The sequence below is a fragment of the Petromyzon marinus genome, chromosome 13 (genome assembly GCF_048934315.1).
Source record: "Petromyzon marinus isolate PM22_M1 ecotype Great Lakes invasive population chromosome 13, UKy_Petmar_22M1.pri1.0, whole genome shotgun sequence".
NCBI lineage: Eukaryota > Metazoa > Chordata > Hyperoartia > Petromyzontiformes > Petromyzontidae > Petromyzon > Petromyzon marinus.
The window spans coordinates 7,285,102-7,357,190 of record NC_133679.1 but is presented as its reverse complement, the minus strand read 5'-3'; the positions used below and the strand labels follow the sequence as shown (position 1 = coordinate 7,357,190).

Genomic DNA, 72,089 nt, shown 5'->3' with positions numbered 1-72,089 from the left:
CGTGACTGCAAGGATTCATCTTTCTTTGGTTCTTTCGGTAAAGTCACGTAGAATGAGAATAAAATAATAAAATAACACAATAAAATTCTCACGACGTTTCGGCCACAACGCAAGCGGCCGTCTTCAGGTGAAAGGAACAAATCTGTCGGGACGACAGAGCTACAATGAACTACTTAATTGTGAACTACTTCAACTACTTAATTGTGAACTACTTCATTGTAGCTCTGTCGTCCCGACAGGTTTGTTCCTTTCACCTGAAGAAGGCCACTTGTGTTGTGGCCGAAACGTCGTGAGAATTTTATTGTTTTATTTTATTATTTTATTCTCATTCTACGTGACTTTACCGAAAGAACCAAAGAAGCTATATGTGAAGATATATACATAATTCATGGTTGGTGTATAATTGGAAAGTTTTTATTTTATTTAGCGGAGAACTTTTGTGAAATTCAAAGTAGAAATATTATTATCAGCGTTGAAATAAATCTTACCCCGTTTAATTTTCCTCGGCATATATCTGTGTTATATATTGACTTTCTTGCATTTATGTTATGCTGTTCACTTTACAATAATAAAATCTCCCACTGCTCCTTCGTATTGAGTCTGAGTCAATCCTTTTCGTTCCTCCCACCTCTGCCCTTTATGTTTATTTAAACGCCCTAATTCCCTGACACACTTGAACAATCTGCGAGTTTTGCGACACTCATTTAAGACACACAGCACGACAGTGACGAACAGCAAAATTCCACAACAATCAAATCACACATCTCCACCGCATCAAACCACACATCTCCACCGCGACACACCTGAATTCTGCAACGATGCAATATTACCTCAGATTTACCTCAATAGTGAATCACCGCTTCGCTTTTGGTCAATAACCCCCACCAACCGTTTCGATGTAAAGCTTTCGTGACTGCAGGGATTCATGTTCTTGTTTCTGTCGGTAAAGTCACGTAGAAGGGAAATAAGAAATAATATAAAAAAATGTAAAGATATAAAATTCTAGGTGACTTTACCGAAAGAACCAATAATATGAATCCCCACCACCGATTTAGCAGTCACAAAAATCGCCACCCTTTGGTTGCGTGCGATTGCGCAACCGCCTCTTGTTTCCCGCCAAAACTCTCCCTCCGTCACGTGCTTCGTTTCGCCCGTCTGCTCTCCGTCTCCCATCGCTCTCAGCCCTCGGCCCTTGTCTCGCACACCAAGGAAGGGGCCCGTCCATTGAGTAGGAACGCTAAAAAATCTGTCAAAACTTGACTCCCTCCTCCCGTCCCTGTAGACACGCGGACTTTTTACTTTTTACCCCCCCACAACCACCACCACCTGCGTGCGTTCGCCTGACGCGCGCCCCCCCACACACAAATCCTATAGAATGGCCGATATTTAATCCACGCAGAAACGATCAAGGATTAATAATAAACAATTTTCGATTTAAAGCTTTCGTGACTGCAAGGATTCATCTTCTTGGTTCTTTCGGTAAAGTCACGTAGAGCGAGAATAAAACAATAAAACAAAAAGACAATAAAATTATCGCGACGTTTCGGCCACAACGCACCTGAAGAAGGCTACTTGTGTTGTGGCCGAAACGTGAGAATTTTATTGTCTTATTTTGTTTTATTGTTTTATTCTCATTCCACGTGACTTTACCGAAAGAACCAATAATAATAATATTAACGTGTTTAAGCAAACAGTCCACCGCCGGACTATCTAACTAATTTAAAGGCCAATGTAGACAAATTATTATCGAGGCTTCACCCCCCCCCCCCCCCGTTTCCTATGCGTACATTGTCAGTAGACCCCCCCCCCCCGTTTCCTACATTGTCAGTAGACCCCCCCCCCCAATACGCAAGCGAACGCATTTGGGTGACCCCCCCCCCCCTCCGTGCGTACGGACTCAATGGTTGGACCCGAACTCCGCTATCACCATGCCAGGCTCACTTGCTCCCTTCTTTATAAACGAGCTTTGTTTTTGCCCTTCCAATGACGGGTGTATTATTGCAGTAAATCTGAAACATTCAATAGAAAAGTTGTTAAGCTCATGATTATTAATGAGGGGGAGAGAGGGGTTGCCCCATGTGGAGTGACGTCACCCGCTAATGGTTATTGGGGAGGGATGCGGCATATTTAGTGACGTCACCCGCTCATGGTTTTGGGGAGGGGTGCGGCATGTGGAGTGACGTCACCCGCTCATGGTTATTGGGGAGGGTTGCGGCATGTGGAGTGACGTCACCCGCTAATGGTTATTGTGGAGGGGTGCGGCATGTGGAGTGACGCCACCCGCTCATGGTTATTGTGGAGGGGTGCGGCATGTGGAGTGACGTCACCTGCTCATGGTTATTGTGGAGGGGTGCGGCATGTGGAGTGACGTCACCCGCTCATGGTTATTGTGGAGGGGTGCGGCATGTGGAGTGACGTCACCCGCTCATGATTATCATAGTTCATAGTTAGTTCATTTATTTGGTATAGCCCTGTGAGCCATTCGGCTCTTGAATCGAGTGCAACCGCAACAAACAAAAAACATGAACAAGAAAACATCTTAAAGTGATTGTGACTATGCAAACAGAAAATACAGGAAAAAAATATCAAAATATTCCTGAAATAGCACCGTACACCAACGCTGTGTGCAAAAATCCCAGTTGGATGCAAGTCAAATAACAACAACAACAACCACAAGACAACTAAGATTAAGGCCATCAGTCTAACTCCATACTACAATAAACAAAAACAAGGCCAAAACAAAAAAAACATTTTCGAAATCACCAAAATAAAAGCCATAAATGCAATGTAACAGTGATCATAGGGACTGTGACCGAATTTTTAACAATAAACTACATAAATAAATTATAACACCAAAATCTAGAGCCACATACTCCAGCCCCGATCCCCCGTTTCGGTTCACCCTGTCACCCAGATCCATCAAGAACAACGCTGACGTCCAGAACAAACGCCTCATTTGTGACCCAAACATCGCACCTGCTGGCTTTGACATTCCTTGAAGACACTGGTGTGTCCATCAACCGCATCAAAAACATCACCACGCTGATGCGCACATCTTCTTCATGTGTGGGGAATTAAAGCCACAGTAAAGCGATTGTGCTCATGCAACCCAAACTATGGGCCATATCATAAACCCACAGATACATATACTGTTTAGATCTCTATACATTTTTACTTAAAACTTGTGTGACTGCAGGAATTCATATTCTATGGTTCTTTCGGTAAAGTCACGTAACTTTACTGAAAGAACCATTGAATATAGATCTATATACATAGAGATACAAAAAGACAAGTTACATGAGTCCATTGTCGCCAGGCAACCTAAACTATAGGCCACATTGTAAACCATTGTAGCCTGCGTTCATTTAATGGAGGAACATCAAAACGACACGAGCTCTTCTTCTTCTTTGGTTCTTTCGGTAAAATCACGTAGAATGAGAATAAAATAATAAATTGATAAAATAAAATAACACAATAATATTCTCACGACGTTTCGGCCACAACACAAGCGGCCTTCATCGAGCTCTCTGCTATATCACTCTCGTGGTGTCTAGCTAGACATCGGCATTTCGCTCCTGAACATATTGCCATCATACGCACTACTAGAATAGAACTTGGTTGAACAGAATAGTTCCCTTGAGTGTGGACTGTGGTCGCAAGTTTACTTGCACTCCAGTCTCAGGGCGTCCCATTTCAAATAAATCCATGACCGGGGAACGAGACGTATCTCTGTTGATGGCCCTGGGCTATCGCCCGAAACTTGTCAGGAGGCAGTCTCGATGAGGGATATATGTGGGTAACACTATCATCATCATCTTTATGTCCATCTCATTGTCATCAACTAAACAGACTATGCCTCCTATCCAAATCTGTCCCTACAAAATTGTGTCTAAAGTGTGCGTAGTCTATGTATGGGACCACTTTTTGCCGGTATCAAAATGATGAAAAAATAATAGGCTTTTTAACACGTAGGCTTTCGCGATCAATATTATTCATAATAAAGGTTTTTGGGTTAGATCGCGTTATTTATAAATGTGTAGCAACCCTCCACCACCCGACACGGCCAACCAGTAAAACATGTGTCACGTTGTTACTGGCCAAGACAAATGAGAGAATCCATTGAAATTGAGAGAAATACAAATAACTTTAATCGCTCTGACAGCTACAGGCTGAAAGCAGTGCACTACGAAAGCCCTCTTATTATACCTTACACAATTTCTTTGAAAGCGTGATAGTGAATACTGCACAAGAGCATACATAACATTTAACAATTGCACAATCTCACAATTTTTTTGTTTTTCCAAAGAAAGAATAAACATTTAAGTATCCCTTGTCTCAACATGCCAGACAATTATTAATGAGGGGAGGGGTGCGGCATGTGGAGTGAGCGACCTTCTTGTGCGTTAGTGTAAATTTCCACGCGTGCATGAATATTAATGAAGGGGGGGGGGGCTTCTTTGGTTTTTTCGGTAAAGTCACGTAGAATGAGAATAAAATAATAAATTAATAAAATAAAATAACACAATAAAATTCTCACGACGTTTCGGCCACAACACAAGCGGCCTTCATCAGGTGAAGGGACGAGACTGTCTCGAGGACAGCGCTGGAGCGAACAGTGACGTCACGCACGGATGTAGCCACTGTGCTGCGTAGATTACATTTTTACCGTAACTTTCTGTAAAGAAACGTCATATTTGAAGCGACTTTGCGGAATAAATTATTTAATTCAGCTCGACCTTCCTAAGCGTTCGTGTAAAAATGCACCAACTCATGAATATTAATGAAGGGGGGTGGGCCTCGTGTGGAGTGACGTCACGCACGTGCCGGACAGACATTTCTGGGTAGATCATTTAACCTCATACTCTGTATCTATACTCGTCTCTTTGTCTATGCTGGTCTCTGTCTCCTTGTATCATCACTTTGTCTATACAGTAGATGTGTTTCTTTGTCCCATTGTCTCTATGTTATTGTCTGTGTCTCCTTGTTTGTCTCTCTCTGTATCGATACCTATATATGGATCCCCTTGTCCGTGTCTCCTATCTCTGGCTCCCTGTGTCTTTCTCTGTCTAGCAGTATGGAGTTCATGTGAGAATTCCACTTCAAAGGAACATAGCAATCAAAATTCATGACAAATGCATAACATTAGACTTGCACCCTGCAATAGCCATAGTGATTTTACAAATTATCACGGACAGCACTTTGCTGCCCACTTTAGTGTCCAAAATTATCCCAACCCAAACAATAAAATTAAAATGTATCAGTGTGCAGGAGACCCCCCCCCCGCCCCCACACACGTACACGTGGCTATGCCAAAAATGAATCAATTGTTAAAAATAACGCTTACTTTGGCCATTTATAATGGTGACATTAAATTCAATACATATTTTTTAAATGTAATTAATTACTTGTATTATTATGGTGTTATCATTCCAGTCATTGTAATAAATATATATTTTGGAGAGAGGTGGTATGATTGCACATTGCGTTCACACATTCTGCTATATGCACATACAGTGAGGGAAAAAAGTATTTGATCCCCTGCTGATTTTGTACGTTTGCCCACTGACAAAGAAATGATCAGTCTATAATTTTAATGGTAGGTTTATTTGAACAGTGAGAGACAGAATAACAACAACAAAAATCCAGAAAAACGCATGTCAAAAATGTTATAAATTGATTTGCATTTTAGTGAGGGAAATAAGCATTTGACCCCCTTTCAATCAGAAAGATTTCTGGCTCCCAGATGTCTTTTATACAGGTAACGAGCTGAGATTAGGAGCACACTCTTAAAGGGAGTGCTCCTAATCTCAGCTTGTTACCTGTATAAAAGGCACCTGTCCACAGAACCAATCAATCAATCAGATTCCAAACTCTCCACCATGGCCAAGACCAAAGAGCTCTCCAAGGATGTCAGGGACAAGATTGTAGACCTACACAAGGCTGGAATGGGCTACGAGACCATTGCCAAGCAGCTTGGTGAGAAGGTGACAACAGTTGGTGCGATTATTCGCAAATGGAAGAAACACAAAAGAACTGTCAATCTCCCTCGGTCTGGGGCTCCATGCAAGATCTCACCTCGTGGAGTTGCAATGATCATAAGAATGGTGAGGAATCAGCCCAGAACTACACGGGAGGATCTTGTCAATGATCTCAAGGCAGCTGGGACCATAGTCGCCGTGAAGGACTGAAATCCTGCAGCGCCCACAAGGTCTCCCTGCTCAAGAAAGCACATATACATGCCCGTCTGAAGTTTGCCAATTAAAATCTGAATGATTCAGAGGACAACTGGGTGAAAGTGTTGTGGTGAGATGAGACCAAAATAGAGCTCTTTGGCATCAACTCAACTCGCCGTGTTTGGAGGAGGAGGAATGCTGCCTATGACCCCAAGAACACCATCCCCACCGTCAAACATGGAGGTGGAAACATTATGCTTTGGGGGTGTTTTTCTGCTAAAGGGACAGGACAACTTCACCGCATCAAAGGGACGATGGATGGGGCCATGTACCGTCAAATCTTGGGTGAGAACCTCCTTCCCTCAGCCAGGGCATTGAAAATGGGTCGTGGATGGGTATTCTAGCATGACAATGACCGAAAACACACGGCCAAGGCAACAAAGGAGTGGCTCAAGAAGAAGCACATTAAGGTCCTGGAGTGGCCTAGCCAGTCTCCAGACCTTAATCCCATAGAAAATCTGTGGAGGGAGCTGAAGGTTCGAGTTGCCAAACGTCAGCCTCGAAACCTTAATGACTTGGAGAAGATCTAAAAAGAGGAGTGGGACAAAATCCCTCCTGAGATGTGTGCAAACCTGGTGGCCAACTACAAGAAACGTCTGACCTCTGTGATTGCCAACAAGGGTTTTGCCACCAAGTACTAAGTCATGTTTTTGCAGAGGGGTCAAATACTTATTTCCCTCATTAAAATGCAAATCAATTAATAAAATTTTTGACATGCGTTTTTCTGGATGTTTTTGTTGTTATTCTGTCTCTCACTGTTCAAATAAACCTACCATTAAAATTATAGACTGATCATTTCTTTGTCAGTGGGCAAACGTACAAAATCAGCAGGGGATCAAATACTTTTTTCCCCCACTGTACTGCTTTGATGTAATTGGAAAAACATCCTAAAAGAGGACCCTCTTAAAGTATCCTGAGACTCACAGAGTCTTTCCTTGAAAATGTGTTATGATCAACCACTACTATATTTAAATATATGGAAGTAGAGTGGTGGGATGGTGGAACAATGAAGGGGTAGTTAACCCCAGCAACTTGACTTTGATTCCTGGCCCCATGGCTAACATCAGTGGGGAGTGATATCTAAACGGGTCCTGGGCCCCAGTCTTCAACAAACTGCACTGATCAACGTGGGAACGTACGCTCACAACCCCATAACTAACGAGGCATGGGGAGGCTTTCATCCATCAGTGTATTAACAAAGAGTTGAGAAATATAATTATGCCAAGTTACGGAATGTGTAGCCGCCGAGCTATAAGGCTTAACTCCCTATACCAACATTTTCTACCGTCGTGTTAATGGCAATTACTTAAAGAGTGCTTACTACTGTCCTAAAGAAGAATTGCCACCTCCAAAGTTGAGCCATGCCAGCACCGATGAAATGATCCAGGCCGACTTGCTCATGACACCTGGTATGGTTGATGCGCGTTATACTTTTTTTCTCAAATTACAGGTACATCTATCTACAATAACAGCTATTCAGACCTAATTAAATCATTACATTAAGCAAGTTAGATCCCAGTGAAATCAATGTTCTGTTATCTAAAAGGATGCCACCGTGGAGTAATGCTTAACACCCTTGACTTTAAATTAATAAAAAAAAATGTCGCCACGATCTCCCTGCTTGGCAGTTGAAATAATGGCCACGTTTTCCTAATTTCCCCCTCCTCCGTATGGCACAGTCAATCGTACCTCGGATGAGCACGGTTGACTACGTGCAATGCGAAAGAAGTTCAACATATATACAATTGGCAGTTCACATGTGGTGGGGTAAAGTGTAGGTCCTCCTACCTCTTCAAAGATATCGAGCCAGCATAATAGAGTTAGGCCAAAACATCCCCCAGAGGGGGTCCCTAGGCCTCCCTCTATGGAGGCCCTTCTGCCACGTGGCATGAGCAAATAATTATTACAGGACTACACTTCTACCTTTACTTTGTATGTATGCATGTTGAACCTCTTTCGCGCCGTACATAGCCAACCATGCTAATCGGAGGTGCAGGGGAAGGACAACAAACTAAACACTTTCTGCAAAGGACGTGGGCAATTGTGGGTCTGCAAAGACAGTTGCTGTTAGCTTTCTGAATGAGAGTGTGAAACGTTTTATTTATTCATAATTTTGGGCTTTTGTCATTAATCTGGTACACATCGAGTAAGGTCTTTAAATTCGCAATATCAGTGTTAGAGAAAATGGCACACTTTCACGTCTCCCTGCAGGGAATTACCAAGTGAATGCTGGAGTCAAACCGATGACAATACAAACCCATGTCAAAGAGAAATGTGATAAAGAACAAGGATACCAAGCCCCGCAAATAGATGACTAACATTTGTGCAGCACTTTATATGTAAATCGTTTGTTGTTGCTTCAAGCCACTGTACACTAACACAAAACTAATGAAAATGTATTGTTAGTCATGACCATCGCAAAGGCTATTAATACACCGAGATGTCAACGTAAGGAGCCTCAGCCCAGTGGAGTCTGACATTAAATTTGGCTTTCATCCACATGTCTGTCCCAACAATTGGCAATGAGTCACTAACTGTAGACCTGGCTGGAACCTGGACTCCAACTATGGCTGTGATGTTGGGTAATCTGGACGTGCACGTCACTGCACGGTCTCCAACAGCCACAGCAGCCTCGTGTGGCTTTCCAGTTTTGTCGGCAGGGCAGGACAGCCGGTGTATTCTCTGGTGACAGCAGCAGCAGCAGCATACAACTAAAAACTGTTGTCACGTTATGTGCGTTCATCATCAGTTACTGTGATGCGATAATGCAAGAAAATCAGTGTAGATCAGGAGTGGCTGTAAAGCAAATGGATATCACTCCGGACGCCACGTGACATCCAGCAGTGAACCACCGAAACAATGCTTTTAGTAATGCACAGCGTTTATATATTTTTCACCAATGATGCAGGACATTTTACAGCAGTGTTCCATGTCTGCTGTCTGTGCTTGCTTCCAGTGTCAATGAGCGTACGTCATGAGTGCAGCCTGCAATTTTGAAGCAGGTTGCGATGTTTTTATGCTGAACCCACGTGACAAAACAAACAAAAACCTCCATCATTTTCGTTCAAATATTTTATTAACTAACAAAAACTAGTCTGACGAAGACGGCAAACAATTTTAAGTCACATGAACATTATAATCTATTTTACTTATTGTAAATGGTCGTTTCCCCAACGTTATCCCGATTGTGCTCGGGGTATCATGTCAAGAGACGAATTCGGAACTCTCGCAGAGCAGTGAATTGCACCCTGTACTTGAAAATGGTCGGCGGAAGCAGACATTACATAACTATTTCAAAAATTGCCAAGTAACCTCTTATTCACCTTAGGCGGCACAGCACTTAGCATCGCATTAATTAATTTACTTTTATTTTATAAGCGGCATTTTTTCCCAATTAAAAACAAAAGCACATTTTTACGACAGCTTTTGTGCAACCATGAACACATTACACTTAAAAATACATTTTGAATTGAATCATGGGCAGCTGCCTAGATTGAAACCTAGAATCTCAGTGGTGCCAGCTCAGCCTTCTGACCTCGAAGTCCCCTCGTGAATATCTCGAGGCAGATATTTCTATATTACCCAGTTCATGTTACAATTGACTAAAGAGTAGATATAAGATAACTGATTTACTCGCGAGCGTATACATTCAAATAGCTATGAAGAAAAACGTGGTGTTCTCTCGAGTGAATGTGTACATGCACGCAACTGCTGTTACCCCTCTTCAGGCATAATTTCACACAATCCCATGAGCAATCCTTATGCAGACAATTAAAAATCAAAGATGACAGGTTAGGTAATGACATGAACCAACTTTTTGCACAAACCCACATTAATGATTAGAGCCCCATGGTTTTCAGTACAATTTATAAAACAAGGTTCATACCCTTTCTGTCATCGTCTGTAAATCATGCAAAGAGCCAAGTATAAGAATTGACAGGCAACAATTAGACATTCACCATTTCTCTATAACCCCATGAATAATTCCCTTGGAAACCGTGCAGCTTCTTTGAATGGTAATACATTCATGGCCAGTGCGACAGAATGTAGTTAGGCAGTACATATTCTATGTTTGGAAACTGTGTTGCAAAAACATACTATACACCAATTTATTCTAATGCATCATTAGTAAAATATAAATCTGTTACAAAACAGCTTGCTAGAATATTCCAGCATATGGCAATGCAATGTACTTAGTGGGTTTCCATGTAATCACTGCATTGTGTTTTAAGGTTGTTGATGTCAGCAGGTCATCACAATATGCCACATGTAATGTGATTCTACACTTTCCTGGTATTTTTAATGACAATTATTGCCAAACAGTGGAGCAGAATCGACTCAGTCTAGAAACATTCACAAGACAGGGGTCAGCAAAGGGCATTGGAAGGATGTTTAGTAATTCTAGGAATAATGACCAAACATTTAAAGTAACATAACGCTTGTAGCTCTTCAATTTTTTTCTAAAACTTGGATGTTTATATTAGCCAAATGTGGTATGGCAGAAATGCCTGTACGAATGGCATTGACGGACATTCCAAAAGAATGCATTTTTGTAATATCATTTATTAATCCTTATTTAGTCTGCAATACACTAATGAGAGGTGGCATAAAATGGGAGGATAACATTTATTCTATTTGCAGACAATCACCAGAGGTTATCCTTGACAAAACTATGCAAAGACTTTTCATTGAAAACGTATTTTGGGATCGTTAAAGTCCACATAAGCGGATGAACCAGCAGGATAAACACCCTTTCAAAAGGTCACACGTAATTAGCCACGACGACTTTAACATATTCTTTGCCAATGTGGGTAGCATGGTCATAAGCAGATTTTTAATTAAAATTACTTTTTTTTTTAAAAGAGGTAACCCATGACAAAATCAACGACTTCTTCTTTCAACTACTGATGCTTATCTCTGCTTGGCGCGGTTCATTTTAAGAAATCCAGATGTTTTATCTGAAGTGGTTTTATTGGTTCTTCTGAGCAATCACTCAATGCTGAAAGCCCTGTTACTCACAGCAGCTTTTCTGCCTGGCAGCCCTGGAGGGGGGGGGGGTGCATACTGTGAGCACCATAACCTCTAAATGAAATAGGTATTAGATTAACCCCTAACACACCACATATTGGGGCCAGGCTCGATGGAGTGGCTTATGCACTGCACTATGAAACCCGTGAACTGGGTTTTATTCTCAGCCATGGCTAACATTGGTGGCACGTGATATCTGAACCAGTCCTGGCCCTCACCTTTACCAGACCCACACTTTTCACCATGATGAAGTGTGGTCATTCGACCACCATGAATGACACGGTGCAAGGGGGAAGCCTCCATCCAGTAATTGATTGCAAATGGGCTGTATATTAAACCTCTGTGCGCACAAATTGAATACGCACGTTACAATTACAGATTTTCTACGCACAAATTACCAGACAATCGCAAAGTTACTTTTACCCACAGCTGAAACCTGAGTGTGTGTTTTTTGTACTGAATACTTAAATGTACAAAATTACTCTCTAGAGTATATAGGTGGATCATTGGGGCATAGTCCTTTTATCAGAAATACCATACATGAACTCTCTGGGGTCATGAGTTTAAACTTGGCCCAAGGAGGCGTTATTAAAATTCAAACAGTTATTTTTTAAATTATTTCCTTCCTTCTTCATGCAGGCCAGGTTCATTGGCACAAGCTTCCATGTGCTGAACATTTGGCTACCTAGGTGCGGTCGGCTGTGCGTATTAATCCACAGAATAGAATAGTCCCTATCTTTTTCGACTTTGATTCTTGATTTTGTATCGTCAACTAAGAAAGGCTTACTCGGATATATGAGTGGAGTAGTAATGCCTTGCTGCCGGTGAAGCACAGGATATGCTCTGGCTGCTAAGATCAAAGTTCATCGGCTGGAAAGAGGAGATATCCACCGTGCCCCCCCTCCCCCACTAAAGCTTTGGTGCAGCATAATTGTGTGAAGGACACTACTGGAAAACGCTAAAGATTATGGGGAAATGTCCAGGGCAGATTATTAAAGGTACGTTGGTCGAAAAATGATGACATACATTAAAAAAGGAGAGCGATAGCAGATTGAATTGTTGCTTTTTCATTTGAAAATGAAAAGCAACATTCCACTATCCTGAAAACGAAAAGTTTTCAATCAGTGCATATTATCTGCGTCATATGAAAGTACACTGGAAATGGAACAAAAACTGAAATTTTCACAAAGGAGCTCTCTGGAAATTACAGAGAGAAAACAAGAGGAACATATAGGATTGTAAAACAAACTCAAATTTAGAGACACCTTCTGGACTATTAATAAAAGTAAGTGCGCTTGGGAAGGACCCATCACTTGAAGGGATGATGGTCCATGGAAAAGACTGGTGAACGGAATGACATTTCAAAAGAGGAAACATGCCCAAGAGAACGACGACTGTGGAAGATGCAGCGGTAAGATTAGCTAATGTGCACACGTGAGATGGATTCGAGTATCGCGACATCGTGAGGGACTGCAGAGACACATGGAGGCCTTCATCGAGCAGTGGATTGATCACCACTCTTAATGACGATGTTTCAGCACAGGAACTGGCTTCTAGCTGTGGCATGGCAATGACTGCTGTATCCCACGATAGAAGCTATGTTTTATTGCAATTACATAAAAAAGTTAAAGTAATAGGTAAAAGTAACGTGCACCAATATTCTAATATTAGTTAATGTGATATTGGAAATGGTCTTCCACTGTTAGGTCCTTTATCCTTTTGCATTTCTAGGGCCCTTTGTTAATCCACTGCTGGATGAAGGCACCTGACATGCTGTGTCAGTCATGGGGGTTGTGCGACTACTTTACCAAGCTGGTCAGTGTGAGTTGGTGAAGAGGAGTCCAGGATTGGGAAATTAACTCAGTTCACAAGTTTCACACTAACCACTGCGCCACTACTCCCCCAGTGTAATTTACCCAGTTATGTAGATGTACAAGGCCATTCAAGTTGCGTTCGTGCATTCAGTCCAGTGGTTTTAGCCAGACCAGGGGTTGGGATGTAAGTGTTTTGTTTCTTTATGAGACCTCCTTTGCCAGAAACAAGATATAGGAATAGGTTTTACCCTTTTAACTGACACAAAAACTGACACCTTTATTCAAGGCATCATGTTTGCAATAACCACAATACAAGCAGTCAAAATGAAAACAAAAAAGACAACTCTGATGATAATATGCACTGTCCTTGAATTTGATTGGTCCACACCCGAGACAGCTTTTCTTAGAGCCTAGTCTTTCACACTAACCACTAATGGAGACTAGGCTCTAAGAAAAGCTGTCTCGGGTGTGGACCAATCAAATTCAAGGACAGTGCATATTATTATCAGAGTTGTCTTTTTTTGTTTGCATTTTGACTGCTTGTGTTGTGGTTATTGCAAACATGATGCCTTGAATAAAGGTGTCAGTTTTTGTGCCAGTTAAAAGGGTAAAACCTATTCCTATGCTTTGTTTCTATTACATTTGTAGTGGGTTCACGGGACACGGAGACGGTGGAGTAGAGGCGGCACTGTTTATTCAACTTAACAAGGATTACACTGGAAGGGGTAATGGCCCCTTCACCCGTATACACACTGGGACACCCCCTAGGCTATCTAGCCTAATTCCTGTGCTCCCAGTTCCTCCAGCTACAGGCGCTAGAGGAGGCTATCTGATCTGGCCCTGGTCAAGCACAGATGACGGCACCCCACCAACCAGACCGACCCTTAAAAGGGCTCCGGCTCTGAGGCTCTGGGGCCGCACCACCGGCTTACTCTGCCGGCCCTCAAAAGGACAGCGGTCAGGGAAGTCCCAGGGTCTATCTAACCGGCCTTCCTTCTTCACTGGTTCTTCATTCTTAGCCCCAACACACTGCCCCGAGCTCTCTGGCTCCCTGCCCTTTATGCCCATACACCACTGAGGGAGGGGCTATAGTGGACGTGGCTGTAGCCACCAAGGTGTGGCTGTGTGTTACCTTCCCACACTGTGTTACCTTCCCACAACACCCCTCCTGTACAGCCCGCAGCCCCAATAAATAACCACCCCACCTATACAATGATACACTATATACAGCATATACATTCCCCGCCGCCCCCGCATTCAACCCGAGCCACCCGTCAGCGCAGCAAAAGGAGACGTAACAGGTGAGTAGAACAGTGTGAACAGAACAAGTGCAACCAGAAGGCAACATTACAAAAATCGGCGCGTTTTGGCGCGAGTCCGTTTTGCGGGGCCATCGTAGGGGGGGAGAACCGGTCGGGCCGGCAGTGGGCGCCGTCCGTTCGGGTGAGCAACCCTCCGGCATCCCGGGAGGACAAACTCCGTCCCCGCCGGGTGGCGCAGGTGGCTGGGAGGCCGTCATTCTCGAGGCACCTGAAGATGGGACAGTTAGTGGCATATCAAGGGCAGGCGGCAAAGTCGCCGTCCAGGAGTCAGCGGACACATCACATGCTCGGCCTGTGTAATGTTGTGGAGGAACGCGTGGTGCCACAAACGGCTTCAGGCGCGAGGGGTGTACATACCAGCGACGTTTCCCCCACTGAATACGAATACACTGTGGCCGCATGACCTGCACAATTTCCACAGGACCCCTCCATGGCCGCAACAATTTCGCCGAGGTTGCCAACGGTACTTGAGGGCAGTGCAGCCAGGCTCTGTCACCCGGTCTCCAAGCATGTGTGCGTGACTGGCGCGATCGCAACCTCTCGTTAGCCTTCTGTCAGGAATTAGGGTTTTGGGCGGCTGCCTCTAGCACCTCGGTAAACCTCAGGATATTAAATTTGACATGGTCGGCCAATTTTGATTTTTCGTTTAGTTTGGAGACCCGCAGCTCAGTCTCAATAGGTGGATCAACATCGGGACCGTGCATTAGAAAGAACGGCGAGAATCCGGTCGCCACGTGAGGAGCCATTCTGTAGGCAGCCAAAACCCCCGGGATGTGAAGGTCCCAATTGGTCTGGGAGTCACACACTTGGTGACACACATGGACGTGAGGGTCCTATGAAGGCGTTCCACCATTCCATCCGTTTGCGGGTGATAGGGAGAAGTACGGATTTTGCTTGTACCGAGGAGCGCACACACCTCGTGCAGAAGGACGCCAGAGAAGTTTTTCCCTTGGCCAGTCAGCAGCCGTTCGGGACGACCTTTGTCGAGGACATATCCCTGGACAAAGGCCTCGGCGATGGCTGCTGCTGACTGGTTGGCGAGGGGCCAAGCCATAGGCCATCGAGTAAAGTATCCCACGCCAACCAGCAGGTACTTATTACCCCTAGGGGTCGCAGGGAAGGGCCCCAATATAGAGTGCGACGAGTTCATTAACTCGAGAGACCGTAATAGATTGTATTGGCGGACAGGCGCCCCTCGCTGGTGGCTTCCGTTGGGCACACTGAGCACATGCATCCAGGAGGTCATCCACATCCCTTGCCATGCCCGGCCAGAAGAAATCCAGCTGGAGCATGGCATGGGTCTTGTGGGTCCCTAGGTGCAAAACTCGCTCGTGAGCAGCCCACACGGCCTTACCCCGCAGAGCAGAAGGCACCACCAGCCTGCGACGGCGGGCCTTCCCATCCCAATGCATAAGGAGCCCCTGGTGCAGCCCGAATGAATCAACCCCCGTCACCCCCCTCATGGATCCCCCTGCGCGACGGCGCGACGCGAGGAGGGACGCGTCCTCCATCTGGAGGCGCCCCATTCCGCAACAGACAATCCCAGCAAGGAGTCTCCTCCTCCCTGCTCGATAGGACCCGCAGACAAAGGGTCCTCGGTGGCGGCAGCAAGAATCGGAACATTTAAAGTGGCGCTGTCATCTGGCAGCTTATAACGCCCCGATCCTATGAGACAAGCGCAATCTGAGGCGGGTGGCAGGCGAGACAGCGCGTCCGCATTAGTGTGTCGAACACCCTTCCGATATGTGGTTGTGAAATCATAGTCCTGAAGGACCTTGAGCCATCGAGACAATTGTCCCGAAGGCTGTTCCACCCGCAAGGCATATTGCAATGATGCATGGTCTGTATGGGCGGTAAAGTGCCGGCCGCACAGATATGGCCGATATTGTTGTATAAAAAATACAATGGCTAACAGCTCCCGACGGGTAACGCAGTATCTCTGCTCTGCCGGAGACAAGCCCCTACTGCCGTAAGCCACAACGCGCTCCACACCACCGACATAAGGCTGTGAAATGTCACGGGAGCGGAGTGTAATCCCATAGGCAACCGGTTAGATTGAAATAGGCCGTGTGGTGTACGGAATGCAGTCTTTGGTCTGGACTCGTCATCCAATGGAAGTTGCCATAAACCTGACAAGTCCAATGTAGAGAAAAATCGCGCCCCTGCTAGAGCATCCAGAGATTCGTCCATTCGGGGGAGTGGATATGCATCAGCCACCGAGATTTCGGCGACAAAAATCCACACAAAATCTCAAAAACCCATCGTGCTTTTTCACAAGCACTATGGGTGCCCCCCACGGACTGGTGGAAGGAGATATAATTTCCGCAGCCAACATGTCGTCCACAGCCGTTTTAACATGATCCTATTCAGCAGGGCTCAACCGAAAAGGATTCTGACGTACCGGGGCATTTGCACCCGTGTCGATGTGGTGTCGCAGCAAATTCGTGCACCCAATATCATGTGGTTGCTAAAGACGTCAGCGAATTCAATCAAAAGGTTCCGTAATCCTGCACGCTGGGAGTCGGATAGATCGTTCGTCCCTGAACACAGTGCATCCATCCAACTATCGTCCTCAATGGAACGTGGCCGAGTTGGAGGGTCCGTCCCCACATGTCCCATAACCGTTTCTTCTATGGGTACCGGCGTCGCGTGTGCAAGCACGGTCCTCTGGGGAACAACAGCCATCTGCACCCTGACATTAAAGACCATAATAAACGGGTCATCGCTCCCCTTCACAATCGTTTGAGCGGCCACCAAATCTAGCCCGTTTTCCCCAGCCTTGGAGGGCCCTAACAGAATGCCGTGGTCCGAAACCCCCGGTGCGAAAGGTCGACGCAACCGAAGAGGTACGAGCATTTGCGCACCCGGTGGCACATGCACAGTACAAGTGACGAATGCCTGTATCATCGCACAGGCCGTCCTTGAGGTGACGGGGGAGGGCAGGAACGTTATACGTCGGCCCGAAGGGAGCTCAATGCATCCCTGGTCAATCAATATTTTATTCGGCATTTTGGCCAAAAAGTCTGTCCCCAACAAGCACGGAACCGCCAGCGAGGATGAGACTAATATAGGCCCAGAAAATTTGACATCCCCAACGCAAATTTGTGCTCGGATTTGGCCTATGATACCCAATGAACCCCCGTTTGCTGCGTAACACGAAACGTCGACTGGCAGCAAGGGGCGGCTCTGAACGGGGAGGATATTATAGATCAAATCCGACACAATCGTTACCGATGCCCCCGTATCGGCAAAGACATGCACCTCAACTCCATCGATACGACCCGCAACAACGGACGAACCCGCCGACGCAGCAACAACTCGGTGAGCCAATTCAGACCACTGACCCGGCCTGAGCGCCCTCTCGACCCCGCCGCAACCCGATGAACCGGCGGCCGTACCATGAGATCCGTACATTGAAGCGTGTGAGGTAGTGACAGGTGCGTGCACAGGCCGAGCATGTGGGGTGCCGCGACTTGCCGGAGTTTGATGCGAAGGCTTGAAGGCCGGAGCGCCGTCCGGCCGGGGTCCTGGCGATCGCTGTCGCGGCGCCCGGCATCCCGAAGCCACGTGGCCCTTGAGGCCACAGTTGTAGCAGGTGATGAGTGCACCCGCCGTCTTGGGTTGCTCCTGGTAGCTCGATGTCGTCCGAGCCGGCCTCCCTCCGGATCTCCACTCAGCTCTCTGGCTCCCCGCCCTTTATACCCATACACCCTGAGGGCAGGGCTATAGCGGACGTGGTTGTAGCCACCAAGGTGTGGCTGTGTGTTACCTTCCCACACTGTGTGTTACCTTCCCACAACACCCGTACACATTCACCGTTCTGGATACAAACCTATTTATAGATGACACCCCCGAAAATACCATATCCGGTCTCCACTGCCTAAAACAATAACTCTGGGGACTATGGCACGTGAAAGACTTCAGTTCAAATTTATGTCTAATTAGCATTAATGTTAGCGGCAACAGCATGGGTTCTAGAGGCACCTAATTGGAGCCGTGAGATTTGAACTGCCGTGACCCAACGACAGACACCTCAGAGAAAAGCTTTCTCTGGCAACTGGCTGTCGCGTCCTTCAGTGGAAATTTAATGAAGTCTGTACAGTTAATTTAATCACTTAGTAATACTGCATGGGGGTTGCATTCCCCCCCCCTCCCCTGAAATTGCTTTGGAAAATTGCACCACATTCATGCATACAAAATATACTTTATAATTTAATAACTCGACATTGGCCAATTGTCGATTACTGCAGGTGTCTTTTTTTTTGTAAAAGAAACCCAAAGTTTATTTGAAGTGCATATAACGTGTAAGTGTTTAAGTAGTGGGGCTATATAATTTTTAATTGGTTAAACAAGGAACCATTGTTTGTAATGAGCCAAATTCCCATGGGTTGAATGATGTCATTATTACCACCATGGGGGTAATCAAGAACTACTAATGATAATGGCACTGACGATGATGATGATTCATGTTCATTGATGTTCGAATTTCATTGTTTTCAATGGGCTGCTTTAAAATGCATCTGTGGAGCAGGTTTTGTTAGAATAGATAATCATAATGCAAAAGTATCAGTGTAGTTGCGACAGAAAATTGATTTCACCTCTGCATTAAATGTGGGAATTAAAATTTTAGAGGCTAATGAAAAAAGGTAAATTAACAATTATGCTTTTATAACAATTAAGGAGCCATGTCATATATTTACGTGACCCAGCATTAATTAAAAGCAATTGCTTTTTCTTGTTAAAGAAAAAAAGCAGCCAAATTAACTTTTGGAAAAAAATCTATATTTCTCTGTCATCATATGTAGCAAGCTCAAACTCGCACACTCTGTTACCACTACTGTATTACAATCGAATTATGTATTTGGATCTCTAATTGTAACTGCCACAGACGTGCACTGTGCTCTCAGCAGAACCAATACGCTGGTCTGATTGTAATGATGCCTTGAATCCCGTGTATATGAGACAGCTGATTAGGGCCATGCCAACCATCACATTTCCATCCCCTTCAACGTCTAATCCACAACGTCTCTGTGATCTTTCCTAATTACAAGCAGGTTCATTAAGCAGACCCATGGCACATGGTAATTGCCATCAGGGGCACAAATCTTCTCTGTTTGGTTATGTTTCTAGTGAAGCCAACAGACCATGTTTCGCCCCCCTCCTTTACCGAAGTCTTCCCTCCCACCGCCCTCACAATTCCCCTGTGGGCTAAAAGCTGAACAGCTGTGTGTCACCCGGCACGTAACAACTAATCTGGATGGCACAGATGGTGGGACATGTGGGGCTTGCACAGAACAACCTCGTGTTTATCATTCTAACCGCTCGCCAAAAAAAACCTCCCCTCCCACTGCTGAACAAATACCACCATTATTGATCCTTAGCGGAGAAATTACCCAGAAAAAAACACTTTTAATTGCATTTTTTGCATTATTAATCAAGGTTAAACTAATCACTTGTTTCTATAATTACAGTAATGAGAGAGAGTTTTAAGCTCCCATAATGGTGCTTCTGGGGAAATATGCAAGAATAATACTTTTAAAATTCCATCATATTTTTTACGTAATACATATTCTAATTTGTGTTTATATAGATTGTCTTTTTTAAATCTTACCTTACATTTTATCCCAGCAAATGCCACTCTTCTGTGCCATTATTTAAGAAAATTCATCGGATGTCTCTCTTTCTGTAATATATTTTCAGATTATAAAATTATATTATTGCCGTATTAAGGTTGTTTTGAATTACATTTCTATCGATATCAAATCATGTGTATTTTTTTCGAGGCCAAGCATAATGTGTATTGAGTGTCTTGAGAGAGCATTTGCAATGGAATTCTATTCATCAGTGATGGAAAAATACCAATCCACATATACTGTATGACAAAGCTTTTAGTCTTTCAAATGTAGGCAAATATTTCACGAAAGAATTAGTCTATATTAAAAAAAATCCATAGATCACAATTTACTAATTGTTGACTGTTGCAAAAAAATACTGAAATAGCGTAACATTTATTTTGCCCATTTTTTTTCCTTAAACCTGTCATCTAAATAAGTAAACAGTCATGCAAAATGGTAGCTAATGGCTCTGTTTTATGTGCCTACTATCTAGAGTATTTATACAGTAAATGAATTGAATTCTTCTTACAGCAAAGGTCAACAGACACTTTTATGGCTTGTAATAATAGGATTATTGATGACAGGTGCTTTGTGGCACCTGAAAAGACCGTATCATGAACAACGCAAAATCTATGACTTAGCTACACAAAGAAAGTGAACGTGTTTGATATTACTAGAGCCGGTTATTATTGCAGCAGGCTTAATGTGAGCTGCCTGAGATGTAATGGTGCGACGTTGGGCGAATTGCGCAATATTGCCTGCTATAGATTGTGAAGTGGCACAGGAAATTATTTCCAGTTGACAGGCTGTTTGAACGCTGGCTGTGTATTGATGTGATAATTACCTTTCACCAAACATGCCTTCTGGCACAACTTACGAGTCCCCAGAAGCCGGTGCCATTCATGGAGACAGTCCCTCATGCCAAGACACCTAATTGGCACGCAGAATGACTTTAATATAACCTCATTAAAAAAATAATAACAACTCTCTGTCTCATCTTCACAAATTGAAAGACAATGGCTAAAAGCATGAACCTCATCCAAATATTGAAATCAAATCAAAGAAGAACATTATGATGCATATTAAGGTCCAAATATACTTAGTTTCAATACGGCAGCCTTCATCTGTAAAACAATGTACTTGTAATTTGACATTTTTGGCTGAGCTAGATGAGCAATGAAACGGCACAGTGGTGTCTTCATTTACATTGGACAAACATAAATGGCAAGGCGGGGAACCTTCCCCACCAGGGAAAACGAAAACTGAAACAGATCCGCTCATACAGTTTTTAAATAGGATCATTAGGGGGTCTGCTTTACTGCACGGATATACGTAATTCTATGCACTACTAAGTAATTTATTTAAACAAAAAAAACAATATTATAGACTTGTATTTTAAACAAAATTGATTTTTCGCCGTGTGAGGTGACTACCAATACAAAACAGCAGTGCATACATTTCCACTTTAAGAGTAACTGTGAAATATATGTATTGCATGTTCACCCACTGGTTATTCTGTATTTTGCAATACAGAATAATAAAAAAAGGAATTGGCAGAGTGACTCAGGCAGCTAATACAACGTCAAAGTGTTTTGGTACTAACAAAATTCTGGGTTCGAATCCAGACAGCCACCTTTGATTAAACCAGATGCGTAAATGTAGTGAGTTGATGGTCTCAGTCTGTTCACAAATGGTTGCAAAATAATCCAACATATTACCTCTTTTGCTTTTTTAAATATAAAAATACGTTTTATTCCACATCCTTGCTCACATTATACATTGTAACATCCTGACGTTCTGGATGGCATTACCAGGGGCATTAACGATACCAGGCAAACCGAACTTATCAGAATGGATGGGGGAATTCGATTTTCTTTGGGGGGAGGGGCCGGGTCATTGCCGTTCTGGTCTCAGGTATTTAAGTCTGCTCTGTGCTTTAGGAATGGACCCCATGTACGTGTTGTATTCTTCTTCCTGGTCTCTGAGCTTATAGCTCAGATGCTCCAGTGCTGAGATTGGGCCTAATAAATACAGCCATTGAGTATGGCGAGGGGGCTTTGTGATTCTTCCACGTACTCAATATGGTTTTCTTGGCCGCTATATTGAAAGTCCTGAACAAAATGTTCTCTTCTCGAGTTAGTCCCACTTCTCTTAGGCTCTACAGGGTGGTTTCCACACTTATTTTTACAAATGTATTGTTAATATTATTGAATACCCCCATTACATGTTCATATACTTCAGCAATAGTCAGGCATGACCAGAAAGCATGTTCGCAATCGTGTATAACGCCCGAGGGGCACCTCGGACAGTTTAGAGATGAGGCTGCACATTTCCTCTTTTACTTCGTGTGACAAGCACAAATTTGGGATGTATAAGGTGAGCGAGCCCCTAATGTGAATAAAGAGGCCGCCTGAAAGGACTTCAAAAGTAGTTCTGTGGTGTCCTCTCATGGGGTTGTTCTCTGCACACGGTGTTGCACTGTTAGCTGTGAGAGGCCAGAATAGAAATGTAATTTTATAACGTGATGCCGACAGTAACATTCATGAACAATTGGGACGAGAAAAAAAATGCAAGATTATATTAATAATGCTTTTTTTTCTCATAGCATGCTACACTTCTGCCAGAAGCTGTAGTTCCCCTGAGGTTTTTGCTTCTGGCCAGCAGGTTAGAGGTCAAGGTCACAGACATCCCAAAAGCCACAATAAGAAAAAAATTCAGTACAGTAAAAATATTCCAACACACAAAGCATGTTAGCATTGATATGCAGCTCAGCATTTTTGGGTATGTTGTATTTCTGAATAGCAAGCTTTTCGATTGTTTTTTTCTTGGGTAAAATACAACTGCAGACCTTATTTTGTAATACAAAAGTAATGAAACATTTTTGAAGGCAGATAAAAAATATATAAAATATAATTACTGTATAGATTACACTCATGTAAAAATGTGCTTCATGGCAAAGGTGTGAAAAGCATATCAATGATCATAACTGCATAATAACCAAGACAAATGATCTCCCATGGCTTTCAAAATATTACAGTTGGCTTCCGATTCACACAAACTTGCTCACCGTAGTATTCTTTGAGTGCGCACATGTGTGCTTGTATGAGCTTGTTTGTGTTTTCTCTGATTTCTTGGGTGTGCAATAACATCAAATGACCTTTAGACACTGCCAGAAATACATTTCTCGACCTGATTTCACAACACACACATACTCTAGGCCATATTATTTAAGATCCTTCACAGACATTTCTTTCAACATGCTCGTACACATGTTCAAACTTGTGAGCACGCGTGATTTTACTTTTCACTTTCCTCCCTCCTTGAGAGAATACAGAAAAAAGACTGCCGTGATCATCATAGCCTATATATGATGATCGCTGTATTGTATGAGCGGTGGTGCAATGGCCCCCAGGAGTTGCAGGAAGAACATGCTGGAGCGTAGCCTGGTGAAGAGTCTTTTTTTCTGGACAGAAATGGGGAAAGATGTGCCCAGATTGAATAGAGAAGTTGATCAGTGTGGCACCAGAAGTTAGTAGCGCATGTGCAGGGTATGTGACCAAGAGGATCTTATAACATCTAGGTAGTAGGGGTAAGGTATAGGTAACAGAACCAACATGTGTGCAAAAGCATACCGAGTTCTCGGCAGGTTTCGAGCTCGAGGCGTCTGTTCCAGACTGAAGACGACCTCTGCAGAGAAAGAACATTAGGTGTAGAATGTCGCCAGAGCAGATGCTGCAGGCAGGACGAGTCGACAAACCCGATTCTGAAGTATCAGCGTAGACAAGTTTATTTTGTCTACCCGTGAGATATCGGATCCTTCCGCCCGTGCAATGTCGCATGAGTTTTGGCAGTTTCACGAGCGTAACAATTATAGCTTCAGTTCGTGCTGCGTACATATGTTCCTAACGTGCCAGTTACACTTAGCAGTGTTCTATATAGGCTGCGGTATAAACTGATGTGGCAATATTTGTCATTTCGTGAAAATGTATCGCATTACATGGTGAAGAATTATATCATGGAAGATATATCAGTACATCCATGCTCATGTAACTACTGTTAACACGATGCCTCAACTTGTATTTGTTCTCTGATGCATGTTATACCTCTGCGAACGAACCATCTACAAACGAAACTCCTTAAAAACGAAGTTGGCCATGGAGGACCCTTTCGCCCCTCCTTATTTGTGCAAAAAAAAATCTAAAACGTTACACGTAAATAAAAAACACACATAATCAGAAATCATGCGAAGCATTTCAAAAGAGTAAAAGGTTGTATTCCCCTTTCTGTCTAGTTGGAAATTGTCAACTAACTAGTTTAAATAACATCTAAAGTGAGTTTTAATTCATTATTTGGTGGGTTGACATGCGCGCCCTCACATGTAACTGTGTACTATGGCGATGCTTAAAACATTTTTATCACGATCGCGTGTACGTTGAACTTCTTTCGCACCGTACGTAGCCAACCGTGCTCATCGGAGGTGCGGACATGTATCATAAGCAGTTGGTAGGCCAGCGATGAACACACTGCACTTGAATTTGATTCCTGGCCGTGCTTTAACCAGTCCCGGCTTCACCAACCCACACTGGCAAGCGTGGTAAATTATTTTTAAACAACTCCCATGATCAACACAGCATGGAAGAGGCCTTCTTCATCCAGCAGTAGACTGTCAAAGGGCTGTACATACAGGATCAATATGTACCTCTGTAATAAAAATACGAAAGTTTGGCCCAACCGAGTTTCTGTCGACTCAACACAAAGCAATGCACAAATGCTGTGATGTGAAATATATTTAAAATTTAACGTGAAATGTGTTCGTGCTTGCTTTCCAAACTACGTTTAGCTCTAAAATCGTTAGTGTTCTGCTGGAGTAGTATCCTACATTAATTCTACTTCGTTATCACTCGTAAATCCATATTTAGGCTCAAATATAATACACATAAAACAAACTCTTACTAGAGTTGTGTTTCATTAAGGTGAAATGTAAGATTACAGTAAAACTATCAATTTACCATCGTATGAAAATGCAGCAGTGATCAAAATACTATTGAAAACAACATTATGGGGGGGGGGGGGGGAACATAGACATTTTCCTGACTTGTAAAAAATATAACTGTAGGAAGCAATTACAGGATAAACATTCCGGGTGCTCTAAATTGTAGCAGTATTGTCGAAATGAAATGGTGCGATAAACTTTAATATACAATTGGACGTGATATTTTCACAATGCTATGATATACCTTCTAAAAAGTGTACATCCCAAAACAAGGCAACGGATACGTGTGGCATCATAGCGAATATCGCCAGTGTTGTAGGACAATCAAACAGACCGGTTTTTTTTTACCAAAACACTACTGCCCGCCACCCCTTTCGACCCCTGACACTCAGCACCAGTTTGAGACGCACTTTTTGATTGGAGCCAAAACACATCCTCATTCTTTTCCAACACCCTCAGCCAAAGCACCACATCCATCATTGTTGGGTCACACAACAAATATTATTGCAAATTGTGATATTGTTACTGAGCAGCTCAAATGGAACGGATCAACCAATTTTCGCCTACATTGAAATTTAATAAACTGCTAGAATTATACATAATTCTATGTAACACCTATTTAATTAAAACATTGAGAATAATTAGTTTTTTTTTTAAACAACGATCGCTGGAAGGTTGTATAGCTTATGTTGTATATAAATTAATAAGTGTTAGAATGTTACAATCTTATCAAGTAGCGTAGGTCAATAATGATTCACACAAATATTTAGTTGGGCTTAGTTTTTTAATTGTATAATTAAGATAATTGAAAGGAATATGCAATTAAAATGTCGCCAGTGGAAACAATGAAAACCAATGCATTTGTAAAAGAGAGGATGAGATATAAACTGCAGAGATATGATACATTTTAGCTCACAACATACGCAACATATTCAAGAATTTCACGTTCTACCAATGTATTGCTTAGTTAAACATAGAAACCAAAAACAATAACACAATTAAAACGAATGACTATCCCATTTTGAATGGCAATCTATAAGCAACATACATGATTTCATGTTATGCTACAATCCAGCTATCATTTCTCAATGTAAACTTTAAAATTAAGAGTACTCTGCGTATTAGAACGTATCGCAGTGATGCAAATGAAGAATATTGTAAGGTCATGCAATTCGAGCTTGCCCCGTGGAATTATTCGGAAGGTGTTCCCTAATGACATCATCAGAATGACAATGCCAAAGGCAGGTGATGAAAGCAATCGTCATGCCTTTCTTTCATGATCAGTACCTCTCACACACACAATTATTACTTCCTGCAAGCATTAGTTAAACTATATTAGCAATGACATAATAATTATATGCTTCTTGTGGAGTGGAGCAATGGTGCAGTCGTTAGTGCACTGCAGTTTGCCAGCCATGGCTCACATCGGTAGCTAGCGAGTGATATCTGAACCAGTCTCGGGCCCCTCCCTAACAAACGTGTACTGACTGGCATGGCAATCCGTAAGGGGTTGTTGGGTTAGATGGCGTAAATGTGTCCTTAAACCCGCCACCACCCGAAACAGGCAATTAGTAAGGTTTGTCACGTAAAGAAAACGTGCCAATTGGTTACGAGCCTACGTGTTAAACTGTTTTATTTTATTTCTACCTACGTGACTTTACCGAAAGAAGCAGAGAGTAATGTACGCATGGTCAAAAAACCCACGTGATTGACAATGTGGGGAGGACATCATCCAGCAGTGGGTTGATAAAGGGCTGTGAATTAAATTTCTGCATCAAGAAAACAAACAATACAATTTGCATATTATAAATTATAAAGTACTTCTATGGATGATAAAGCATGTGCATTTTAAATACCTGATGAAAACAAATACATGATTTCATAAGATCTATGTTGTGAAATTTGGTCTCGGTTATCGCCTCCTATACAGAGGACTAAGAGAAGCAACCATAATGTCTCGAATTAATTTCCCCTGAGCAGGGCTTGTAGTCTATTCATGTTAACCTGCCCAGATGCCCTCAAGAAGGGTCTTCTGGAAGCTGTCAGATCGTTTCTTTTTCACTCTTCCGTTCTGCCAGAGATGCCATTCACCCATGGCAGGATAATCTGCAGGCCCGCCTGGACGAATATCCCAATAAACATGTCACGTGGTTGGAACCGTTTAATGAACGTTGGCTCAAGGTTCCATATTTACTGGGATGGGACGCTACAAATATACACAAATCTTTACTGCATAAAAAATTTATAAAAATTACGGAAACATGTTTACGATACATTTTATAGATTTTGTTGTAAAAAAGACAAGCCCTAAACTTAACAACGGAATGGCATATTCTTAGCTCTTTCGGTAAAGTCACGTTGAAGGGAAACAATAAAATATCTGAATTGCTGCAGTCACACAAGCTTTAAATCCAAATTTAACGGAATGGCATTTTGCTAAATTTTACATTGTATAGCATTTCTTTCTATTGTCATGTAGATGTAAACATGGATCAGGTGTCAATTTCAAGAGGACATATATTGAAACAGTAAAAACGAACGCACGTTACACAAACTCACTGTCCCATCACAATATCATAGCGGCACTTATTGTTAGTACACATTCTTGCTATGTATGAACATGATGTGTATTTAAGTTGTGAAACAGTCGCAACCGGAAACACTTGCCCGAGGTTATTGGGACATGGTGGTGCACGACAGCATGCCAGAGGATCTGAGGGCTTCACAATCATTCAGCAGTTTTAAATTAAATCTAAAAACTCACTTTTTAAAACTGACTTTTACTTAAGATTCATATATAGTGTTATGTTTAATATGCCTTCGATAGTAATTTCTTATAATGAAATTTTGTTTTGTATAGAATTTGCTTTTATTCTACTTGTGATTTAGTCTATTAAAGTTTTTTTTTTAATCTGTACAACACTTTGAATGGCATCCATTGCACGAGACAGTGCTTTAGAAATAAATACTTGATTGACACGGACAGTCAAAAGGTAATGCACGCCTTCGGATCGCTGCTTAACGGGCCTAAAAGGGGGAATCGGTTGGGGGGGAATTGAATGGGATTGGATGTAGAAATACACATGTGAAGAGTGGCAAACGGAGGATGATTGACAGGGTGGCACGCTTAACACGTAGTAAGCTTTCGCGAACAATATTATCCATAAATAATAGTTTTTTTTTGGGTTAGATCTGGTAAATATATAAATGTGTCGTTAAACCAGCCACCACCCGACACAGACAATTAGTAAGGTTTGTCACGTAAACAAAAGGTGCCAATTCGTTACAAGTACAGCACACCGGGTGGAACGGTTGGAATCCGTTGGGAAAGGTGGAAGGCGATTGGCTGGACGGAAAGGAGGTCATATATAAAGAGGAAGCGGGAGAGAGTTCGGGACGCTTGGAGTCAAGGGAATCCTTGAAGACCCGCACGCGTCTCGTGCTGGAAGAAATAAAGACTCCAACTGTTGAAGACTGCTGTGTCGGGTGTCACTACATTTATATTCTACGTACAAGTGTATAATTCCAGGGTGAGCTCTTGCAACAGTACATGGCCATCAACGATTAACTCGCTCACAGGTTAATGTTAGTATTGGGTACCACGTGATGTGGTACCCTTTGCTCTGCTACTACCCCACGAGGCCAGGTGAGTTTGTCGTACAGGTAAGAGATGCACAGATATCAAAGCACAGGTAAGCCTTGCTGGTGTCAACTTTACTCTTGGTCGAGTTGTGTTTCGTTTCTTGGGTCACTTCCCGAAAGCAATGGTGTGACTTGTTAGCGACGTCACACCGGTCACACGTGACAGGCAGTCCCATTATTTGAAGCATCATGCCCGTGTTTGTCCCAAGTTGCATGTTTACTGGGTATGCATTCCAGAATTGGCTTGTGATTTTCGATGGTTTCAGTTTTTGTTACCTTTTATATCACTTAAAAGTCAAAATATATAATACATTACAAACGGTACATGGGCATTACTGTCTTTACGTAATTAACAGTGGATCATTAAAAAGTCGGATATACTTGGGCACCTCGCCCACCTAAGTAGCCCGGTATTTGAAAGTTCAACCACTTATTTGGTAATGCTGCTGCTGTTTGTATGTTGAACTTCTTTCCCACCTTCCCGTGCTAATCGGAGGTGAGGTATTTAACACGTAGGCTTTCGCGACCAAATATTCATGTTTTTCTGGTGAGGGGGGGGGCGGTGTTAGATCGCGTTAATGCAATGTAAATGTGTCGTCAATCCACCTCCACCACGACACGGCCAATTCGTTGGAAGTTCTGCCATGCGAACCGAAACGCGCCGATCAGTTTTACCACTTCGGCACAACGGCGTGTACCAGGGACGTGCGGTCAGGGGAGGCAGAGCCTCACCTGTCATACTCCAATGAAAATAGCCGTTATGAAAAGTAACAAAAAATCTAATGAAATAAATATTAAGATTTTTCCACTGATCTGTTATAAATTTCATGTCTGTACGTTTCCAATCATTTTTATAGTCAAAATCGCCAAATTTGCGGAGCTCCGCTGTAAATACAGGAAGAGACGAGAGGTGAGGCAGCGACGAGCTCAGCCTCCCCTCTGATTGCGCAACCTCTCAGTAACTGGATGGAGCACGGGCAATAAGCACGTGCCTGTTACTACCTCAGTCTGTCACCAATGTAATGTTTGTAGACCCCTTCATTTCATGTCCTCACCTTCCATACTCCAGGTAACTTATTTCACGTATGTGTATAAATATATCATTAGACCTCCTTTGCCAGTACCAAAATGTAATAATGGGGTTTTTCCCCTTTTGGCGTCATCTGGTCGAGCACCAATTGGGTCGAGGCTCAAAAGAAAGCCGTCCCTTGGTGTGGACCAATCAGTTTCAAGGAACAATGCATATATTATCATAGTATGTTTTTGTTTGCATTTTGACTGCAGGTATTGTGGTTAATGCAGACATGAATCCTTGTAAAAAGGTTTCAGTTTTGTTGCCAGAAAAAAGGGGAAAAAACCCTATTATTCTTATTGTATAAATATATTTAGGCTCGCTGGTCTCGTCATGAAACTGCAATGAAAAAGCACCAGGGGAGGCAGCTATCACATCTGCCTCACTGGGGGGGACGTGTCTAACACGCCCCCCTCGGTGAGGACACGCCTCCCTCAGTGAGGCCACGCCCCCTCAGTGTGTGAATCTGGCTCTTACACGAGCCAGTGCCTCCCCAACCACTGACCCTACTAAAGACGTCCACGATGAGGAACCCTAGGCTTCGTTCTTGTCCTCATGCTTGCATCTTCCTCCGAGCGTCCCCGACTCCTCGTGGTCTCTACCCTTATATATCCCACCACCATAGTTCCATTTATTTTGGTATAGCCCCTGTGAGCCATTCGGCTCTTGAATCGGGTGCAACCGCAACAAACCAAAAACAAAAACATGAACAAGAAAACATCTTAAAGTGACTATGTGACTGTGCAAACAGGAAAATCCAGGGAAAAAAAACCATCAAAATATTCCTGAAAAAAGCACAGTACACCAACGATGTGTGTAAAAATCCCAGTGGGATGCAAGTAACAACAACAACCACAAGACAACTAAGAGTAAGGCCATCAGTCCAACTCCGTACCACAGGCCCCCTTTCTCGAACCTTCTTGTCCCTGAGTTCCAACTCCCTTTATTCTCCAATCCCTTTAAAAGTCTGCCCTCCCGAACAATCACCCCGACTCCTCTTCCCCCCAAGTCACGTGCAGCCTTCAACGGCCCCCCCTCCCTCTCCTCGCCCTCTGAAGCAGTCGCTGTGACTGGGCACGCGATTTGTTTCGCAGCGCGACAAACCTTCACCAAATGGCCGCGTCGGGTGGTGGGTGGGCGTTACGACACATACACACTGCACGCGACCCAACCCTGTTGCTATGATCGCTGCTGTTGGCTTCGGCAAGAATGCGACAGGCAAATAAAACCGACTCAAAGACATTTGCAGCCTTCAAAGAAACAATCTGATCGGCGACGTTTCGGGCAACGGCCCTTCTGCAACCCCCATTAATGGTATTTCCCAGGCCACGCCCCCTCGTCACCGCGCGATTACGTGGCGACGTCACCGCGCGATTACGTGGCGACGTCACCGCGCGATTACGTGGCGACGTCATCGCGCGATTACGTGGTGACGTCACCGCGCGGTCACGTGGCGGGGGGGGTTTACAGTAACTTCGCTGCCCGAACACGTGCAGCCTGCGTGTACGGTACAGTGCGAACTCTATGCAAGCGGCATCTATAGCGCGAACGTTGCAGTCAGCTCGCAAGAGAATACAATTGTAACTTAGCCCTAGCCCAGGTCTGTACCAGACTATACGCTCAACGTTTGTCGCGTTGCGGGAACAACTTTGGCCCAACGTAGGCCGAACGCTCCGCGTTGACTGGCGACTCCACGAATCGCCGCCGCAACTGTGTTGCATTGCATTGCAATATCTCAGACTTTTGGGCTTTTGTGCCTCTGGTAACTTTACCTACGGCATCGGCATATGAGGCGACGAAACAGCGATCCGTATATTAAACTCAATTCGATTGAATCGGCTCATGAATATGGCGTGACAGAACCGATGTTTGATTCGGATAATGGTACCGATCGCATTGCCGTTAACGATATCACGTTTTCTGAGCACCCCAAAATGCTAAGCAGCCAGCAACAAACATCACCATTTAAGGTCGCACTAGATAAGAGTAAACACGTTTTCAATAGTGTTGATTGGATTAATCTTTGCATGACTCATGATTTGCATTACCTGGGACATTTCCAGAACAAGAGTTGTTTTGTGTGGATGGTTGTGATTCCCTTAAAGACGTCCTCGTGCTTGCGGACAATTACAGCATAGATTGCATTGCAATGTTTGTAATGCGTGCACATTGTGAGAGACCTACGCAAGCTAGGGTAGTCGCTTGTATCATCCCATTGTTGACTCTTGAGAAGGCAGAAAATAAATGTTCAGCAGATGTCTGCACACGTCTAATGAATGTGCTGGCCAAGGGCCGACTTCAGTTGGAACGCCACCTGGAGTGGCTGCACTAGTTTTATTGAATGTCGTCGGTAGTTTTTTACGGATGGATTGGGCCCTGGAAAAAGGAACGTGGGATTTCCACCAATGACTAAAAGCCTTCACTGGAGCTGAACATAACCACGCATGGGCTTAAAACATTTCTAGTGGCCCTAGCACCCGCGTTTTTAACACCTAACATGCTCAATATTACACTATCATATTTTTTTAAATTGATTTAAAATTCAGTACTTTTTGTAGCCTCCATTGAAAGATGGCTGTTATTTTTGTTTACTATACGCATACATTTCAATGCAACACTACTTGAATAAATCTCAAGTTCTGCGATATCTGCTTTCGTCGGCCGCACTCTTAACACACGATGCGTTGCAGCGTTGGCACTGCTCATGAAAACTTCATCTCAGCTTGAAAAAAAAATACTAAAACAAAAACCTGCTTTCAATAATTACCATATTATCGTAGCATATTCAAAACGGTAAAGGTGTAGCCCTGGAATTGCTTGCTCACACCACTGCTGGCAGAAAGGGCCTCAACAAGAGCCCCTTAGCATTTGGCTTCCTCTTCATTCTGGCCAGGTGTCTTGGAAGAGGTGAGGGTAGCCACCCTTTACCCCACCACCTGCTGGGCGGTATGCACAGGACGATGTCAAACGGATGTCCCCTGCTTGAATGGCCATGCATGCATATGTTTGTTTTAACAGAAGACGGAATGGAGGAGGTTCTGTGTCCACGTGATGCCGGGCGATTCATTGCCAAGAACAGCAAGGACGTTTCTATCGCAGACGAGGGCGTGCGCTCGGTGGCAAGTGTGCTGTGTGAAAAGTATCAGGAGAAAACATTTGGGGTGGAGTGTTGGAAAAGCATGCACAAGCTTCATCCTCAGATGACCAACGAAGATGCCGTTAACTGGGTGTTCGTGGTGGACACACTTAATTTCTCTTTCTGGGCTGAGAGCGATGACACAAAATGCTTGGTGAAATACAAGGAGGAGATGTACAGCGGGTACTGGACCCTATGTGCCGCTATGAACCGTGCCCTTGATGAAGGTTGTTTTTTTATATTTTGTACTTGTATTCAATGTTTATCGTACAAGCTAGGGGTTTCAGTTTATTTATTTTGGTATAGCCCTGTGAGCCATTCGGCTTTTGAATTGGGTGCAACCACAACAAACAAAAACACGAACAAGAAAATATCTTAAAGTGACTATGTGACTGCAAACAGAAAATCCATGAAAAACACAGCAAAACATTTCTGATAAAAGCACCGTACACCAACGCTGTGTGCAAAAAATCCTAGTGGGATGCAAGTCAAACAACAACCACAAGAAAACTTAGATTAAGGCCATCAGTCTTAACTCCGTACTACAACAAAACAAACATGTCCAAAGCAAAAAACGTTTTCGAAATCACCAAAAAATAAAGCCATAATTGCAACGTAACAGAGATCACAGGGACTGTGACGTGTGGTTGCACGTAGGCATGTCTGAGACATTCAGTTCAATATTTATCAAATGTCTTTTATACATCTGCTTATTTGTGCTATTTTATTACAATTTAAATGTATGGTCTTTTCTTTACAATTCCCTGCAGCCTTTATCATAGTTGTAGCTGAATTTTTTTAAGTTTGCTCTCAGGAGTTTTGTTTGCGTTTCATGATGAATACAATTGGAGTGTGGACCTGGCACTCATGCAGTGTGCCAGTCTTCGGGATCCCTTGGCCAAATCCGTTTCTATAGAATCAGGCATGGCCAAAAAAGGTTTGCAAGCTACATAAAGCCTCACCGATCATTCATTTTGAATTTTTTTTTCCAATAATGAACAATTCGTCTTATTTGAATGATGAGACCTACTGGGTCTAAATCAGACCAGGGTTTGCTTAAACAAATGCTGCTGGATATTATTGTTCTGGAAAGACAATAGGCTGTTGTATAAAAACATATTTATGCTATGCTATTTTTATTTGACCAGGTAAGGCCCACTGAGCTATATAGCTACTTTTCCGAAGCGATCTGGCCACAAATGATAGCTCAACGAAGTGGCTTATCACGTGGAAAATGATTGCAGCCAAATACTATTAATGGCATGTCGATTCTAAACGTTGAGGGAAAAACCAGAGGACCTGGAGAAAAATCCACACGAACATTTGGGAGAACATGCAAACTTCAAATATACAACAGGCGTCAGGGTTGGGATCGAACTTGCAACCTGTACACCAGGCGAGTCAGATACCATCGTGCCACCGGGGCACACTTTCATTTCGAGACCTACGGGGTCGAAATCAGACCCGGCTTTGATTGCTTAATTAATGCTGCTGAAAAGTATTGGTCTGGAAAGACAATAGGTTGTTGGATTAAAAAAATCTATGTATGCGGAGGCAGAATGCAGTTTGTATATGATCAACAATGAATATGTATAATCTTGTTCAGGGTTTCATATGACCAGTGCGTCGTACTACAGCAACATAACCTTCGAGGAGCTGAGCCACGTTCTCCGCTCTGACTCTGGCTCACCAATGCCCATGTTGGCGGAGCGGCACCGCGTGCTCACGGAGACGGGACGTATCCTCGTGCAGAGCTTTGGCGGCTCCTTCCTGGAGTGCTTGCGCCGCTGCGGACACAGTGCGCAGGCTCTGCTCCGGTTGGTGGTGGAGAACTTCCCATGTTACCGAGATGAAGCAACCTTCAAGGTACATTGCGCACGATGTACGTACGGTCTGTTGTCCTATGACGTGTGTTTTCGTACGGTCTGTTGTCCTATAACGTGTGTTTTCATAAAGTGAATTGGATACAACGCGATCAGTGTATTAGGGAACACATTTTCTTATAACGCGGATGCAAATTGGATATAACGCGATTGAGTGAACAGAACTACGTCGTGCGAGTAGGAATATGCGGTTGTACGGCTGCTTCGGCGTAGCATCACATAAGGCGGGATGCTGCTGGATGCTTATAGATGCTACCCACGCACCTCAGTCTTTATTGCCCCTGCATACGCATCTCACATGTTATCGCAGACTGCTTTAAGCAATTTTTCCATAACGTGATTTTCTTCTGGGAATTAGCTACTGCCTTATAGGAGAACAGACTGTGTAATGTAGCCTGCTTATGTGACACTACACACACAGCCATTTTGCCAATTTGTGGGTGGATTGACAAAAGGTGGTGGCTGCGCCTACACAAAGTCTGGGCCTTGGAGGTGATTGTTCTGTGATATGACACAGCCAATATGACTCCTGTTGAACTACATGTCAGAGGTCAACAGCGATTGTCCCATGGAGAGATTTGTCCCTGCTGTTTAAATGTGGACATTTGTGCACAGCTATTTTGTCAGTACACTGCTGGATGAGGGCCTCCGTGTTGTGGGAGTTGGCCATATTTCACACCAGTCAGTGCAGGTTGGTGAAGGCTGGGAGCATAGAAGTAAAGTACAGCCAATTGATTTTAACGTACTGCCCTCTGCTGCCCACTATATAGCCTGCAGTATCATAACAACCTGTTTTTCCTCAAAGCCTGATAAGTTATATACAATGCGAGACTGCCTTTATAAGTAAATAAATATTGTATGGTTAAGTTCATGCCTATGATGTAAATGTGTTACCATCTGTTTTAAAATACCATGTAAATATATGTTCTTGCCTTTATTAAACATATACTTCACAGTTACCCACAAGCATAGCAAGTGATCGTATCTTAATCATGCAGAGTACCAACGTGAAATTGTGCCCAACACGGATACTTTTCTGGACTCATTTGGATGGGCATTGTTATCTCTGTGCTGTGTTTGTATGTGTGTGTGTGCCTGCAGAGCAAAAGGGTGGCTCTGTACAAGCGAGCCCAGATCCTGGTGGCTGACATCTGGGGCCTCCTGGAGGGCAAGGGCGATGGCTTCTTCAATGACATTGGCACCCTGACCATGTTTGCCGATTATCGGGTGCCCCAGGCACTGGTTTACCTGGGTGCTCTGAAGTACTCCAGCCGACTCATGCAGAAACTCAAAGACGGTTTGTATTTCACTTTGCTGTAAAAACACTTACCAATATTTTAAAATGTTTGGCTTTCATTCTGATTGCATACAATAAGTGCAGAAGTGAGTTTTAGTTGAGCATGTCCCTATGTTTTAAATATAATTCAAAGCAAGAAAATATGCACACACTGACATTTCCACTCTTTGTTTATCCTTGCTGTTGGCAAGTGTAAGCTTCCAGTGAGGAAGGATCAACATCAAAATGTTGCATGAAATGCAGCTAATATGTTTATACCATTTATTTATTTACATACTTACCAGATAGCAGAGTGGAGGCTCAATTTCGTAGAGTAGGATACGGCAACTGGTGTTTAATCCATTTTTAATCATCCTGTTTATAATTTTTCTAAAGGGATAAGGAACAACCAATTAACATATGACAATAAGACATTTCACCCCTCCCCATGGTACACTACTGATCTGAGGGCACCGAAATCCACTGCTGGTTGCATTACGATAAGCAAGTGTAATCCCCCAGACTTTATTATCTACCATCATTCTTGTGATTAAGGATACAAATTAAAATTCTCCCTCTTCCGCTGATCACTGCACCACCATTCAGTATATTTTTTGGTTACATTTCCACTATCCGTTCCCAATTAATATCTGTCCCCCCGATTCCCCTTCCATTTTATCTGCTCCTCTCCCGGTTCGGGGGCACTTTGTTGGATAAATATTCCGCTACTGCAACTGCAGGACTCACCTCTTTTATCGTGGATTCCCAACCTACATCTTGCTCATTGGATCCCTTTGCCTGTAGACGATTACAGGATCATTTTTCTGCATTGGGGCCCTTTGCCGTTGGCATCTTCAACAAACCTCTTAAGGCTGGTACAGTTCTCACCATTTATTAAGACCGCTGCAGTCACCCCGACTTTCAACAGATCGTGTCTAATCTCCATCCTTCCTTATCCAAGTTCTTGGAACATGCTGTGGCCTCTCGTTTCCACCAGCGCCTGGCGTCTCAATAACAAGTCTGACTCATTTCAATCGGGATTCAAGGCCGTGCACAGCACCGAGACAGTTCTTGAGAGGGCGATCAACGAGTCGTTGCTGTTAGCGACTACAGGGCCAAGCCAGTCTCCTCGTCTTGCTTGATCTCAGTGTCGCGTTTGACCCCATTGGTAATATGGTCCTTCCTGAGCGATTAGAACACTCGATGGGAATTTCTGGTCCTACCTTACAGTGGTCACGTTGATATTTAGAGAACTCGTGCATTGTCACAATGGATGGCTTTAAATCTCCAATCAGACCGGTTCAATACTGTGTCCAGCAAGGATATGTACTTGTTCCCCCATTTTTTAATGCTTTATGGCTCCTTTGGGCACTGCTGCAATATTTGGGCTTATGTTATGACTGCTGTGCTGATGAAACGCAAATTTACGTCCGGTTAGGCTCCGACAGCTGCTTCTGCACTGTCTGTCATTAGTATTAGTGAAATCTTGGTTGCAGAAACATTTTATTTTACTCAATACTGACAAAACTGAGGCCATATTCATTGGCTCCCATCTGCAGTTATCTAAAATTGGTTAACCACATTTGTCAATAGATGGTCACGATGTCTGCCCATCACAGGAGGTCAGAAATCTCGGTGTTCAATTTGACCAGTCCCTGTCCCTTGAGGCACATGTATCTAAGGTGGTTAGAATCTCGTTCTTCCACTTTAGAAATATTGCCTGGCTGCGTCAATTCCTGTCACCTAATTACTTATAAAGTCTGGTCCGTGCTTTTGTGTTCCCCTGACTTGGTTACTGCAAGGCATTGCTGTTAGGGATTCCGATTAAGGTGCTGGGTAGACTCCCAACTTGTTAAGAATGCAACTGCTAGAGTCCTTACATGCAAACCGTTTCGTGAGCACATCTCACCTGTTCATTTGTATTTGGCTACCAGTCAAGTATCTAGTGGATTATAAAATGCTGCTGCTGATTTACAAGGCTCTCAATGGGTTTGCCCCAGAATATTTGCAGGATATAATCATTTTGTATTCTCTTAACAATGTCCCCGAGATCTTCGGAACGCATTATTCTAAGTACAGCGACGTCAAGGCTGTGTTTCCGGTGTGATTGGGCTTTTGCCAGTGTAGCTCCCAGACTATGGGATGCTTTGGTAATAAAACAATCAGAGATTCATCAGGGCTATTTAAGTCTCTCGAAAATACCTCTTTAAATTTACCCTGTAGTTTTGGCCGTTTACATGCCACATTGGGATCTACGGATGAAATGCCCCTTTGTTGAGCTCACTTTTAAAACCCGGGATGGTTACCTTTCTCACCGGAAAGTATTTGACTTCAAAGAGTGGACATGAAACGTGTAAAAAACATTTCATCAGAGCGGCGAAAGTCTTGGGCTGCAGCATTAAGGACGCCTTCCCCCGTTAGCCTGCCCACCTATCATATTCCGCAGGTGTGATGTTTGAGTCTGGCGAGGAGCAGGAAGTCGAGATCCGGGGATGCTCCATCTGGTGCGTGGAACTCATCCAAGAGGAGTTGGCTCGTTTGCTGGCCGAGCGCGGTGTCGCAAAAGCTCAAGATATTAACGCCGTCCTGCTAGACTATTACCTGTGGGATTATGCACGTGCCCACCGCGACGAGATGGCACACATCCCCATCCACCACATCCGCTGCATATACTACTAAGGGACACTGTGTCAGCTTGGCTGAAAGCATTGCTTCAAGACCCATGTTTTCAGTGGTACTGGCTCGATGTTCACATGACACATTACCACCATGGAGGTGATATTTTCATTTCGGAATTGCTTTTTAATTTTCCCTTTAATGGTGACGATCAGTAGTTGCGGCATAAGCTAAATTATGGCATACAAAAATTAGTTGTGGACAATAAATGTTTATTTAGTCGTATTTGCTGAATGTACAATTATTGTGTTCTATTTCCTCGTGCTCAATTATGAGTCATGTTTTTGCAGTTAACATAACGAACATTGTGCTTTTGTAATCTCGTATAAGCAACTTCAGTCAAAGATAAAAGGACATTGGTTTAAATTAAAAGAGCTTTGTAAACGTAATCATTTAATAACTTTCGAAAGAGATTAGTAATACTGCAAATTGTACCTTTATTTTGATTTAAAGCTTTCGTGACTGCAGGGATTCATATTAATTGGTTCTTTCGGTAAAGTCACGTAGAAGGGAAACAATATTTTTTATTATTTTATTGCTTCCCTTCTACAAGACTTTACCGAAAGCACCAAGAATATGTACCTTTATTGTTGTAAATAACGGGGAGTTGTCATGATTTAATTAAGGGAATAAACGCCAGAATGTAACTAAAGGTTGCACAGCATGTGGCTGTGTGTTTATACAATTTCACTTGTCTGATTCTCACATTTCGTCCAATTAAGACGCTTAACTATACAACATGTTTAAAGCAAGGTCTTCGACTTTATTTAAAAATGAGTAAGCAAATGTTTTCATTACTGGTTGTAGTGCAAAGCGGAATGTTTATTGCAAAGGTGAGGACATGTAATAGTTATTCGAGTTCTAAACATAGTTGTAGTAGCTCTTCAATTTTTTTTTGCGATTGTCATGAAGGAATACAAATTTAATGTATGTATGTCGAATTTCTTCGGCAGCGTACGTTGCCAACTGCATCATTTTAAGTTTACATTTTCATACGTTAGTACTATTTTAGTTACTGGAACTGTGTTCATGAAGTTACAGTGAATGAGTCATATACCTAATTGTACAAGTGACTGTTTATTCAATATAAAAAATATATACTCGGCATGCCCAAATCTTATGATTGTTTATCACACGTTTCCCATTGTTCTTGTAATGTTATGACCTGCCCCTAATGGACATCTGTGAAAAAGGAGCTTCAAAGCTTATCAGTTATCTCCAGGATACTCCAGGATAAATAAATACAAATTCCGATTGTAATTTGCTATCGTGAGGAATGGCTTTGGTGGGTGGTGGAATCTGATGTACATTGTGGGCGCTAAATATAACATCCCGTGTGCTGAAATACACGAATCACCAAATACGTGGGGGCCATCTGTCCAGAGAACAAACTCGCCATTTGTAATGTCTTAAGAGAAATGGCACTTGAACAAGACACGCAGAAGAGCTAATTGAGTGTTGGTTTTATGGGTGTTTTTCTTGTGCCTACATTTATGAAGTAAAGTAAAAAAAAATGGCCAAAAAATCTCGCCTACGTTTTAAATGTTAGTAATTCCTGTGAAATATACGAGAGTTGTTTAATAGAACGATATATTTAATGTTAATACACTTTACTACACTGAGTAATCATCAGCCATGGCCAATCCATGACTGGATGGTCTCCTAAAGCCGTCACCATCTCGCGGTCCCGCAATCTAACAATCCACCTAGGAGCTACCAACAAGGTGATTGTACCACTACATCTAGCATACGTATTACTTTTTTGCCACTTAGTTATTATTCATGACCATATGACATCATCTTCAGTTATGTATCCTACCCAAACCCACTTAAGCGGATTATTTATATCACCTATGTATATTCTCTAATCCATTTATTCCTCAGCTGTCTCAATGTGGCTCCACATTTCCATGCGTTGTGCCTGTTTAGAGTTTTTGTTCAATGTCCATGTTTCCAGAAGTATGCATTTATACATTTAAAATAACTCCTTCCTATTACAACCCGTGGTTCATGAAGATCACTGGGAACAGAATAATGGGAAATATAGCGGAAAAACTGGGCTTGGACGAAATGTTTACTACCATTGATCAGATTTTGGAAAATACATGTTTATCATATGCAACACTGTATGCATGTCTAAATAGGTGATAGAGTATATTTCAGTCTTCCATAATGACAACAAAAGAGTAATTCAATGAACCAAACATCTAAAGAAGTATAACCACTCCACATGGCATCACATACAGAAATCACGTCTTGCAGGAAATTGAATTTATTTAAATCCTTGCGAACATTTGTTACGAGGAATCAGTTCTTGGCCATGGTCTCGGCAATCCAGTCAACAAACGTGGTGACCCGAGTGTAGACCACGGGCACCGAGGTGTCACAGCGACTGTTGCCCCACGAGGTGAGTCCGGCCAGCACCCACATCCCATCCTTCTGCACTGTCAGGGGCCCTCCAGAGTCGCCCTGCCACACCGCAATTATGTGAACATACACGACAATTATGGGCCCTCCAGAGTCGCCCTGCCACACCGCAATTGTGAACATACACAACAATTGTGGGCCCTCCAGAGTCGCCCTACCACACCGCAATTGTGAACATACACAACAATCGTGGGCCCTCCAGAGTCGCCCTGCCACACCGCTATTGTGAACATACACAACAATTGTGGGCCCTCCAGAGTCGCCCTGCCACACCGCAATTGTGTGAACATACACAACAATTATGGGCCCTCCAGAGTCGCCCTGCCACACCGCAATTATGGGGAATACCCAATAGCATTCAGCACGACTCGTCATTTGGGGCCGGTGGGGAAAAAAAAAGATGTTTAATTATACCTACTCATGAATATTTAAACTAAAACTGCATTCAGCCTTCTCCTTACCCCACCCACATGCCGCCACCTATTCGGTACAATAGCCCGATAATTTTACAGAATTAGTCGATTTATACGTAAAATACTGTGGTTATGCCACTCTTGAAACTGTCTCATGCGAGCCCTCTGCTATTAACATCGAACAGTAATAATCCTAAAGGTTTCTTAGTCTGGCTATTTGAGCCTCTGATAGAAACGCTTAACTTTAGGAACCCTAAAGAGGCCTTAGTCTTGTTATCTGAGCCTTGGGCATTAAACAGTCCTTTAAAACAATTGGACGAACATGGCAAAGCAGGACCTTCCTGAAAAAAGTAGCATGAGAATGAAAGGTACTCCTAGATAAATGGCATTACGATATTTTGTATTTTAGCACTGTAGCGTCACTTTTTTATATTTATAACACAACTGCTGTGAGTATCGTTTATTTACTTATATATACAATGTGAATGACAATTTTAAATGGAACTGGCAATACTTTTAATGTCTGCTGTGTGTTGTAACATTACAACCCGTATTTCATTCACTTTTGAATGACGGGGTGGACATTATTTAAATACCACACAAAACTTACGTATGACATACGGATATAACGTCTGTCTATGTATGGTGAATGTGTCTTGGACATGTTAATGCAATTCCTGCATATACAAGGATACAAAACATGGCTTTGAAATTATAGTAATGTATTTATATGAATGCACTTTTATGGTAAGTCAGTAGTATATAGCTCACCATACAAGTGGAGTGACCATTTGCTCCAGCGCAGATCATAGGATCCATGATGTAGGAGCCCCACCATTTCTTGCAGTCCTCAGTTGAGATTAGGGGCAGCACTGTCTGCTGCAGCGTGCTGGAACCATAATTAGCTGTGGGTGTATACATTGCATGCATTTATCATACGGACAATTGGCTGCATGAGGTTGTTCCGCTGAATGTACATGTTTGCACGGCATCTTTTAAACTCAAGTGTTTATATTTGTAAGCAGTGGTCATGTTAGCCCATTGGGGGGTCCGAAGCAGAAATTATCTTTCCCCCCCCCCCCACCACCTCCCACTGCCTCCACCCCCCCCCCCCTCTTGAAATGTATATAATTTATTGCGATATGACATAAGGGATACAAAGGTGAGATATATGTGTAGCGAGATAATAGTAATATAGACACAAATAGATATATACAAACAGAGATATAGTGAGATACAAGAAAAGAAATACATCTCTCATGTTAGATCATTTATCTTATTTCACTGAATATATACCTCCTAGTTTTTTATATTAATTAGCTTGTTATGTCTACAATTGATTTTTGAGCGGACATTTGATGCGTGCCAATTTTTTCATGAATCCACGACCCCGTGAGCCCCTTGGGGCCCTATCCATTTACTTGGCTTGTTTTTGCGTCGCGCTGACACTGTTTGTAAGGTGCAGGAAGTCCACACGGAAATTGTTCCTCGGTACCCATTCCATAAATTTAAACACGTTACAAAAGTAACGTACAATTATGATGCTTTCATTAGTATAGATTTCAGCTGCGCCCACAGTGATGCATTAAAACAATAATTAAACAGGCAGCATGCCACGTTACGATGAGCGAAAACATTAAAGTTGTCAATTGATAGTGCATGCAGCAATTGATTTGTAACAATGGCATTGTTTTATAGTCAGTGTAGCTGGGTTATACAGGCTCGGAGATGGTTTTTGCATTAAATTAAACTCACCTGCTAAGCATTTATCTGTAGTAATTTCTATATTTTATTTTAACAAAAATTGCCATCACGCTAAGGTTTTGTAATTGCTCTTACCCATGCATATTAATTAAGCAAATTAAAACACACGTGCGTGGCGCCGCCACTGTGCAGTGCGCAACACAACCGACACGGCCAGATGTCTAAATTTTGTACTCGCAGCGGGGAAGTAAGAGACATGCATTCACGTGGCTTACCATGCGACACCGCCAATTGCGATGCAGCGCAGTTGTTAGCTTCCAACGCAGCCAGCCTCCTACTATGTGTTGCAGCGTGTACGCTTCATTGACTACACAAACTCGTAGCCAGCTGCAGCGCTCCTCGCAGAGTGAGAACACTCGTTCGTGAGCATCAGGGTGACGAAAGCGCGTACCGTTCCACCGGGTGACACCCCAGCCAGTCACGGCAGCGTGGGTCCCAGGGGAGAACGTGTCTGTAGCTCGGGGCAGGCAGATAGGCGACACTGTGTCTCCGAAGAAGGCTGGCTCCTTCAGCTTGAGAAGCAGGATGTCGTTGTTTATGGTGTTTGCGTCGTACAAGGGATGAGTGATCGCCTGCATCAACGGAGGATCCACATTCAAGCATGTGTGTGTGTGTTTTAATTAATGTATGCTATTGGATTTCAGCGCCTCTCTGTGTGTGATTCAAATATGTATTTTTTTTTTACAAATACAAATTAAGCTGGTGAGTGCTCAACATTATAAATGTTGTAATGAGAATGTCCATTTTGTATGAAATGCCGAAAAAAAAGATAAAGCAACGCATTGCTGTTGCTGGTTGTCACATGACATGTAGAGTGTAAATGTAAGTGGTGATTCAAATAATGGTAATACAGCGTTTATCGCATTTCAAAATACTCTAATGTAGAAGGATTCATTTTATTATAAAGCTTTCACAAAAAAGCACTACCTTCTGGAAGCATTGTCAAAAAAAATTGGTGCTCAAATGGATTAGAGTTGTACAGAATGTTCTATCACTGACCTTCTCCACATAGAGAATTTGGATGTTTTCCACATTGCTGCTCTTGTCATGCTCACCAACAATTATGCGGTGATTGGCTGGTCTGGAAAGAGACATTGCACAAAAATAAACTCGGTGAAACTGTTTGTTCTTTTCCATTTTTCATGATGTTGAATGTTCGTGTCACAAATATCAGTGTTTTTTTTGTTTGCGTCCGTTCAAAATGTTGAGTCGAACTGCCACATTTACTTGAAGTCGCAGTGTGCGGCCGTGATGACCCAGTACGGATCAATGATGGAACCTCCACAGAAATGGAATCCGTCCTCATACTGGGAGTAGAAAATTGACAAAATTAAAAATATAGCACACGCCGTTTTACATCTTCAGTTTTAAAATGATGAATGAAAATTGGTTATTTGTACAAAGATGAAGATGGAAAATATGCATATATGAAGTTGATTCTCCATGAAGGATATTATTTTTTTTAAACGTAATAAATCAACTTTACAATGAAATATGGTATATCCCAAGAGGGAGTTGCGGTATCTACAGTATAACTTTATAATTATTCTTTGGTTCTTTCGGTAAGGTCACGTAGATAAAAAAAAAATAACAAATATTATTTTTTCTATCTACATGACTTTACCAAAAGAACCATAGAATATATTAATATTCTATATTCTATGGTCCTGCAGTCACGAAAGTTTTAAGTCAAAACTATATAATTCCATACATATTGGTTTGGTAGTCATAGTCAATCGCAACTTGCCACTGTTACATAAATACAAGTTTGAATGGATTGTATACGTTGGACCATTTATCCAGTGTTGTGTAATATCGCGCATGCTTTTTTTAAAGAGTTTAAATTAACATTTGGTAAGCAATGAGCTCCTTGTGAATGGAGGAACAGACCTGCAGGGAGACCTGCCAGGGCCAGGATCCAGGTACAGCCTCCTCTCCATTGATAACCCTGGAGAAGCCTGAGATAACAGGCTGGATGGAGGGGCTCCCACACTTCTGGCCTGCAGCCATAGAGGAACCAGCAACAGCAGCAGCAACACAACATGAATCAATTTTACTGGATATATTTTTATACTGCAAGTTATGGAACAAATTCACACCGAGCAACCGTCGAAACGATGTGCGATAAATATGCACAATATGATTTTGTAGATATTTTGGACAAGATGCAATATAAATATGGACACTATATGTTAGAGTTTTGTTTTCCTCATTGTTCTGACAGAGCTATGTTTGTAATGTTAATTAGGACATTAATGATTGATAGCTTCTGCTAGGTGAGAACCCACTGAGACAGAAATTAAGTCTCTTTTTCAGGGGTGACCTGATTATAATAATTACAGCCCTTGCCTATTCACTGCTGGATAAGGCCACCCCTAAACGTGTGGGCTGTTGGACCAGACTTCACCATACAGGTCAGCGCAGGTTGGTGAATGGGCAGACCAGGACCAGTTCATGTGTCACCCGCCACCGATGTCAGCCATGGCCAGAAATCAAACCCAGGTCACTAGGTTGATGGCACAGTGCATGAACATCTCTACCACCTCTTCAACTGTAGCAGTATTGATCTGTGCAAATATAATACATTATGTGCAGCATTTACCAGTTTACATGTATATTTAGTTTAGTAAAAAAATACAAGTACAAAAATGTTGATGTTTTTAAAGTACCATATGAATATGCCAAGAATGAAAATAACACTACGATTAACATCATGTTTTTATGCTCTTCAACGTACACCAAATGTAACCAGTGGATTATGCTGCTTCCATTTATATATCCACCAACTTCTGTGCAGGTGGAGTGTTTCTCCGTTGGTATTTGTACAGCATATCTTTCTTTACAAAGTCCTGCTGTTTTTAGGCAAAACAAACATAGGTGGATCAGGAGTAAAAGTCAGTTTACCCTTGTTGAAAATACCGATGTAGGTCTTAACGTCCGTATCACAAATGTTTTAAGTGAATTCATGTGTATGGATAAGAATTCACCAACACAGTCCGAGTCAACATTTACACATCTGCCCTACTCTCGAGAAACGAAGACGATAGTGAGTGATGTTTTGCTCACGTGAGTATTGAGGCAGTAACTGATCTCCTGTTTACAGCCCTGAGTTCAGTGGTGGATATTATGATGGGGTGACTGACTCCAGAGGAATACCACTGTTGACTTTCCCCACAAAGTGGTACCCATTTTTATAGACTCCAGAGAGATAATGAGCTGAAAAAGAACTGAATAGCTCATCGGGTTCCTCCAGTCTAAATAAAGATTTTGATTCTGAGTCAACCCTTCAACCGCTCACTCTACCGCTGATCGGCACCCAATAAACTGACTAATCACTGTGCGGTGTGTGTGATTGGTTGTCGTTGTGTGTGGTTGAGATGATAGGGGTAGAGACCAATCTATGCCAAAAAGCAACTATTAGCTCTGAAATTGTTTCTTTTGTGTGTAGATTGAAAATTTACAGCACAGTATTCTGTTTAGTGTTTTGAGAGCCTGGACGCCTTAGCCTAAGGCCTTAGTCTAAGACTCTAGAAACACTACAAATAAAATATTATATTATGCAAGTATATGCTCCAACAAGTCACGCTGATGAAGAAGTAGAACAACTATACGCATAAATTACCAAACTACTAAATTATGTATTCATATACGTTGGTACAGCACGTTTACAACATCATAATGGATGACTGATGCAAACGTATATAAAAGACACAGAGATGAAAAGATGATTGGTATATTTGGGTATTTGAGTGAGGGATGAGTGGTCAGCATCTACTAAAATTTACAGCTGGAAAATTACGTAAAAATAACGACAGACCTGTTTTTTTTAACAAGAAGGAAACGAGAAAATAGACGTGGAGAAGCCCAAACGGTGGATTAAGGATAAACCCCAAATCGTCAGATGTGTCTTCAACACGGGAAGGAATAAGAGACTGGAAAGACGAAAAATGTTTACGTCTGTCGGTAAGTGAAAAAAAAAACATTTAACGATCAGAAAGTTCCGCAAGGAAAGCATGAAGAGATGCATACTTGACAATTACACTGCGAGACATCCAGAGGAACACATGGGTGAGAGATCCTACACGGGTTAATGTAAGTATGTGGGTTTGGGCAGGGCACGTTGCTAGAACAGATGATTGTGTTGAAGAATAATGACAGAGTGGAGTGGGAGCCAAGGAATAAAACGCATCCAAGAAGGTGTCGGCAGACGAGAATGGAGTGATTCAATCAGCTTGTGCGCAAGGACTACGTCGACTATTAACATCACACAGGATCTTGGGAGATAGTGGTGGCCTGGAGAAGCCTTGATCCAGCATCAGATTTACCATGGCTGATGATCTCTCCAAAGAAGCATCACAATAACAAGCCAGTCTCAGCGTTATTACTATTATAGTGCATGTTCTGATGAGTAATAAGCGTGTATGTATGAAATACTGCATACGCAGATTTATTTGTGCCGCTGCACATACCCAGTACAAAAACAATTGTAATGTTTTACAAAAACAAATACATTTGGCCAGGTCATTCGGTAGTTTAGCGTGGCATTGGATTGATTTGTCTGCAGCAGTTTATTTTCCCACATACGTTGTGATAACGGCAGTACTGTTCGGAACAAATTGCTCACTTAATGAAACTGTTATGTCCAACGCACCCACGTGGGTGTTAATGGAATTTAACAATAACTTCCAATGCAATACATTACTAGTGCTGTGTTGTAATTTGTTCCAGTGATCAAAATTCAAATATATAAATAAAATTGCAATGAATTTCCATATTAATGCTTCATAAATGGAACACTTTTAAGGGGATTGGTCTGATAATATATTTCTAGCACACAAAAAAACGATATCAATTTGTTTTTCATTTCCTTGGAAAATCAGCAAGAAACTTCAAAACCCATCATGTGCCAGACATTGCTGCCTACAGTTCCTATTATTTCTCAATACATTAAAGTTTATTTACTATTGCTTCTATAGCCAAGCATTTACAAACGCCGCTGGAGCAATATATTTGGTTGTCTGTCCGTGCATGCATGACTCACAGCATGTTTTGTGTGCCAAGTATATTTTTTTCCGGTTGTATGTGAAATAACTTTTTTTTTGTGTTAAAACGTGGAGAATTGTACCTGTCAATGCTTCTCTTCCCTCATTTGTGAAAACATCGTCCTATTCTCTATCATTGACTCCCGAAGGTCGCCAAATGTATGCACACGTGGCAAATGTGGCTTCGGCGTTCTGTTTGTAGCCCGCAGTATCCTATCGATCTCGTCACAAATTGCGAGCAGAAACGTGGCATTATTTAAAACCTGCAGTGGAACTTTATGTTCATCGCATTTGCGATTCCATGTTTGTGATATGACACAGGCCACAAAAGGAACGCTTGGTCAAATGTATTAATTATAGTGTACATTTATATATATATAAAAAAAAAACTATTTAAATAAATGGCTATCTCACATGCTTTTGTATTTTGGGAGACGTATGACGTTTCCATTATTGGTTGTATTTGTTTAATCATTGTTAAATGAACGATGTTTAAATGCTGCAATAGTTTGCATGCGAGCCAGTCAGTGCCATTTCCCAAAACCTTCATCTGTTATTTACCATTTCTATTGCAAGCCACCTTTAACGATTAAGGTGGTTGGGTTCCATTTGGAATGTAAATCATTAAACCACGAACAATTAACTCACGGTATTGGTAAGTTAGAATTAATTCTAGATTTGAAGCTTTCGTGAATGCAAGGATTCATAATCTATATATATAGCTTCGTGGGTCTTACCTGGTAAAATAAAAAAAAACAGTTGAGTTTCTAGTTTTATACGTAGCGTGGGAAGGAGGTGAAAATGAATGTTTAAAGCAATGAATAAAACAACACAATAGATAAAAAAAATATATACCGTACTAATTGTAACTTTGGTTTTTTTCGGTAAAGTCACGTAGGTAAAATAAAATAAATGAAAGCAACTAAATTAAATCACGACGTTTCGGAGGCATCACAAGCTTCCGTCTTCAGGTGGAACAGTCACAGCACAATAGCTGTATCAAGTGAAGAGCTCTCCCAGCTTTGAACCATTTCCTCGACCACATCAATTCCAGACACCCATCCATCAAATTCACCATGGAAGTGGAGAAAGATGGCAAGCTGCCATTCTTGGATGTTCTGTTTGAGAGGGGGACTGATGGCTCTTTGGGACATTCTGTTTACAGGAAGTCTACGCACACAAATTCCTACTTGAAGCCTGATTCCCACCACCACCCGGCTCAAAATAATTCTCTCATCAAAACATTATACCATAGGGCTCATTGTATTTCTGACCAACACCACCTGGCCAGTGAATTAAAACATGTACATCTGGCCCTCAAGATGAACGGATACTCTGACCGTACTATCCGCCAAGCTGTTTCTCCCACCATACAGAAATAACCACCTGATACTCCGATCAAAATCATCACACTGCCATACATAGCAGGTGTTACCAAAAAGATTTCCAAAATTCTAAACAAACACAAGATCCAGGTCCGGTTCAATAGAGTACACAAAATCCGTGATCTGATCCCATCCGTAAAGGATGTCATTCCTGACTTACAGTACCCCGGTGTTTACAAATTGAGTTGTACCTGTGGTAACCGCTATATCGGGGAGACGAAACGACACATTTCTGACCGAATTCGCGAGCACAAATCAGATTTGAAACACGGCAGAACAAATTCTTCGGCCGTGGCTGATCATTGTTTCAACACAGCGGGTTCTCATGAGATTGTTTTCTCCGATATCAAAGTACTATGCAAACCTCCCGGTCATTACCAAAGATTTGTCCATGAAGCCATCCAGATATACAAACATAGACACAACTTCAACCGAGAGGATGGTTTTAAATTGAGCAACCATTGGAAAGATGTAATCAACCAAGTCAAACTTTATCTGCCTTATAATTGTACAGCCATTTCCATTTCTACCAGTGGTTGCACTCACTCTCGTGCAGCATGCCATCGCTTCTCCCGAACCCCCTGCAGCATAACAAAAGGCGGCTTAACTTAGCCCCTCCCCCTCCCCACCCACGTCCCTTCCTGGCTCCTCCCCCCCCGCCTTAACCTGTATATAAGCTCGGGTGTCTCAGAGCTCTTCACTTGATACAGCTATTTTGCTGTGACTGTTCCACCTGAAGATGGAAGCTTGTGATGCCTCCGAAACGTCGTGATTTTATTTCGTTGTTTTCATTTATATAATTTTACCTATGTGACTTTACCGAACAAAAAAAACAAAGTTAGAATTAGTACGGTATATATTTTTTTATTTATTGTCTTGTTTTATGCATTGCTTTAAACATTCATTTTCACCTCCTTCCCACGCTACGTATAAAACTAGAAACTCAACTATTTTTTTTATTTTACCAGGTAAGACCTACGAAGCTATATATATATTTTTTGCAGAAGCGACCTGGCCACAAATGATAGCTCAACGAAGTGGCTTATATGGAAGTGTATAGCAGCCAAATATTCTAAATGCATGTTGATTATAAATGTGGAGGGAAAAATTGGAGGACCTAGAGAAAAATCCACGCGACCACGGGGAGAATGTGTAAATATACATACGGGATACGAATCCGTTTCACTAACACAGGTTTCTGTGTAGCTGCACCGGGCTTGGCGCATCTACACCGGTCTCGGTGCAGCTACACGGGTTTTAGTGCAGCTACACCGGTCTCGGTGCAGCTACACCGGTCTGAGTGCAGCTACACCGGTCTCTGTGCAGCTACACCGGTCTCGGTGCAGCTACACCGGTCTGTGTGCAGCTACACCGGTTTTAGTGCAGCTACACCGGTCTCGGTGCAGCTACACCGGTCTGTGTGCAGCTACACCGGTCTCGGTGCAGCTACACCGGTCTAAGTGCAGCTACACCGGTCTCGGTGCAGCTACACCGGTCTGTGTGCAGCTACACCGGTCTCGGTGCAGCTACACCGGTCTGAGTGCAGCTACACCGGTCTGAGTGCAGCTACACCGGTCTGTGTGCAGCTACACCGGTCTGTGTGCAGCTACACCGGTCTGAGTGCAGCTACACCGGTCTGTGTGCAGCTACACCGGTCTGAGTGCAGCTACACCGGTCTGTGTGCAGCTACACCGGTCTGAGTGCAGCTACACCGGTCTGAGTGCAGCTACACAGGTCTGTGTGCAGCTACACAGGTCTGTGTGCAGCTACACCGGTCTGGGTGCAGCTACACCGGTCTGAGTGCAGCTACACCGGTCTCGGTGCAGCTACACCGGTCTGAGTGCAGCTACACCGGTCTGTGTGCAGCTACACGGGTCTGTGTGCAGCTACACCGGTCTGTGTGCAGCTACACCGGTCTGAGTGCAGCTACACCGGTCTGAGTGCAGCTACACCGGTCTCGGTGCAGCTACACCGGTCTGAGTGCAGCTACACCGGTCTGAGTGCAGCTACACCGGTCTCGGTGCAGCTACACCGGTCTGTGTGCAGCTACACCGGTCTGTGTGCAGCTACAGCTACACCGGTCTGTGTGCAGCTACACCGGTCTGTGTGCAGCTACAGCTACACCGGTCTGTGTGCAGCTACACCGGTCTGAGTGCAGCTACACCGGTCTGTGTGCAGCTACACCGGTCTGAGTGCAGCTACACCGGTCTGTGTGCAGCTACAGCTACACCGGTCTGAGTGCAGCTACACCGGTCTGAGTGCAGCTACACCGGTCTGAGTGCAGCTACACCGGTCTGTGTGCAGCTACACCGGTCTGAGTGCAGCTACACCGGTCTGTGTGCAGCTACAGCTACACCGGTCTGAGTGCAGCTACACCGGTCTGAGTGCAGCTACACCGGTCTGTGTGCAGCTACACCGGTCTGAGTGCAGCTGCACCGGTCTCGGTGCAGCTACACCGGTCTGGGTGCAGCTACACCGGTCTGTGTGCAGCTACACCGGTCTCGGTGCAGCTACACCGGTCTGGGTGCAGCTACACCGGTCTGCGTGCAGCTACACCGGTCTGTGTGCAGCTACACCGGTCTGTGTGCAGCTACAGCTACACCGGTCTGGGTGCAGCTACACCGGTCTATGTGCAGCTACAGCTACACCGGTCTGTGTGCAGCTACACCGGTCTGTGTGCAGCTACACCGGTCTGAGTGCAGCTACACCGGTCTGTGTGCAGCTACACCGGTCTGTGTGCAGCTACACCGGTCTGTGTGCAGCTACACCGGTCTGTGTGCAGCTACACCGGTCTGTGTGCAGCTACACCGGTCTGAGTGCAGCTACACCGGTCCGCTGTAACACTTCGCCTGTGCACCGCTCTTGGTGCAGCTGCGGCGCGGTGAAGCGAACGCTCGCCGCCTGCTCCCGCCGCGCAGCATGCCGGGTAGCCGTTGCTAGGCGACGCACTTCTCGCCCCCCACACCAACGCCCGCGACGCGTCCTGTAAACGAACGCCGACAATTTGAAAGAACTTTGTTGGATCGCAATTAAATAACGATTTTTTTTAAAAAATACACTTTTTTGTTCGTTTGGTTTTTTTTAGCGCGCTGTTCTGCTGCAGCAAGAGCAACAGCGGGTACGGATTTTGCGTCGTTTTGCTTTTTTTTGGCGAGCGATACGGCTGCGGCGCGGTGTGTCACAATAGATGTGCAAGTTTAAAAGCAAGGCCGCAGGGCGAGTGCCGTACTGGGCCTTTGTGTGTGTTTCGCGAATACGGTTAGCTTATTCAGAGTGAAACGTTCATGTCGAGGCGATCAAAACGTGCTCCACTTGCAATGATAACTGTATCGCACAACGCGGCGCACCGCTGCCGCTGTAAATATGCTAGCTCTTGTTTGAACACGCAGGCTTTTTTTGCGACCAATATAAAGTTGCGTGGGTTAAGATTGCAGGTGGATTGCTTAAATGTTTTTTTTTGCAAATCGCCCGATGATGCTGGATGTACTTACCAGCGAAACGTCGTGTAAATGTTGTGGATTTACTCTCCCAACACACCGGTGGGCTAAAGTAGTAACTAATTGGCGCGTTGTTTACGTGACAAACCTCACTGAATGTGTCGGGTGGTGGAGGGTGACGACACATACGTACGCGATCTAACCCAAAAACCTTGATTATGCTAGCACTGTTCGTTTGCATGAGTAAAATGCGTGTCATATTCAAATCGCACGCATAACACCCCCACCCTCGACATTCGTCAACACGTACGGAAAAGAATAACTATATAATAGGCGACGTTTCGGCCAGTGATCCTTCACAGCACATTGACATGATTTGTTTAATCACACGTATGGTCGTAACGTCGCTCATGAATGCATTCTTCAACTGTTGCCCATAAAGACTTCAACGGTGGCTATTTGAAGACAATTGTGAAACTAAATGATAATTGGTAATGGTGTGATGTTGCAGAATTCAATACGGTTAGTTTGTCTTGCTGAGAGTGACACATTCGCACTTTCAAAAAGTTACGGAAATGGTGAATTTATATTTAACTTGAGCATTTAAGTAATTGCAGTATGGTACTTGGACTTCATACGGTAATTGTTACAGTGGAATATTTGAAAGTGCTTTTTTTTCCAAAACGATTTACCATTCCCGCATGTGCTTTCTGTATTTTCCAGCATTGGAATGGATGATACGCTGGTGAGAGTAGCAGTGAGGATTCGTCCACTGTTACGCAATGAAATTCTTTACAGCCAGCAGACATGTGTACGAGTGGTACCAGGGAACCAACAAATTCTGCTGGGAAAAGACCGAGCGTTTACTTTTGACCACGTGTTTGGGTCAAAAGTGGCACAGGAAGAGGTGTACAAGACGTGTATTCAGCCACTCGTGAAATCATTTGTTGATGGCTACAATGTGACAGTTTTTGCATATGGCCAGACGGGCTCTGGAAAGACGTTTACAATAGGAGGAGCAAACATTGGTGAGGAAACACATAATTCCCATGTTCCTGTAAACAAAAAAAACACGGATTAATTAAACGATGCAAAGTACCGGTAATAATTCATCTTGCAATTACATTATATTGTGGGGTAAAATGTATAGTTATTTTCTTAGTGCAAACCCAAAGGCACGTAAAATATGGACAATCGTTTTAAATGTACTGCTTATGATTGGTATATAATTCTGTAATGTTTTTATGAGATTGCACATATTTGCACCTGATATCTAATGTGTTTTGCAGCCTCGAGTATTGAGGATGAGAGGGGAATCATCCCACGAGCAATTGCAGATTTGTTTTTTGCAATGAAGGAAAGCCACAATACGGACTTTTCCGTTGGTGTGTCTTACATTGAAGTATACAAGGAGGAGCTGAGAGACCTTTTGGATATTGAGACGTTGAGTAAAGATATGCACATCAGAGAGGATGACAAAGGGAATACAGGTAGACACTGTCAATACACTATTGTTATTTGGACCTTTGTGCAAGTCAACTCTACAACTTATGATTAATGACTATCTTATTTAATTTGGGAATTTCTTGTTTAATAAAAATGCCGGTTTATAAAACGCTTACAGATTTTATGACCTTTACAATTATGTATTCAATCTATATACTTTTATATTGTATGATGTAGCAACTATATTCTCGGTTCTTTCGGTAAAGTCACGTAGAAGGGAAACAATAATACAATTCAAATTTGATTTTTTTTTTTCAAATTTGAAAAATATAAAACAATAAAATTATCACGACGTTTCGACTGCAACACAAGCAATCATCATCAGGTGTGAAAACCACAACACCTGATGATGATTGCTTGTGTTGCAGTCGAAACGTCGTGATAATTTTATTTTATATTTTTCAAATTTGAAAAAAAATTCAAATTTGAATTTTTTTTCAAATTTTCTTGTTGTGGTTTTCACACCTGATGATGATTGCTTGTGTTGCAGTCGAAATGTCGTGAGGATTTTATTGTTTATATATATTTAATTATTTTATTGTTTCCCTTCTACGTGACTTTACCGAAAGAACCAATAATATGAATCCCTGCAGTCACGAAAGCTTTCAATCAAAATATGTAGCAACTATATTTGTAATGCGTATACTGTATATATTAAGCATACTAATGCCTTGACTTTGGTTCCTTTCTGCATACTTGCATTTTTACAGTTATTATTGGGACAAAAGAGAGTGTGGTGGAGACGGAGGATGAGGTGTTAAGTTTATTGGAGGCTGGTAATGCTGCTCGGCATACTGGCACTACCCAGATGAATGAGCACTCAAGTCGGTCACACACCATATTCACCCTGACTGTTACTCAGAGGCGTCCCTATGGGTCATCCAACTCTGGAGACAACCTGAACAATGAATCTGAAGTTAATGCTTTCGAGTCACTATCATCAAAGTTTCACTTTGTTGACCTGGCTGGTTCTGAAAGGGTATCAAAAACTGGAAACACAGGAGAGAGGTTTAAGGAGTCCATACAGATTAACAGTGGCCTTCTTGCCCTTGGTAATGTCATAAGTGCCTTAGGGGACCCAAAACGAAAGAGCTCTCACATTCCCTATCGTGATGCCAAAATCACTAGAATTCTAAAGGACTCGCTTGGAGGTAATGCAAAGACACTAATGATAGCCTGCATCAGTCCCTCATCAGGAAACTTTGACGAAACTATTAATTCGTTGAAGTATGCAAACAGGGCCAAAAATATCCGTAACAAACCAGTTGTAAACTACAACCCAGACTGGGACAGAATAGATGAAATGGAGCAGGAAATCAAGACGTTGCGTGAAGCCCTTCACAATCAGCGGTCTACTTTAGTAACACGAGCCAGTCATGTATCACAAGATTTCCAAGCTCAAGATAGGTTGCGTATGAAATCCTTGGAGGATCAGGTGAGATCTTTGAAAATAAAATTAAACAATAACATGGTTACTTTAAAAATATATATTTTAACTGTACCTGGTGATTGTAAAAGTGGTATATTGATATGGGATTTAACTAATTATATACAGTAGATGTATTTTCAGTCTAAAGATTCTAAAATGAAAATATTCTTAATGTTAGCTTTTAATATTTTTCCCAAGAAGTAAATATAGCAGCAGTCACAATATCACAGCACATTGATACATGCAACACCTGCACGCATTTTTTGTGTTAACTACCCACAATTAGATGCTAATTACACTTCATTAATTTATATTGGATTAACCAAACGAAAAGAATGCGCATTCATGAAAGGCCTGGACTCAATATATTGAGATAACGGAACTACTGTTACATTTTAGAAGCCATGCCATCCTTGCCTAAGTGCTTTCTGTTTATGAATAAGGTGGGAAGTTTACAGACAGAGTGCAACCACTACCGAAATTGTACAGATGAAGCTTACCGCTTTCTCATGGAATTACGTAGAGCCTCCAACATTACACGGAACCAGGTATGTATATTTAGAAAAGTAATTTTACGGAAACATTGTTTAATATATCGAAAGTGGATTCCTCATACTTTTAAATGTAAACTGTTTCTGTGCCTTAATAAACAAGTCTGCAATACCATGCCATGAGAATACCAGTCTGCATTGCTCTGTTAACGACAGGCTCAACGTGCAAAGGAATGGCTTGACCTTGCAGAAGAGTATAGAGATGACATTGCAACTGCATCTGAAAAGGATAGTGGGGTGCAGAGCACAGGCGAGGATCCACACCATGTTACTATCCTGCAGCTCAAACGAGAACTCAAGAAATGCCAGGTTGGCAAATAATCTCGTGCAAACATGCCTTTTGTATGCTCTGGGTTTATGCATCGTCTATTTTTGTCGTTGTGTTGGAGCTGGTAGGGATTATTTTTGTTCATAATTTGCAACAGTATACATGTAGCGTGACAAGGCAATTATAGCAATTGTTTACATTACGTGAAAACGTATCTGCACTGTAATTGCATTTAGTTGGCATGTACTATAAAGAAAGGTGGTTCGAATTTATTTTTTGAAATTGTAGATTTGCAAAAATTGTAAGGATGGTCTGGGTTCTTTTTTTAATTGTACATTTGCAAACATTTTAAGGATGGTCTGGCAGCAGACGAGAATGTATTTGGACTAAAAGAAAAGGAGCTGCAAGAGCTGCATGAGAAGGTAATGGCACTTGAAGCAGAGAACAAGGAGTGCCTGGCTGCTCTGGAGGACGCCATGGAGCGGTACAAACAACAGGTGTGTTTATGCTGACATTCAGTTGCTTAGGATATTTGGCCATGCTGATATATTTTTATTACATTTTTTCTTTAAGTCGCTTACATTTTTTTTCTGCTTACACTGATTTCAAAATGAAATGCTAACAGTCCACAATTGAAAAGAAATCCGGAATAATCAACCTCATTGTTGCAACAGTGAAACATTTATACTGTTCGTGTATTTTTGTATAATATTGCATATTTGAGCAAAAACATGCACAGGCTGCTGTATATAAGCATTGGTTATGATTGAAAAAAATTAACATTCACCCATATTTGTGTTTGCACAGAGTGACAAGGTGGTTGAGCAACAGATGGTGATTGCAGATTTTGAGAACAAGTTGCATCTGCTGAAATCACAGCATGCTGGCATAAATCCAGATATTGTCCCCGTCAGTCCTGTCTTATCGGAGCCTTTTAGACGCCCACACACAGTTCCTCTCAAGGCTGTCCGACCTATCCACTTAAGTGCTGAGCAAGCCAGCCAAAGCCTATTTACACAGAAGGCTCGAAAGGTGTGGAAAATACTCTTTTTTTAATGCAATTTGAATTCACAAATGTTCAGTTATGTATGATAGTTTTATATTAAATTCTTGATTGTAGTGATATAGTTGGCAGTAAAACAAAGTGATGACATTGCTGCTATGATATATATAGTTGGATCATTGACGAGGTATGTTCAATTGACAGCCGAAATGCTTCCAAGGCTGCGTGTGATGTTTCTCTTTAGCACAATGCATGCTCAAGATTCAGCTAGGATGGTTTTTACACTTTGCATATCTTCATATAAGTAGTCCTGAGATTGGGCAGACAGATTTGGTATTCAGCATTGCACCAAAAAGTATTTTATTATGCATACATCCGAACACAGCAAGCCGGTTTAGAAAACATGACCTTGCATTAAATATTCCTGTACAAACCTCTATAATTGGATATGCAAATTGAGTTTTTTTAAATTATTAAACATATAAGGACTCCATATTATCTACCAATATATGAACATCTGTTGGTTTCCAGGTTGTAAAACCATGCTACTATACTAAACCACGTACCGAAGCCACAATATTGACCCTTTATTGACATACGATATTGAACATGAATGCTACAGTCCACAAGTGTGTGTGTGTATATATATAAAATTGTGCATGCTAATAACATTCTTGGTAAGCTCTCAGATATGAAAGGGGTGTGCCCTTAAGTAAATTCCGGTGTTGCAGGTGCACACGAGCCCTCCGACGTACTCTCTGGAGCGTGTGGTGGCCAGCTTCCATGCCCGCAGTCAGCTTCTGCTCAAACAGCTGGAGGAACAGGACGAGGTGCTGCGGGAGAGTTTCTCCGATGACGGTGATGAGATGGATAAGCCTGAGCTACGCAGCCACTTCAGGTAAATTCGTCCAAGTAATTGAACACGTTATTTGTAGTCTCCTCAAATCGCCTACCTTTTTTACACGTGAGTAATGAATTAAAATATTGTAAATGTACTATAGTACCGTATTGCAAGTTTAAGCATACATGTTGGCAGACTTCTCTATATATGTATTGGTTATGCTGTTTATTATGTGAACATACCCATATCATTTGTGGTTCCACAGAGTAAGAAGGTGCTTGATCAAACAGTACAATTTTGCATTTTAATTTATTGAATTCTGAACCCGTGCACTGTGTTTCTAGGCGCTCTGTTAATCGGACGTGGAGTCGTAAACCAACTTCATTCATGAGCATCAACAAACAAAGCAGAGGCTTTGTGTCTAAGATGGCAGAGCAAAGTGGGGAGCACCCTGAAATTATCACTTCATCAGGTGATGTATAATTTAAAATGGCCACTAATACAAAAGAGTTTTTTTTTAATATCAAAGTTTGTAATACCAAGACAAGTATTTAAAAATAAGTTATGAAGCCTTAATTATGTTAATGAAAGATCTTGTTCTATCTGGGCTGAGCAGGTGTTAGTGTGGCTGGAAATGATGATGAGGAGGCCCTTTTACAAAAGAGCCAAATAGTGAACAAAAGGCGGCTGAAGGATTCGGAGATACGCTTCATGCAGGCACAGCAGAAGAACCGAGAGCTTGCAATAAACATCCGTATGAAGGAAGAGCTGATCCGCGAACTTGTTAAAACAGGTACGGACTGCTTAACTCTGGTTTGAGTATCGTTAGCTCACTTATGCTTACTTCAAATAAAGATGTGCAGTGTAATAAAACAATGTTGCAAATACATATTGCATAAATGAAATTGACTTAAACCATTATTTAAGATGAAATTGAGGAGCTCATCCATCATCCTGTCAAAACATGTTCACCCCACACAATGTCATTAATGAATGCTCTTTTATATTTCATGGGTGATAATTAAACTGGCATGAGTTTCAAACAACCTCTATCTATTCGATATATAGCTATACACTGTGGTGAAGTTTTAAAAACATTTTGCATATGATAGGAAGTAATTTGAGATCTGCAAATAAATGATCGATTTAATCGGCATTGGTGGGCATTGCCAGGCAAAATGGCGCAGGCGATGAACCGAGAGTACTCTGAGAAAATGCGGGAGGCAGAGCGTGAGACCACTGCAGCACGAGCAGAACTTCAGGAGTCCCAGCGGCAGCTGCAAGAGGTCGGGCAAAAGGAAATGAGGGATGTGGCTGAGAAAGCACGCTTGCAGAAGGAGTTTCGCAAAAGGATGGAAGCCGCCAAGGTTAACATTCAGGTCAGAAGCTGGATTGAGGTTGTGGTCCGGTGAATTGCTCTTTCTATGTTTGTCAAAGTAAAATGTAAGCAGTAAAATAATTCCTTTGCATACAAAAACACAACAATGCTTTTGTGCTATGAATTACATATTGTTAAACTTTTAAGCGAAAGAGATGTGAAATCTATTTTCCTTGTTGATAACAATAGAAAATTAATTTTTCTGTAAGCATTTGTGTCCTTTAATGCGGGCATTTAAATATTCCCTGTGGTGTACATTCACTTTTTGCCAGGTGTGACCAATTGTAGTGTGCTAGATGTAGCGTTTTTGTTTTAAAAATTACATCAAATTTGAGGACAAATATGCAGGCCTGAGTTTGCCGAAATTGATCACACGTGGTTTTTATATTGTAAAGAACATCTACAGTATGTTTTGATCTGAAACACATAAGAATACGGTAGGTATTTACAATATCTGACGAACATTTACTTTCAGTATGGTATATGCACCACCAGGCACATAACAATTGATCAATAAATTAAAACCAATTAATCGACCAAGTAAATCGGACAATATCACAGAACCAGTACAAATCAGATAAATATATTTTTTTTAAAGTACCATGATTTCCAAATGTGGTGATTCATTGCATTGCCAGTGGAGTGGTTACATTCCTATATTTTTGCGTGAAGCACAGGGAGACGATCATATGTGTTGAATACACAATTCTTGTGACCTTTGTTCAATTCACGATCCAGTATTTCACGATCAAGCAGTAGATCGCTCATGGTGAGTAGTTAAGTTGGATAACAGGATGACGTTGCACGACACGTGACGGTGGGATAACATCACATGTTATGACATCGAAATGTGTGTGTGGTGTGAAGTAATTGCCAAAAAAAGGCTTTTAATTTAACAGTGGTTTTTAAATGTAAGTTTTGGTTAACCCTTTCATACATTGGCTATGGGGTATATATATACAAAAAGTTTGCTAATTATGGAATAGATTTGTTAATACTTTAACAGTTTGGGTGCCATGGTGGCGAGATGTTAACTTCCTCGCCTGGTATGCAGGAGGTCATGGGATCGATCCCGACCTTGACGACTATATATTTGGAGTTTGCATGTTCTCCCCGTGGTTGCGTGGATTTTTCTCCACGTCCTCCGGTTTTTCCCTCCACATTTAAAAAACATGCTTTTAGAGTATTTGGCTGCTTTAAATGTATGCATAAGTCACTTTGGTGAGCTCTCATTTATGGTCAGGTCACTTCTGAAAAAGAGCGAAATAGCTCAGGTTGGCCTTACCTGGTAAAATAAAAATGCTTTCAGTTTAGTTTTATTTAAAGTCCCAATGTGTGTATCTATTTGAACAGAAACTGCATAAGAAGCATCAGGACACAGAGAAGCTGGCTTCAATAGCAACGCAAGGTGATAAGCGTCAGAAGGATTTGGAGCGGCAGGTGGAGCTTATGAAGCAGCAGCAAGCCTCTTTCCAGAAGAAACTGCAAGCTGAGACCGAGCAAAAGAGGCAGTTGGAGAATGAGATGCAAAGGGAACTGCAGCGCATTAAGGTTTCACATTTTTTATGAACGCACTTTTGATATTCTTGGTGTAAAAAGGTATACTACCTTTATATATAAAAAAATACACTTTCTGAAGCTGGTAAAGTGATTAATATGAATTATCATGATATTGGAGTGAACGGTGGGTTTTAGTAACAGATGTTGCCACATTGTATGGCTTTCTTATTTATTTATTGCTGTCTATTTAAAGCTTTCGTGACTGCAAGGATTCATCTTGTTGGTTCTTTCGGTAAAGTCACGTAGAGCGAGAATAAAACAATAAAACAAAATAAGACAATAACATTCTCACGACATTTCGGCCACAACACAAGTAGCCTTCTTCAGGTGAAGGAACAGAACTGTCGGGACGACAGCGCTTCAATGAACGCTGCTAAGATTGGCAGCGTCTTTTAAGCTAGGTGGGAGAAGTAAAGCGCCTTGACAAAGGAGTTTACATATCAAACAGGAGAATTTAGCATTGAAATAGCTGTGATAAAGTGTTGGATCAGCAGGGTGTTAAAGTCAGAAATTAGCATGTAACTGGGAGATTAGCATGATGTTAATGTGAGGGATTAGCATGTGACTGGTCACGGAAATAGCTATGTTCAAGTCAAAGTTTACATATCAACAGGCATTTAGTTTATGGACGCTAATTCCAGACACCCCGCCATCAAATTCACCATGAAAGTGGAGAAAGATGGCAAGCTGTTGTCATTCTTGGATGTTCTGTTTGAGAGGAGACCTGATGGCTCATTGGGACATTCTGTCTACAATAAACCCACCCACACAGATTCCTACTTGAAACCTGATTCCCACCACCACCCGACGCAAAATAATTATCTCATCAAAACGTTATACCACAGGGCTCATTGCATTTCGGACCAACACCACCTGACCAGTGAATTAAAACATGTACATTTGGCCCTAAAAAGGAATGGATACTCTGACCGTACCATCCGCCAAGCTATTTCTCCCTCCATACAGAAACAACCACTTGATACTCCGATCAAAACCATCACACTACCATATATAGCAGGCGTTACTAAAAAGATCTCCAAAATTCTAAACAAACACAAGATCCTGGTCCGGTTCAATACAGTACACAAAATCCGTGACCTGATCCCGTCCGTGAAGGATGTCATTCCTGACTTACAGTACCCCGGAGTTTAAAAATTGATCTGCACCTGTGGTGACTGCTATATCGGGGAGACGAAACGACATGTCTCTGACCGAATTCGCGAGCACAAATCAGATTTGAAACACGGCAGAACGAATTCTTACTTTGGTGAATAAGGACACCACATCAAAACTGACAATCAGGTCGTCTGGGGACAGGTAAATGCCCTTGATTGTCGATTCTACTCGCCTGGTATCGACAATCAAGGGCATTGCCCTGTCCCCAGACGACCTGCTTGTCAGTTTTGATGTGGTGTCCTTATTCACCAAAGTTCCGATACCTGACACCATCACAATCATTGAAGACCTGGTTCATCAAGGACTACATACGGAGTTACCCCCCTTGTGAGACATTGCTTAACCAACACATACTTCACCTGGAATGGAACTTTCTACAAACAGACTGATGGCACCCCAATGGGCTCCCCCCTATCTCCAGTTGTAGCCAACGTGTTCATGAAAAAATTTGAAACTGACGCCATCCAGACTGCCACTCTACGCCCAACCTTATGGAAGAGGTACGTAGATGACACCTTTGTTATCTGGCCACATGGCTTACCTGCTCTAGACCAATTCGTCGACCACATCAACTCCATGCACCCAGCCATCAGATTTACCATGGAGGTCGAAAAAGAAGGCAAGCTACCCTTTTTCGATGTCTTAATTAAAAGGAGACCTGATGGTTCAATGAGCCACTCGGTCTACAGGAAAGCGACCCATACGGATGCTTACTTAAAACCGGATTCCCACCACCATCCATCCCAGAAGAACTCCCTCATCAAGACTCTATACTATAGAGCCCAATGCATTTCCGACCAGGATCACATAGCCAGTGAACTCAAACACGTACACCAAGCTCTCAAGGCTAATGGTTACTCCGACTACACAATCCGCAAAGCCATCACTCCAGTCATGAAGAAGGATCCTCTTGAGGAACCATTCAAAACCATCACCTTACCCTACATTGCGGGGGTCACAAAAAAGATCTCCAAAATCCTGAACAAACACAAGATCCAGGTCCGATTTAACACAGTACAAAAATCTGTGATCTGGTTCCATCTGTAAAAGATGCTGTTCCAGACATACAGTACCCGGGCGTTTACAAACTAAAGTGCCTCTGTGGTAGTAGCTACATTGGAGAAACCAAACGACATATCTCAGACCGCATCCGCGAACATAAAGCAGACTGAAACATGGTAGGACGAACTCCTCTTCCGTGGCAGATCACTGTTATAATTCAGTGGGCTCACATGACATTGACTTCTCCAAGACGGAGGTTCTTTGCATGCCAACCGGCTACCATGAGAGATTCGTTCATGAGGCCATCCACATATACAAGCACAGAGATAATTTCAACCGAGAAGATGGATTCTGGCTTAGTAACCATTGGAAAGATGTTTTAAACCATTTTGGTTCTTAATTACAGTGACCTTCAGACCGCAGCCCTTTCGCTGGCATTGCCTCTTAATACCTCTTACACCACAGTTAATGGTATGGTTTATAACATGGAGTATAACAGCGCATCGTGGCTGTTTCTCCCCCCTCCTCCGTTCCGAGCATAGATGGACTCGTCCATCTGAACAAAGCTCGTCGCTGTCCGTGGTGCAAATGAAAAGAAAAAAACGCCACCCATTTTTTTGGCATTGTAATGTATAACGACTTATTGTTAGTAGCTCAGCTGATTGGAGGGTATATAGAGTTTATTGATAACATTGATGTAGTTTATATTTTAGTTTTATTAGTTTACTATATGGTATTCTATATGGTATTCATATATGGTATTCATATAGTGTAGTGTATACCCAGTTACTTTATGTTAATAGCTCAACTTATTGAAGAATATATTGAGTATATTTATTATATTTATGTAGTTTATACTTACTTTTTTCACATCGGTTTATTGTATGATAGTTGGGTAGTTGCAGTCCTTTAGCATCCATATACTAAATGCCTCTGTTCATATGTAAACTTTGACTTTAACATAGCTATTTCCATGACCAGTCACATGCTAATCCCTCACATTAACATCATGCTAATCTCCCAGTTACATGCTAATTTCTGACTGTAACACCCTGCTGATCCAACACTTTAACATAGCTATTTCAATGCTAAATTCTCCTGTTTGATATGTAAACTCCTTTGTCAAGGCGCTTTACCTCTCCCACCTAGCTTAAAAGACGCTGCGAATCTTATCAGCGTTCATTGAAGCGCTGTCGTCCCGACAGTTCTGTTCCTTCACCTGAAGAAGGCTACTTGTGTTGTGGCCGAATCGTAGTGAGAATTTTATTGTCTTATTTTGTTTTATTGTTTTATTCTCATTCTACGTGACTTTACCGAAAGAACCAAGAAGATATTGCTGTCTAATTACAACATCCATGGGCCAGTAGCCTTTGAAGTTGTTTTTCATATGGCATGTACTGTTCATTAAGTATCATATTAAAGTTTTCCTCAAGTTTAAATTTTAAGGTAAATAAAAGTTATTTCCACATTTCTAATACTCTGCCTTCAGGATCTTGAGAAGAAGAATGAACAACAACAGAAGGTCCTGAAAGTAAAGTCTCTAGAGATGGCGGCTCTTCAAAAACAAAAGCAAAGTGGAACCTTCATGTCCATTGAAGACGAGCAGGTCTAAATATTCCATGATTGTCTTTTAGTTCACATTGGATCGTTTTACTACACTTCATACAATTCTTCAATGCAAATACTGAAAATACACATGTAAATCATACTATATTAGAAAAAAAAATATTCTGGCTGGCTTCCTGTCTGGATTCCTGGCTGGGTTGGCTGGCTGACGCATGTTAGTGACGTCACCTCATACATCTGCGCGATGACATCATCCACATCACATAGCACTGAGCCGGGTTCGTGCGTGTAGACTTTTCATAATCTTTATTTCGACTGGAGGAATCCGATGAGCTATGAAGCTCTTTTTCACAGGTGTCCAATATGGGCGGGTTAGCAGGTTACAACAGCAAACAATAAAAAAGATAGTGCAAAATAGAGAAAATAGCAAGTTACTAAATGTAAATAAATGATGCTAAAATAATGATATACGTAATATATATCAAGCTTGGGAAAGGCAGTCAAAACGATAAATACAGAATTTACGCCTCTCCCTCCACCAGGCCGTGGATCCTGCACAAATGCTCGGGATAGGCGATCATACTATTGTTTTATACTATATACACGTTGGCTGTAGCTGTAGGGGTTGTTTGAACATACTTTTCCATGCTGGTCAGTGCAGGGGGATAACGGTGGGGGTCAGAGGAGGGGGGGGGGGGGTTTGGGGAACTCCAGGGCAAGTTCAGACATCCATCACCGATGTCAGCCATTGCTGGCAATTGAACCAGGATTCTGGTACAACGTAGTGCACCAACCATACTGCCACGCCTCCATCATATAGATTAAATGTATGTTTGGGAATTGGGTTGAAATATACAATGCAAAACAGTTTTACGCCCACTGTATCATGAACTTTTTTTATTGTTATTCCCGTATAATCTAGTTTAATGCCTTTATATTTACACAGTAGTTTTGAGCAAGATTACTTGTGTGTGATAGACTTCATGAGGCATTCATAGACAGCTTTATTTCACTGGTGAGATAAAGACTAACCATCAAATAAAGATGGCCAGTGCATCACGTGCTTTCGGATGCGCTTCTGCGGCTGTCTGGAACGCTTTTCCTTCTGACATTAGGAAGCCACTAGAGCTATATGCACTTTTAAATCTAGATTGAACAATCATTTCTTGAGAAGTGCTTTTTGTGTTTCGTTGTCCTTCTCTCGCACCTCCAATAAGCACGGTTGGCAACGTGCAGTGAGAAAGAAGTTCAACATTAATTCAAACAGCTGTGTCATGCGGCTGTTCGTGCAGAAGCTTGAAGAGCAGAAGGCCTGTCTGGATGAGGAGATGGAGCGGGTTCTTGAGCAACGGCATGCCCTGTTGGAGCTACAGCAGGAACTTAGCAGGCGAGAAGACATATTAGCCAAGAAAGAAGCCCTGTTTCAGGAGAGAAGCCAGCTAGAGATTAAGCGTCTACGATCAAGTCAGGTACAAACAAATCCTCCGCCTAGCTTTCAGGCACAGTGATAAAATAACAAAAAAATGTTTTTGCAAAGCCCAGATTATAACTGGATATCTAACTTTTTATGCAGCCATCATTGATATAACACAATAAACTTGCTGCATTGGAAACCAATTTCAGGTTCCATTTTCTGCATTATGCAAAGGTAATGATAATTTATGATATGTGTGCCATTATAGTGCAAGGCTTTCACGAATGCACTGTCACAGCTGTGTATAGTCTTCAATTCAGGAGAAATGTTATGTGGGCTGACTCGATTAAGTGATTTGCAAATCGGTTTTCAACTTGGCAAATTTTGGCTCTGATGCTAGCATACATGGCCAATTCTTTTTTGCATAACGTGACATGATGCTTAATGTCCACTTTGAAGCATACGGTGCATATTTATGGTTAATGTACCTGCAGTGATGATCATTTTACCACTGCCTATGTCTCGCTACTCTTGATACTGTCACAGCTGTGAATTACAGCACACTACACGACACCTCTTTTGCATCTTCTTATTTACACATGTTTCAGGGATAAGAGGAGTCATGCTGCAAATTTATCCTCTGCATTTATTCATACACAAGAGCCACCTGGAAATTGTCTCTTGGAAGTACACCACTAATCCTATTATCCGAGATGTTTTCATTCGCGTGGGAAATCATATTCATGCTTTTAGGGAAAGGTTGGGAGATGTATTTTTGTGCATTGTCTTGGATTACAGGATCTATCAGTAGCCACCACCCCCCTTATCAATGCAAGTAAAAGGTGTCGGGCTGCATTCGTAAATGTTATATACTGTGTAGTTAATGAATATTTTATGTTTCCAGGTGCTCAATAATGACTTGACTCGTTTGTCAAGCCGCCTGGACATGGTGGACCGAGAGATTTCCGATCGGAGCAAGAAACTTGGGACTACAAGTGATGCAGAACAGCGTAGGGCAGCTGAGGAGTTGGCTGTCCTGCAGCAGGAAAAGCAGCAGCTGCACGAGCGCAGGATAGAGCTTGAAAGCAAACTTAAGGCAGGCAATGTCCTGGGTACTGAGGTAAACAGTTTAATCGAGTAAATAAAACCTGCCAACACTCGTTTATTTTGGAATTTTATACATGTTTTGTTACTTTGGGAAAACCATTGTATGCACGTGATAAGAGTCTTGTTGGTGTGCATTGCAGGAGAGGACTCTGTTTCGACTGGATGAAGAGATAGATGCTTTAGAAGCAGCTATTGCCTACAAGGATGAATTCATTAGTAACCAGCAGCGGGCCCTGCGAGCGTCTACCAGTGCCCTGACCCAGAGCCAAGCCAACATGATGGGCAGGCTGAGCTGCTTGTCTAATTCAGAAATCAGGACCCTTCTCTGTAGATATTTTGACAAAGTAGGTACTGCGTTTGGAATATTGGTAAAACTAAAAGTCGGCATGATTTCTATATTTTCAAGGGATTTTATTTATGGAGGGAACATTGTTTTTCTTTCATTTTGCAAATAAAAAATTCAGGAGTGAGTTTTCACCATATATATTTTTTCAAATTTTATCACAAAGTTTCCACTGCAAAAGTACAGATAAGTCAGCAGTTTCTCTAGAAAAAAAATATGCATTTATTATTTGCCATGCTTTTGGCAAACCACAAAGAAACAAAACAAATATAAAAAAATATTTCTTGATTGCTTGTAAATAACCAATTTTATGAACATGGTGACAACAATACTTACTGTGGCAGTGTCCACCATTTTTTTTATAGCTTGAGACTTTTTTGGTACTGTTTCCATTGTGGACTGCATTGAGAAACTGTTACAGAGAAAATATTTTGGATTGTAGTATTCCACATCAACAACCACGCTGTTAAAGTGAATGTGATCGGCAAAGTACGATACTTTTGTGTGTGTGTGTGTGCGCACGTGCATGTGTTTGCATAGGTAGTGTCTCTGCGGGAGGCAGAGCGCAGGCTGAATGTGCAGTGTGCTGAGGCAGAAATGCGTGCAGACGAACAGGAACGTATTGTTCGGGAGTTGGAGCTGGCCTTGGACAGGGTGGCAATGGATATGGACAGGAAACTTACAGTCCTTCAACAAGAGTATGAACAAAAAGTTCAGCTGCTGCTTCAACAGCATGCCGGTTGGTCACAGCTAATTAAAGGTCAACATTAAACGGCACTATATTTTATCACTGTTCATCTTGAACCGGATAACATTACAGTTAGCAGGAATATGATATACAATGACATTTGCTATTTGTTGCAAATTGGTGTATGTGAAATACCGTCATCGTTTTTTACGTGGTAAAATTCTAAGCAATTGCTCATGTAAGCACGCAGTTTATTTTACATGTATCTAATGTATGTTTTCCAATTAGTATTCCAGCATAGCTTGAATTGCATGAAACCATTAATGGAATTAAAGTACTCATATTTTTATGGTTTTTGGAATTGTAGAAACATGATTTGTTTGGGTACATTTTTAAACCCCATGCTGAGTGACAAATTGTTTATAATCTAGCATCATATATATTTTTTAGAACTGTTGGTTGCTAGTTTTGAATTGCTCATCACTTTTAAATGTCATATTTTGTAAATCCCACCAACTGCAAAATATATTGTACGTTCGCATGAGGTGATTGAATGCTTATCATTACGGAATATGAAAAACTGAATAAAATAGACGAATATTTTTTTCCAATAATGCAATTGTCTCATTGCATGCTGTATTATTGTGTTGTTCTTTAGGTAGGGATGGTGTTCATGATATGAAGACTCATGATGAGAAAATACAACAACTGGAAAAGGACTTATTTTTCTACAAGATGACTAGCCGTGAGTTAAAGAAAAAGTTAAAGGAAAGCAATGGAGAAAGCGTCCAGCATAAGCACTCACAAAGCACTCAACAAGGTATGTAAATCTCTCCACAGTGTTTGATATTGTCTTTTGGAATGCATTATAATAAAAGTTAGATATTTCTCAATGTTACGTGAGCATTTAATTAAAAATATGCAAATTAGATTCTGCTTTTAAAATTAATTGTAAATTCTACTTCCTGGTCTGATAACTTTAACATTAGAATGTTGTTATACATTCAAGTTAAGCTTCACACCACATATATATCCTACTTAAGCTACTTACATACCATAAAGAAATGTAATCAAGAACACCATGGTCATAGTATATTTCTATGTTAGTGGAAATTCTAGCTGTTGTCCATTGTTTTGTTAACTGACATGTCAGTAAATGACATTTTACTTTGTTAGGCAATGGCTACAATTCCTTGGAATCTGTAAAGACGACAGGGAGTGAGAACAAAACGTCTAATCCTGGTGTGGAGCACGGCAACGCACAGCCTGACGAGTGGTCAGACCACGGAAAGGTATTTGAACGAGGAAAGGTCAGTGCAGACAGCGAGAATTCTAGTTTTAGCCGGGCAGAGCGGGTGAGTCGGCTGAGAGAAGAAATTGCAGAGCTTGTGCGGCACCCAACACCACCCACAACACGCAGACATTCTGAAAGCTCCGAGGATCCACCTGTTACCACCGAGCTACATGAGCAACCATTGCGTCTACCACATGTCTCCGATAACACAGGACGCGTTGTGACGGTTAGGAAGTCTCGTAAAGAGCTACGGCAGATCCCGGCTTCGGAGGTGACGGCACGGCGTGCCAGTCTCACTTCAAGCGTGAGCTCGATGCCTGTAGACTCCATTGATGCTGGAAAAAATCCCTGGTCATAAATCTTCACCCTTGATGCTGTGCACTTTGCCCCATTGTTTAGCACCTTAAACGTCCACAAAAGTCACCAATAAATCTATGGCTGGATGAAGGTCTCCCCAAGATCTCATCATCTCTCATGGTCCTGTCGTGTAGCAATTTACCTTACACCTGCACATGAGCTGATATCATCGCTTCATCTTCATGGTGGACATCCTCTCGGGCGCATTGCATTGTTATTCTTGACTACCAGCCAGTCTCCCTTCTCGCGGTGTCCTGTGCAGGACCACTTCTTTTAACGTAAAACATTTCTTTAACATTCATATTTTCTCTAATCTGTGTTCCTCTTTCTTTCTCTCAATGGAGTACATGCATGCATGCATCCATCCCTCCATACTTTGTGCACTTATCAAATTGTGTTCCATTGTCCTTATTGTCCATGTTTTTCATGCATATCATTTTATTAAAGGGTTTCTTCTTTTGATACATTGGTAAATTGCTTTTCATTATCAAGTTTTGCCTTTCAAAAGCACTCCAACCGGCTCTCTTGTCCATCTGTCCAAAGCATTTACTTTGATCCCAGTCCACCTTCAATTAACTGTCCCAGATATATTGGCTTCCTCTTGTGTATATATTAAAATTATATATCTGATATTTAAGTTAAATAATATCGGAATAAATTAATGTATAGTTTTTACTATTTAGATGGTAATTTATCGTATGTTTCATTTATAGTACTAAAAAAATGTACATATATTTTATATAAGCCAATGTTTTGTTTAATTTTATAGATGTGATTACACAATTTTTGTACCTTGAATTAAAAAAAAATATGCCTTTGGAAATATTTCATTGTCAAAAAATGTTGAAACTTACTAAATTTTTGTATGCTATGTTTTCTAATTGACTCAGCAATTGCGTGTTCTTTATACATTTGTTTTAAAATTAGCTAGGGTGGAGGAGTTTTGTTGAAGGGATTTTGAGTGTGCAATATAACTTTATTTTGAAAATTTCAGTGATTAGGAGCCAATTATATTAAACATGGCCTTTTATTCAATAAATGTAGCATCCAGATTTTAATTGTTGTATGAGTGTTGCTTTGTTTTGCAATGGAACATATGTACAAGTATAAAGCTTTTAATATACATCAGAACTCCAATAATATGCACTGATATGGGAGGAACATATCACGGATCCTGTAATCCATGCAGTGTGCCACCGGGTACAGGAGTAATTAGCCATGCGACATCATTAATATGAAAAAGCTTCACAGGGGAAGCGCATCACGTGACTAGAGGCTCCATTAATCTGCGATCAATTTGCGGATGAGGTTACATTTTCTAAGACTTAAATTGCAAATCTGGCAGTCTTCAAATATGTTTTGCATTTTCTTACACCTCATATGCAAGTCAACAAAAATTTTTAAACACCTTTATTACTCAACAAATCAAATTAGGAGAGCTATGTATG

At 42.2% G+C, this 72,089-nt stretch overlaps 3 protein-coding genes across 6 annotated transcripts; 2 read left to right on the top strand and 1 right to left on the bottom strand.

Moving 5' to 3' along the window:
- Positions 1-31,108: 31,108 nt before the first annotated feature.
- On the top strand, positions 31,109-39,950 carry QNG1 (Q-nucleotide N-glycosylase 1). Of its 3 annotated transcripts, none has more exons than XM_032953281.2 (5): positions 31,109-31,227; positions 32,738-33,082; positions 34,462-34,721; positions 35,840-36,035; positions 38,461-39,950. In XM_032953281.2, exons 2-5 carry the CDS (start codon positions 32,746-32,748, stop codon positions 38,691-38,693), a joined length of 1,026 nt encoding a protein of 341 aa, XP_032809172.1. In that variant the 5' UTR covers positions 31,109-31,227; positions 32,738-32,745; the 3' UTR covers positions 38,694-39,950. The 3 variants fall into 3 exon arrangements, with proteins under 3 accessions (XP_032809172.1, XP_032809173.1, XP_032809170.1); XM_032953282.2 differs by having other exon boundaries at positions 31,127-31,222; XM_032953279.2 differs by having other exon boundaries at positions 31,158-31,319.
- A 996-nt stretch (positions 39,951-40,946) lies between these two features.
- LOC116942137 (chymotrypsin B-like) lies at positions 40,947-46,059 on the bottom strand. Its single transcript, XM_076066824.1, has 7 exons — positions 45,964-46,059; positions 45,185-45,294; positions 44,522-44,601; positions 44,294-44,375; positions 43,686-43,866; positions 42,302-42,435; positions 40,947-41,159 (listed from the first exon to the last, which is right to left on the bottom strand). Exons 1-7 carry the CDS (start codon positions 46,007-46,009, stop codon positions 40,998-41,000), a joined length of 795 nt encoding a protein of 264 aa, XP_075922939.1. The 5' UTR covers positions 46,010-46,059; the 3' UTR covers positions 40,947-40,997.
- Positions 46,060-52,649: 6,590 nt separating this feature from the next.
- On the top strand, positions 52,650-71,699 carry KIF27 (kinesin family member 27). 2 transcript variants are annotated; one of them, XM_076066823.1, is made up of 20 exons: positions 52,650-52,839; positions 53,882-54,186; positions 54,448-54,648; positions 55,375-56,099; positions 56,537-56,641; positions 56,801-56,953; positions 57,266-57,409; positions 57,720-57,944; positions 58,647-58,813; positions 59,101-59,228; positions 59,373-59,549; positions 59,930-60,135; positions 61,488-61,685; positions 65,362-65,478; positions 66,731-66,907; positions 67,757-67,972; positions 68,100-68,307; positions 68,847-69,041; positions 69,649-69,810; positions 70,167-71,699. In XM_076066823.1, the coding sequence occupies exons 2-20, from the start codon at positions 53,889-53,891 to the stop codon at positions 70,640-70,642; spliced, it is 4,278 nt and encodes a 1,425-aa protein (XP_075922938.1). In that variant the 5' UTR covers positions 52,650-52,839; positions 53,882-53,888; the 3' UTR covers positions 70,643-71,699. The 2 variants fall into 2 exon arrangements, with proteins under 2 accessions (XP_075922938.1, XP_075922937.1); XM_076066822.1 differs by having other exon boundaries at positions 68,847-69,062.
- The last annotated feature ends 390 nt before the right edge of the window (positions 71,700-72,089 follow it).

Excerpts from the sequence above, each read along its gene's own strand:
- LOC116942137 (XM_076066824.1), bottom strand. The coding sequence starts at position 46,009 with ATGATGTTAATCGTAGTGTTATTTTCATTCTTGGCATATTCATATG. Across the intron at positions 45,295-45,963 it reads ATTCTTGGCATATTCATATG|GCCAGAAGTGTGGGAGCCCC; the intron begins GTACTTTAAAAA and ends CTATGGCTGCAG. Across the intron at positions 42,436-43,685 it reads GGGTGTCACCCGGTGGAACG|CTAATTATGGTTCCAGCACG; the intron begins GTACGCGCTTTC and ends ATACACCCACAG.
- QNG1 (XM_032953281.2), top strand. The coding sequence starts at position 32,746 with ATGGAGGAGGTTCTGTGTCCACGTGATGCCGGGCGATTCATTGCCAAG. Across the intron at positions 34,722-35,839 it reads GAGATGAAGCAACCTTCAAG|AGCAAAAGGGTGGCTCTGTA; the intron begins GTACATTGCGCA and ends GTGTGCCTGCAG. Across the intron at positions 36,036-38,460 it reads CATGCAGAAACTCAAAGACG|GTGTGATGTTTGAGTCTGGC; the intron begins GTTTGTATTTCA and ends CATATTCCGCAG.
- KIF27 (XM_076066822.1), top strand. The coding sequence starts at position 53,889 with ATGGATGATACGCTGGTGAGAGTAGCAGTGAGGATTCGTCCACTGTTA. Across the intron at positions 56,100-56,536 it reads TGAAATCCTTGGAGGATCAG|GTGGGAAGTTTACAGACAGA; the intron begins GTGAGATCTTTG and ends TTTATGAATAAG. Across the intron at positions 68,308-68,846 it reads TAGATATTTTGACAAAGTAG|TGTCTCTGCGGGAGGCAGAG; the intron begins GTACTGCGTTTG and ends TTGCATAGGTAG.